General features: G+C 41.6%; 4 protein-coding genes and 1 long non-coding RNA gene across 17 annotated transcripts; 4 read left to right on the top strand and 1 right to left on the bottom strand.

The window, feature by feature from the left end:
• Nucleotides 1-16,191: 16,191 nt before the first annotated feature.
• On the top strand, nt 16,192-16,688 carry LOC130140781 (uncharacterized). The gene is made up of 2 exons (XR_008818778.1): nt 16,192-16,324; nt 16,483-16,688. It is a non-coding gene; the product is annotated as an uncharacterized LOC130140781 (long non-coding RNA).
• Nucleotides 16,689-19,880: 3,192 nt separating this feature from the next.
• LOC115665134 (stemmadenine O-acetyltransferase-like) lies at nt 19,881-23,185 on the bottom strand. Its single transcript, XM_030587020.2, has 2 exons — nt 22,485-23,185; nt 19,881-20,843 (listed from the first exon to the last, which is right to left on the bottom strand). The coding sequence occupies exons 1-2, from the start codon at nt 23,132-23,134 to the stop codon at nt 20,141-20,143; spliced, it is 1,353 nt and encodes a 450-aa protein (XP_030442880.1). The 5' UTR covers nt 23,135-23,185; the 3' UTR covers nt 19,881-20,140.
• Nucleotides 23,186-35,633: 12,448 nt separating this feature from the next.
• On the top strand, nt 35,634-58,183 carry LOC115669826 (pentatricopeptide repeat-containing protein At1g76280). Of its 12 annotated transcripts, XR_008818833.1 has the most exons (17): nt 35,634-36,074; nt 36,181-36,270; nt 36,828-36,885; nt 37,235-37,395; nt 43,270-43,344; nt 43,959-44,066; nt 47,233-47,412; nt 49,763-50,260; nt 50,633-50,728; nt 50,847-51,020; nt 52,046-52,303; nt 53,277-53,411; nt 53,519-53,707; nt 53,848-53,967; nt 54,294-54,417; nt 54,554-54,656; nt 56,606-56,841. XR_008818833.1 is itself a non-coding variant. In XM_056321340.1 (15 exons), the coding sequence occupies exons 1-15, from the start codon at nt 35,871-35,873 to the stop codon at nt 56,993-56,995; spliced, it is 2,565 nt and encodes an 854-aa protein (XP_056177315.1). In that variant the 5' UTR covers nt 35,637-35,870; the 3' UTR covers nt 56,996-57,534. The 12 variants fall into 12 exon arrangements, 10 of the variants coding, with proteins under 10 accessions (XP_056177317.1, XP_056177315.1, XP_056177311.1 ...); XR_008818834.1 differs by lacking the exon at nt 54,554-54,656 and having other exon boundaries at nt 56,606-56,782; XM_056321340.1 differs by lacking the exons at nt 54,294-54,417; nt 54,554-54,656 and having other exon boundaries at nt 35,637-36,074; nt 52,217-52,303; nt 56,606-57,534.
• Nucleotides 58,184-58,954: 771 nt separating this feature from the next.
• LOC115670019 (O-fucosyltransferase 16) lies at nt 58,955-65,300 on the top strand. Of its 2 annotated transcripts, none has more exons than XM_030591203.2 (10): nt 58,955-59,488; nt 59,604-59,657; nt 59,759-59,849; nt 60,203-60,279; nt 61,095-61,183; nt 61,333-61,516; nt 62,296-62,477; nt 63,684-63,786; nt 63,943-64,274; nt 64,383-65,300. In XM_030591203.2, the coding sequence occupies exons 1-10, from the start codon at nt 59,306-59,308 to the stop codon at nt 64,825-64,827; spliced, it is 1,740 nt and encodes a 579-aa protein (XP_030447063.1). In that variant the 5' UTR covers nt 58,955-59,305; the 3' UTR covers nt 64,828-65,300. The 2 variants fall into 2 exon arrangements, with proteins under 2 accessions (XP_030447063.1, XP_030447066.1); XM_030591206.2 differs by having other exon boundaries at nt 59,410-59,488; nt 61,102-61,183.
• A 1,141-nt stretch (nt 65,301-66,441) lies between these two features.
• LOC115670025 (uncharacterized) lies at nt 66,442-69,699 on the top strand. The gene is made up of 2 exons (XM_030591216.2): nt 66,442-67,057; nt 68,787-69,699. Exons 1-2 carry the CDS (start codon nt 66,494-66,496, stop codon nt 69,561-69,563), a joined length of 1,341 nt encoding a protein of 446 aa, XP_030447076.1. The 5' UTR covers nt 66,442-66,493; the 3' UTR covers nt 69,564-69,699.
• Nucleotides 69,700-70,408: the final 709 nt, after the last annotated feature.

Here is a 70,408-nt window from a genome sequence, read left to right as displayed (position 1 = left end):
GACTCTGAATTTTGATATTGAAATTTTCAAAGAAGTTGAAGTCTATAACTCTGTTATTCATTATTCCTCTGGTTAGAAGAGAGTTATAAGCAATTTGATGAGTTTTGTTTCTAAACAAGCTGTCACTTTTCTTGTCATCAGCAGGAATTTCAGAAATGGGCACAAACTCAGCACATAGTTTTTCATCATTATCCTCTTTCCTAGTATCAATGTTTTTGCTTTTCTCCAAAGTCTGCAGTTCCTCCTCACCAATGAATTCATCTCTTTCAACATTCGAATGTTCTCCTACTCTCTTTTCTTTTTCAAGAAACTCATTTCTTTATAGTCACAGGGTTTCCTGAACATTAGAGGTTTTTCTAAGAACTATCCCTTTTTCAGCAACAGGTGATCTTCCAAGCCTTATACCCTTCTCATATTCGTCCATAACTTCACGTTCAGACAGAAAACATAAGGTTTTACACATGGCATTTACAGTACTCTAGTCACTCCGATTTTCTCGAAGTACTCTAATGGTTTTTATCAGTCGTCTTGCCATAACAAAACGATCACGTTCTTGAACAGGGATACGTGGAGATTTATTACCTGCAGACGAGTCTTGCTCAGAGCCCGAGTCAGAGATATCGATTTTCTCTGCTTCTCCATCTTTGTCTGCTCTGGTGAACATTCCCGCGATTTTGTTCGATTGTCTGGAACCCTTGATTTCTTTCTTTGATTCAGTGGTCGATTTCGGTGCCATTGAAGAGATTTTGAGTTTCCGAAGAGAAAGATGAGATCTTTTAGGGAAAAACGTGTGTTTGGAGATCTTTAGGGTTTCAAAGAGTAGAATGTGTGTGCGGAGAGAGTGTGAGAGTGAGAGAAAAGATGAAAAAGGTTTTAAACCGAGGAGTACAATATATTGGTTTTTATAAAACCCTTTTTGGAAACTGTCAATTGACAGTTATGGGAAATTTCGAAAATTATATTCCGAAAATTTTGGGATTATAATTCTCAAATGGTATCAATCAAAGCAACTAATTTCAAACAATCATGATATTTAAAATATATGAGATATACATACATTTTATAAGATGAGTTACGCGCCAAAATCAGACACTTCAAATATATGGTTGATCAAATAAGTCATCAGATGCAATGAGAGTTTATTCTGCACATCTCAATAAAATGGGTTAATGAAGTTTAATTTATCTCTAATAAGCTCAAAACTTTTCTTCTCTAAAGGTTTTGTAAAAATGTCAGCTAATTGCTGTTTAGTGTCTATAAATTGAACATTTATATCTCCTTTTAAAATATGATCACGGATAAAATGATGCTTAATATCAATATGCTTAGCTCTGGAATGCAGAATAGGATTTTTGGTCAGATTGATAGCGCTGGTATTGTCACACTTGATCTCAACAGTTGAGTCTTTGATGTTGAAGTCTCTCAATTGTTGTTTCATCCAAAGAATTTGAGCATAGCAACTACCAAGTGAGACATATTCTGCTTTTGTCGTTGAAAGAGCTACAGTTTATTGCTTCTTTGAATACCATGAAACAAGCATGTGTCCTAACAATTGACACGTTCCTGAAGTGCTTTTTCTGTCTATCTTGCAACCAGCATAATCAGCATCAGAATATCCAATAAGAGTAAAATTTGATCCCTTAGGATACCACAACCCAAGTGTAGGATTGGTGCTAACATATTTGATAATTCTTTTGACTGCAGTAAGATGATATTCTTTTGGTTCTGATTGAAATCTTGCACACAAACAAACATTGAACAGAATATCTAGTCGTGAAGCAGTTAAATATAAAAGAGAACCAATCATGCTTCTACATAATTTTTTATCTACCGGTTTTCCTTTTTCATCCTTGTATAATTTAATAGAATATGACATTGGAGTATCTGTCTTTCTGCAATTTACCAAACCAAACTTTTTCGTAATTTCCCTGGCATACTTTTCTTGATAAAGAAAGGTGCTATTTTTGGTTTGTTTAATCTATAATCCAAGGAAGAAAGTTAACTCAACTATCATGCTCAATTCAAATTCACTTTGGATCATTTTAGAGAAATTCTTACATAATTTTTCATCTGTAGAACCAAAAATGATATCGTCTACATAGATTTGTACGATTAGAATATCTTTACCTTTTCTTTTGATGAATAGGGTAGTGTCTACATTACCTTTTGTGAATCCATTTTGTTCCAGAAAGCTGCTCAATCTTTCGTACCAAGCACGTGGTGCTTGTTTAAGACTGTATAATGCTTTCTTGAGAGTATATACCTGATCAGGCTTGTGAGGATCTTCAAAACCTGGAGGTTGTTCTACATATACTTCCTCTTTGATGTAGCCATCTAAGAATGCATTTTTTACGTTCATCTGAAACAGTTTAAAATCACAGAAACAAGCATAAGCTAGTAAAATTCCTTATTACTTCTAACCTGGCTACCGGAGCATAGGTTTCATCGTAATCTATTCCTTCCTCTTGTGAATATCCTTTGGCCACAAGTCTTGCTTTGTTTCTGACGACTTTTCCTTGATGATTCACTTTATTACGAAATACCCATTTTGTTCCAATAACTGAATGATTTTTGGATTTAGGAACAAGTTCTCATACTTGATTGATCTGGAATTGTAAAAGTTCCTTTTGCATAGGTTCAATCCAGCTTTTATCTTTCAATGCATCTTCAACATTCTTTGGTTAACTTCAGAGATAAGGGCCATTGTATTTATGATTTCTTTTGCCTTTACTCTGATTTTGATTCCTTCATCTAAATTTCCAATGATAAGGTCTTTGGGATGACTGGATTTTGCTTCCAGTTTCTGTTGAGTCTGTCATCGTTTTCATTATTGAGATTTGATGATTCTTCATTGTCTTGTTGGTTTGATGATTCCTGAGCTTCATCAGATATTTGATTCTGATCATTTTCACTTGCCGTCAATTCATCATATGCTATGTCCGGTACTTCAGATGCTGGGTTTTCAGTGTCAGAATCATCTTGTTGAGTCTGAATTGAGTCTTCATAATTGACATTTAATGATTCTTCCACTGTTTGAGTATTTTTATTATATACTCTATAGGCGTTGCTTGTTGTTGAGTATCTAAGAAATATTCCTTCATCTGACTTTTTATCAAAATTACCAACACGATCATTAGGATTTTTAAGAATAAAACATTTACATCCAAAAATCCGAAAGTACGAAACATTGGGAATTTTACCTTTGAACAATTCATAAGGGGTTTTTTCAAGAATTTATCTTGGAAAAATTCTATTTGAAATATAACAAGCTGTTGAAATAGCTTCAGCCCAAAAATGTGCTGGAGTTTTGTTTTCAAATAAAAGAGTTCTAGACATTTTTTGCAAAGTTCTATTCTTTCTTTCAACTACTCCACTTTGTTCAGGAGTATAAGGTGAAGAAAAAATATGTTGAATACCATTTTCATCACAGAAATAAGAAAAATTTTGATTTTCAAATTCTCTTCCATGATCAGATTTAATGCTCGAAATAGTGTAACCCTTTTCATTTTGTACCTTTTTGGCAAATTTTGAGAAATATTCAAATGTTTCACTTTTATGAGTCAAAAAAGAATACCCAAGTACCTTACCAAAAAAAAGAAGAAAACCCAAGTAAATCTTGAATAATTGTCTACAATAATTAAACAATATTTCTTACCTCCAAGACTTAGAGTTTGAGTAGGTCCGAAAATGTCCATATGAAGCAACTGCAAAGCTCGGTTAGTGCTTACATAATTTATTGATTTAAATGAACTTTTTACCTGCTTACCTTTAGAGTAAGATGAACATAATTCTGTGCTTTTAAAATTTCATTCTAGCAATCCTTTGACAAGTTTCTTGGAAGCTATTTTGGAAATTAACTTGACATTGACGTGTCCGAGCTTCCTATGCCACTGATCATATTCTTCTTTTATGGAAACGAGATATTGCAAGTCATTAGACTTTGTGTCTAGTAGGTAGATGTTTCCATATCTTCGACCCGTAAATGATTGCTTGTTGTCTTTACTTATTCCAGAGCATTTGTTTTCTTGGAAAGTAATTCTGTAACCAATATTACATAATTGACTAATGCTAATTAAATTGAAATTCAAACCTTTAACAAGTGAAACTTCATTGATGATGAGATAATTGATTATGACAGTTCCCTTGCCAATTATTTTTCCTTTGTTATTGCCTCCAAAGGATACACTTCCTCCTTTAATTCTTTCTAACTTAATGAATTTCATAAGATCTCCGGTCATGTGTCTTGAGCAACCACTGTCAAGGTACCACTTGTTCTTTCTTTTCTTTGGTACCTGCAAAAGATAAGTAACTCACTTTTTCTTTGGTACCCATATTTTCTTGGGTCCATTTTGGTTAGGATCAGTCATTCCCAGAATATCTCTCTGAATAGGTCTCTAAACCTTAGGACAGTCATTTTTAAAGTGATTTGAATCACCGCAATTTGAACATTTTTGGGAAGTTTGACCATTGAATTTTACAAACTGCTTTTGAAAGTGATTTTTATAATCAAATTCAGAAGGTCTTTTCTTTAGTCTTTCTTTGACATTCGGAAAAGAATTTTTCAATTCAGTATTTTTCTCAAAACCCATACCTGATTTATTATAATAAGGAACTTGAATTGACAAAATATGTTGAAGATTTTTCGAACCCATTGAGAATTTCTTGGTTATATTAGAAATGTCATTTTTCAAAAGTTCTTTTTCATTAGAGATACGATCAAAACTTTCCTTAGAAATATTTTTCAGATAAGAAATTTCGTTTTTTAGTGAATCATTTTCCTTTTCAAGAAAATCTTTACTCTTTTTTATAAGATTAAACTCTTTTAGCAAAAAAATCAATCTTATCTTTTTGCGAAATATCTTGTTGTTTTAAAAAATTGTTTTCCTTTTTTAAACAATCAATTGACTAATTTATTTCCTTGTTTTGAGTCGTACTTCTTAAAGACTCAATCTCCTTCTTCAATACAGAAATCTTTTTGAAGGCAGTTTTATTAACAGAGATTAATTCATCAATATAATTTGCAACTGCTTTAGGAATATTTGAATTACTTACCTCATCTTCTTCATCAGAACTTGATTCTGAGTCTGATTTTGCCATCAAACAAATATTGGCAAACTCTTGTTCTCTTTCATCATCCTCTAAATCACTCTATGTTTCTGCTTTGAAAGCCTTCTTATATCGTTCATATTTTCCTTTCTTCTTCTTGAGAAGAGGACATTTGGGCTTTATGTGTCCGTTCTTTTTGCAGTGGAAACATATCACATCTTTGTTTTCTTCATCTTCAGCACTGGATTCCTTCTGAAAATTTAGCTTCTTGGCTTTTGATGGCTCAGAATTCTTTGAATTGCTTCTTTGACTTATTCATCTTCACCTTCTTTGTCATCTTTCTCAGTTTCTTGACCATTAGAGCCAACTCTTCATCTTCATCTTCATCTGAATCCGTATCTGTGTCATCAAAATCAATGTTAGTTTTTAAAGCAATGGATTTTTTTACCTTTGGGTTCTTCAATTTCTAAGAACTTTTCAGTTTCATAGGATTAAAGAGTTCCGATAAGTTCGTCCACCGTGAGTGGTCTGATCCCTTGAGTTTCTCGAATAGAAACTTTAATGTTGTTCCACTCTTTTGAAAGAGCTCTCAGCAACTTGTTCACCTTCATAGGTTCTGAGATGGGATTGTTTTGGAATTCAAGCCCATTTACGATCTCAGTGAATCTGCTCTGCATCTCAGAAATTGTTTCATTTGGTTTCTGAGTGAAGGATTCGTACTACCCAAGGAGAATGTTGAGATTTGTCTCCTTGACTCTTTCTGTTCCTTCATGGACAAGCTTGAGACGATCCCAAATTTCTTTCGCAGTTTTGAGATTTACAATTCGTTTGTATTCAACACTTGCTAGACCATTGTATATGGCCATTCTGATCTTTGCATCCAGATGGATTTTTCTAGAAATTTCCTTGGCCGAGAGAGGTAAAGCTTGAGGTCTGCTTTGCTCTCTAACTCCTTCAGAAGAAGGTGTCTCATTTTGCCCTTTTGAAGTTTCTGGGGATTTTGTTTCGTTTGGGATGATTCCATGTTCAACGATGTCCCATATGTCTTGATCTATTCCCAAGATGAATGTCTTCATCTTGTTTTCCCAAACACTGTACTCAGTTCCATTGAAATAAGGTGGTCTATTATTGTGACCTAATTCAATATTACTAGCCATCAAGAATCGTTAGCTCAGAAGTAAATTAACACTTCAAAGAAAAATGAGCACTAGGCTCTGATACCAATTGTTACGGCTAGTTTTATCACCTAGAGGGGGGTGAATAGGTGGTTTTACAAATTAAATGATTTAAACGTGCGGAATGAATATAGTCGAGGTCAACAACTCGTATGATTACTATTAGATGGATGCGTATGACAAACTTGTATATAAATTGTCGTCAGATGATTGCGTCTGATGACTAAGACGATGTTCTAACGAACTTGTTTAACAGATATGTATGTAGTATAATGTCAGCAATAATAAATAAAAGTTTAGGGATAGAGAATACTGCACACAGATCTTTATAATGGTTCGGCTTTATCAAGCCTACGTCCACTCTCCACGCTGGCAGCTTATTGGCTGTGTTTCACTATTGAATCACCAGAAGATTACAAGAGCAGTGCTTCTCAGATGATAGACTACATTATCACGTACACTCTTCACTCAAGTAATTTTCTTTCTAAAAACACAACATGAAAAACAGTAATCACAACTGTGTAAGATCGAAGCTCTATTCAGACTTTGGAATCCTCGATTCTGGTTCTTCTTTTTTGTACGACGTTTGCACTCCTTTTATACTCCTCTACTTCCAATCTATCCGTTGGACAGTCTTCAAAGGATTGATCTCCAAATCAACCCATTGGAGAAACTTCCCAAAAGAAGATGCATAGCCATTAGAAGAAGAACCATTATCTCCGAGTGATTTGATCGCCCATACAATCAAATCAAGGTTTCCATAAGTATAGTTCTTCGTGTTTGAAGAACGATCTTGTGATTACCAATTAAGATATTTTAAAATATCAATTTGATTATCCTGCATAAACTTGCCAAAAATAACACTCATTAAATCTAACGAGTAATTTTGAGTTTGATGACAAAATCCTTTCATCGACTAAATCTGATGACTCAGCATTTACCTACATCAAATAAATTAAGTGTAATTCTGGTCACTAACAGATAGTTTTGTCATTCCTCAAACTCATTAGGGATTTTTTTTCAACAGAAACAAAAGAAAATAAATGGAAAAGCAACCAACGATATATCATCCCATCCAATCTCTTTATGTTTGTCTTCTTTTTTTCTTGTGATCGTTGTAATAATTCACGTTTAAAGTTACCAATGTTCTAGACAGTGGTAGTAATAAATCTTGGCCTTCGACGTAGTCAAACGTATCTAACTTCACTTTGGTGCTAATAGTTTAAAGCAAGTAGACTCCTAACAAAGAACATCGTTAAAGAAAACCAGTCATATCTGGTCACGGTTCCAATCAAAGTATGCTAAGTGGGTACTAGGTACCAACTAACTTCTTTTTGTTTGGATCAGTGATATCGACTAAATTCTAATACATAAATCTAATTAGTCAATTCATAATTTGTTCTGTGCAGGGACAGATTGATCTGGGAAAGGTAATTGAACGCTTGAATTCGGAAATTTATATGATGCATGTGAATAATCGAATCTTTCTTTGTCTACCTTGAGACAAGACATGTAAATATGATATAGTCTGTATAATTTTATAAATTAAAGACAGCTTGTTAATTTTTAAAGAATTATGATCGTTTGTTTCGTTCCGCAAATAACCATTTCTTATATTACAAGTACTGTGTCCATGGATGAAAGCGTAATTCATAGTTTATTTTATTCGTCACATTTTTTAATATTAAAATTTGGACCTTTTTATCTTACAATAATCTTTCCAAAAATATTTCCAATCTCAAAAAAAAAAACAATTCTATAAATATTTATACATCTTCTTTGTATGTGCATTGTTATCAGTATTTTCTTAGATGAGGCTAAAGTACTCTTGGTGCATCATACAATAGGTTACCTTAACCTGCAAAAAAACAAGATAGTGTCTGGTAACCACGAGTACGGTTGGCATGTCGGTTACCAGATATTGTGCCAAGCACAGGCCAACCAACAGGAACCTAAGTTCCCCACTCATCACCTCAGGTGCGGATAGCTACTATACTACCCTAGTAGAAGTTCACGTGGAGCCTACCTTTCCCATCTGAGGGCCCCTAAGTTCCCCTCACTATATTTGTCTTCTCGAAAGAGAAGGAATACGGAGAGAACTTACTAAGAGATCACTCCACCATACTAGGGAGTTCTCTCCCTTGTCTCCCCTCAAGCAATTTAAAGACCTGCTCAGATCCAATTTTCTTTTCTAATATACTAGCAAATGGGTACGCGTGTCCTTCCACTTTCCAAGACACTCTGTCCATTCGCTATCACTCTCACCTCACATCTCCATCTCTCTCTCTCTCCTCTATTACAGTTTGACATCTCTCTGCCCAAGCCCAAGCCTGATAAAATATTTAAATATTAAATCATGTCTTCTTCTAATAATTAAAACTTTTAGCACGGTTAGCAGTGGTCCCATCAAATATCAAATGGTATCGGAGTTGTCAGAGGTCCTTGATTTCAAATTTTTCAATACCTCATTTGTCTCTCCAATTACATAAGTCCACGCTTAGTACTGGATAAAAAGACTAGACTAAGCGTGAAGGGGAGTGATAAAATATTTAAATATTAAACTACGTCTTCATCTAATAGTTTAAATTTTTAGAACAGTTGGCAGTGATCCTACCAAATTACAAAAAAGTGAAGCCTAAATCCAATTCCGACTTTGACTCCTACGACTACAACTTCATCTTCAGCACGTCCTAGAAGCTCTTCATCTCCTACATAGTTTGCGGCAAGGACGACCAGTTGAAGCTCCAGTATTACCTTCCGCTGCATCTCATCCACACTCTCGCCAACATCGACACCAAGGAGAGGAGGGCAAAGAAGAAGGATAAGGGGAAGGGGAGGTGATTGCCTTTGGGGAGTCCAAGCACTCCAAGGCCGCCCGTCGATTCTACAATGTGAATTTCAAGAAAACCCATAGCCCCTCAACATGATTCTCTCTATTGCCGAGGGTTAGTTCACACTGATAGGTTTTATGAATTAATTGCACTGTTTTGAAAGTTTTAGGATTCAATTGTGAAGTGGCTAAAATAATCACCTAGAGAGGTTGAATAGGTAATATTTAAGAACTTGACAAATAAATGTGGAATTAAAAGTCTTAAGTGTTTATATATGTGATAGTGAAGAAACAGAGTGCTGATATGACCCAGTTCTAATAATATCTAGGAGTGCAAAAATGAATATGATTAGAGATAGAGAACGGTTCACTAAAAAATAATAGTGGTTCGGTTTAGTTCAATCGTACGTCCACTCTCCCTACTAACAGCCTATTGATTATATTTTACTAGACAATCATTGAGAAGTTACCGTTTTAAGGTGCTGCTTCTACTCAAGCACTTCTTCTCGAATTAGGTGATGCTTATGTCCAAGCAGATAGAACTTACTATTACACACCTTAGCACAAATTTTCACATTGCCAGCACTTCTCAAAGATTGCACATTTAAAGCACTTAGAAGACAATTATAAGGGCAAAATGACACCAGAAGTGCCATAAGTTGTGTACGGAGGACACTTTGGTGCCATGACTTTTTTTCGGATCACTTTGGTGCTAACTTTTTTGAAAAACGATCACTTTAGTGCCAATGCTGACATAGCTTGCCGGAAATCCTACGTGGCGCTGACATGGCTCACCGGAGAGGTCCATGGCTCGCCGGAGAGGTCCAGTCAGCATTAAAAATAAAAAACGACGCCGTTTAGTCCGCTGACGTGTACTTTTTTAGAAAAATAAAATTTAAATTATATTAAAATAATTAAAAAACAAAAAATGGAAAATACCACCAAAAATCTCAAATTATGACACTTGTGATAATTTACCCTGAACTTTTTTTTTTACACGAAAAACCCCAAACTATACTCATTGTGATACATTTACCTCACAACACTTTAACCCAAGGGTATTTTCGTCTTTTTCCTTTTTCTGTTTTTTATTTTCTTTCTTCTCTGGCAAGGGCAACCCTCGCCGGAGTAGGGAGACTGCCCTCGCCGGTGTCGAGCGAGGGTCGCCCGACCCCGGTGAGGGTTGCCCGAGCCGGCCCCTGGCTGGGCGAGGGGAAGCAGCAGGTGAGGGCTTACCGCCGCCGGCTGGGCGAGGGCTTCCGTCGCCCGACTCAGGCGAGGGTTGCCCTCGCCGAATCTGGCAAGGGCGACCCTCGCCGGCGTCGGGCGAGGGAAGCCCTCGCCTGGGCGGGCGAGGGTTGCCCTCGCCTGAGTCGGGCGTGGGCGACCCTCGCCCGACACCGGCGAGGGCAACCCTCGCCTGAGTCGGGCGACGGAAGCCCTTGCCCGGCCGACGGATGGTGGGGCGGCAGCAAGCCCTCGCCTACTGCTTTCCCTCGCCCAACCAGGGGCCGGCGAGGCTTGCCCTCGCCGGTGGCCGGCGGGGCGAGCTTCGCCAGACCTCGCCGGCCCTCCCCTTTGGCCGATCGCCGGATCAGCGACCGGGAAAAAGTTAGGAAAAAAAAATTAAAAAGATTAAAAAATTCGAAAAAAAAGCCACATAATTTTCACGTGTACAAGTCAGACCATTTTTTTTTTAAATATAAATGCCACATCAGCTTTTTGGCCGAAGTCACTAAAGTGATCTATTTTCCTCCGATTTTGGCACCAAAGTGTTCCGAAAAAAGTTATGGCACCAAAGTGTCATCCGTACACAACTTATGGCACTTCTGGTGTCGTTTTGCCCAATTATAAGGATGTGAAACTTTCTCGAAAAATGGAATTTTTAATTCTCGATCTATCTTTCTCTTTGGCGCCTTAGTCTTCTTTTGCAACCCCAGCATCCAAACTTTTCGGGACAATCTTCAAGAGGATCAATCTCCAATCTAACCGTTGGACAAGTATCGAGAAGATTAGGTAGACATTGAGATCAATCAATCAGAATCACCTTAGATTTGGTCGCCAATGTTGATATCCTTGCAATATCCTAATAATATTCAAGTGAAAGATACACTTGGTTTTTTTGGATATATTCAACTATTTTGTTAGAGATACTTTAATTACGATACTGATGTAGATTCCGTAGACCCAACACTTTGGTATATCCAATATTAAGTGTGCTCCACATAGATTCTTCAAATCAAACAAAATCTTTTTACCAATTATATCAAAGTTCTTCAATGCGGATACAACCTGGAACACAAACACTCTTGTATTTATTAAGATCGACATAAATTATGGATAGTTTTGTTAATTTAAAATTTTGATATGAGGTTTTTTCAACAATTGCACTTTTGTAACAAGTTTTAGAACTACTGATCCTAAAATAATCTAAGAAAACTTGTAGTGCAATCAATATTGTTTTCATACCCTTACGGGGCATTAGATGACACAACTCGCCATTATAAATTATTCCTACTTTATGCCATAACTGCACTTTGATCGAGTCAGATAAACTGAGCACTATATCATCTTTAAAAAAGCACTTAATGTGGAACCCCTAAATCCACCTCTATCCCTCAAAAATAAAAATCTTGACATTCATTCTTAACAAATATTCTAAGACTTACCTCATTCTTCTTGACCTTATATAGCTTTCCGGGGGACCAGCAATCCTAGAACGAGAGAATTGATGAGAGCATTGTCAATATTGAATGAAGGAAGAAAAGTGATTACCGTCCGTTAGAGTACCTCGGGTTTAAGTTGTTTTGAGATAATTAATATTTTCACGTTTAATGTGAATATATGATTAGAAAATACACATGTAATTTTTATTTTTTCCATCATTCAAACTTAGCAAATTGAAGGCTATCATCAACATATAGTGGTAACTCGAACTAACGAAAAGATGACATTAAACTTCTTCACGTAGTTTAGGGTCTATACTAAACATTTAGAATAATTCAGGGACCATGCAAAACAAATTGAAAGTTAGGAGATGACATTGCATGTTGACTCAAATATAAGGACTATTAGGGTGTGTTTGTTTCCTTAAAAACTTCTTGATATAGGAAAATACTTTTCATGAAAATTATTTTCAAGGAAAATGGTCGATTTTCATTTGTTTTGTGGTTTAAAGAAAGTGATTCTTTTTTATTATAAGGGGAAGTCATTTTCTCCCAACTAAACTTCTTGTTTTTTAGTTCATGGAAAACATTTTCCGTGTATTGATTAATTTTTCATTGTCCCAATACTAAAAAGTCAAAAAACAATTTCCGTAAAACAGTTTTCCCTCCCTTAGTGTCATTTTTCCTTCTACTTATAGAAGTCTTTTCAATGAACACAATTTAAGAATATTGATCATGAATCCAACAAAAAGCTGAGTATTCACATCTTCTTTGATATTTAAACCCATAATTTTTCCCTTTACTTTAAGTTATACAGGGGGTTAAAAATACTCGAAACTGCCCAAACCGAACCGAACCAAAAATTCGGGTCTCATTTGGTTCAGGTAAATAGAAAATGAACCCTAAAACGATAAAGAATTTACGGTTCCCTCTCCCTTAACAATCAGCACCGCCACCATCCCCTCACCTTCACCAGCAAGTTCGCCTCCGTCACCCTCTCTGCCATCGTCCACCAGACCTCCATCGGCGGCGCCACCTCTAGATCTATTCGAACAGCTCATGTGACATCCCGAATTTCGGCCCATTTTTGGATTTTATAAAACGCGTAATTTGTCAGTGTGCTTATAGTAAAATCTCGCCCGGGAACTGATCACTCCCGGTTATCATTTTAAATTAGAGATTTCGCTAGAATCGCACTCGATCGAATTTGGCTGTTATTTAGACCCTGAACTTGGCAGTCGATTTTCGGGAGTTTCGGGAAGAAATAAATTGGACGGTGTCGGTATTGTTGTGGCCAACGTCGAGATTATCAGGAATAGTGAGAAAGTGGATTTTTGACCGGGTGCGAATTTGGACTAGTAGACCTCCCTCGTAGTGTGTTTTGAGTTATTTTATTTTGGCCATTTGTCCTATAATATTAATTTGGATTTTTGCGGACCGTTAGATCGTTTTCCGAATTTGAACCGTGTCCGTTGGATCGCGCTCGAGTGCGCGTTGACTTTTTGGCTCTCTTCTCTCTCCTCTCTCTCCTCTGCCGCGCACGTTTCTTTTTCCCCCAACGCGTCCGTCCTCTCCTTCTCTCTCCTCATTGCGTCTGTCCCACCTTTCTCTCTCTCTCTCTCTCTCTCCCCTCCTGGCCGCGCATGTCTCCCCCATGCAACGTCCCCTCAGCCCGCGCCCATGCAGACCAACCCTCTGACACACCACTCTCTCTCTCCTCTTCCTTCTTCTCTTTCTTCTTCCCTCTCTCTCTCTCTCTTCTCTTCTCTTCCTTCTTCCTCCCCGCCCCGACCGCTCGCTCGCTTCGTCCCCGCACGCCGTCCGCCGTGCGACCGCCCCGCGCTCCGCCCGACCGTCCGCCCAAGCTCGCCTGGCCACCGTGCGCCGACGCCGCTCGGCCCGCCAGCCGCCGTGCCGTCGCCGCCACGAGCCCCCCCTCTCCTTCTCCTTCCCCTATTTTCCTTCGCCAAGCCAAGCCCGCCCTTGCCCAGCTCAGCTCACCGTCGTGTCCGACGAGGCCAGGCTCCGCCGAGCCACCGACTAGCTCGTCCGGCCTCGCCCCGCCGCCGTGCCGCCTCCGGCCGCCGTGCGACCATCCCCCTTCCCCTGTTTCTCTCCCTCCCCTTCGCGCCCGGCTTGCTGCTCGAGCCCGCCGCGTGCTTCGCCTCCGCTTCTGCTCGCCCAGCCGGCGCTGCCCAGCCGCGCCTGGCTATCGCCGCCGTCGTCCCCGCGCACACCGACTGCCGCTGCTGCCGCTGCGAGCGAGCGACCCAACCACCAGCTCGAGCTCGCCACGTCCGGCCGTCGCGGTTCGCGCTGCTTCGCCTGCCAGGTTCGGTCAGCGTGCCCGCCGTCTGCCGCGAGCCGCCGCGCCGCCCCATCGCCGCCGGTTCGCCACCTCCCCTCGGCCTCGATCCTCTCTCCTCATCCTCACCCCCGGCTCACTCTTTTTCTCCCCGTTCATTTCCTGCCCCCAGCGTCGCCGCCGCCGATCGCCGTCACCGCCGCGTCGCCGCCCAGCCAACCACCAGCCCGGTCGGCCAGCCCAGGCCGTGGCCGGCTTGTCGCCCACGCGACCAAGCCGCGCCCACGCCCGCGCCCGTGCCCGTCGCCCGCGCCCGTGCCGCGCCCGTCGCCCGCGCCGTGCCCGTCCGACCAGCGCTGTCGCCCATCCAACCAGGCGCGTCGCCCGTCCGTTCGCCCGTGCGCCCCTGGCACGCCGCACGGCCATCGCGCTGCGCGCGCGTGCACGCCGATCGGCCATTGTGCCCGCGTTGGCCGGCCACCGCGCCTGTTGGCCCGCGCCCGCGCCCAATCCGGTACTGTTCACCCGGGCCATTTTGAGCCCGAGCCGACTTTTCCGGGGCCAAACTTAGGTAAGTGACTTCCTAAACCCTACCTAGTATTTTGGGTATTTTTAGACTTGTTTAGGGTGAAATTTAGTACCGGCTTAGGACTTTAATTAGGCGTGGGCTAATTAGACTGATTGTGCTTAATTGGTGAATTATTGTGGCGATAATTGTGCGGCTGATTTAGTGATTGACTGAGATAAATATGCCTGACTGAATTGTCGTGGCGCTTGTGGGTGAATTGGATTATTTGAATGTGCCGACATGAATGTCGGGTCGGTGGACCGACGTGGGGAGTGTGAATTAAATTGGTTGTTAGAGTGTGTCAGATTGACATTGGTGTGAGCTTGGTAATTTGATTGTGAAATGTACGACGTGTTAGATGACAGATTGTGTGGTGGTGCATGCGCATGAGAGAAATGTCCTGAGGCGTGGTTACGCGGGACTGAGCCCGGCTTGATCTCGAGGTCGCCAACCCGAGGCGTGGTTACGCGGGTGTGGCTAGAAAGGCAAGTAATGACCCGAGGCGTGGTTACGCGGGTCGAGAGAAATGTCCCGAGGCGTGGTTACGCGGACCGAGCCCGCTTGATCCGAGGGTCACAACCCGAGGCGTGGTTACGCGGGTGTGGCTAGAAAGGCAAGTAATGACCCGAGGCGTGGTTACGCGGGTCGAGAGAAATGTCCCGAGGCGTGGTTACGCGGACCGAGCCCGGCTTGATCTCGAGTGGCCGCCAACCCGAGGCGTGGTTACGCGGGTGTGGCTAGAAAGGCAAGTAATGACCCGAGGCGTGGTTACGCGGGTCGAGAGAAATGTCCCGAGGCATGGTTACGCGGGGACCGAGCCCGGCTTGATCTAAGGGCGAGCCTCGAGGCGCAGCGGGCGCGGCCGTGAGATTGGGCCCGAGGCGCAGTGGCGCGGCAAGCTGTGAAAGGACCCGGGAGGTCGTGGAAAGTTGTTCGGCCACGTATGCGAGTTGAGTGTGATTGAATTGATTGGACTGGCTGATTGAATGTGTGATTGAATTGGTTGGATTGATTGAGTGCTAGTGTGGTTGGTGCTTGAGTGATTGTGATATGTTATTAGACTATTAATATTGCATTGTCACGTTTAACTAACGTGCAGAGCATGCGTTTGATGGCGAGGTAAGTACAATGACGTGAATTTTATATGTTGTGGGGTAGATTGCATGTACGACTTGTCTGGGTACGCATTGGCCTACGTGGGGTATAGGGGGTTGCTTATTGAGACTCGTTCTCACGGTTATTATATAACCATTTCAAATCCGCGACCATGAGTGATTGGAGACGCTGCAAGGGTATCTCGGAGATCAAGTACTGGTCAAGTTGCCCCATATTTTTGTGTGCCCCTCTTTTGTATAGCGAAGTAGGATATCCAACCACTACTCCGTTTTAATGTTGTGTATTTAGAATTATTGTTTTGTGCTATCCCTTCGTCATATTTTACTGTCTGGGTTGTTTTATTTCGCTTCCGCTTGCGTAGTTCGTTTGGGTCGGCGACGCGTCCTGGGACGTCGCGTTCAATACGACCGTGGAAGGGGTGTCGCGAGCCCGTTGGGGTTCGGGGCGTGACAGCTCACCACCAATTCTGTAGAGCCGTCGTTCCTGGTCATTTAGCTTTTCATGGCAGTCCAGATTTGGATGCGTCCATGGACGTCAAGATCTCGATGTACTCGACTCTGTTTCTTTCTTCCATCATTCTCGATACATGGATCCACGGCTCTGTTTTACTGTTTTCAAGTTCTGTAAATCACTGTGACCAGTGAAATTTTAAGGACTCGAACTCTCTGGATTGGCATATTTAGTCTCTCTCTCTTTCTCCATTTGTTGAATGCAATGATGCTTGCCTCACACAAGGAATCTGAACTGGCAACTTTTTTGTTTTCTGTTTGTTGTAGCTCTGTGACAGGGGATCTAAAGGGACGAAGATGAAGGGAGGAAGGGCAAAAAAAGAAGAAGAAGGTCGTGAAGTAGAAACCCGACCCGACTTGAACCGTCATTTCAGTTCAGGTTCTGTATAGTTCGGGTCATAAAAATTATATATTGTTCGTGTACAAGGTTGTTCAGGTATCAATAAAATCCGAACCGAACCGACGTGTTAACACCCTATCTGTATATATATTAGCACAAGAGCATTATTTATAGCAGGGTCTTTCACTCAAAAATATGTCGCGCGTCTTTACCGGTAGAGAGGAGTGGTTTGAAGTGAAGCAATTCTCAAATTGAAGTGTTCATATGACTTTTCAAAAATCTTAATTTAAAGAATGGCATTCATGTACAAATCTTTTGCTTTAGCGAGTAGAATCCTTCTATAAACATATCCATATTCTTCATTCCGAAATCGCTTGTGAGAGTACTAAATAGGGACAAGCGCTCTTTGTTCCATCAGTCCCTAATTGGTGGGTTACTCATCTGGAAATTGACTCACATACAATTTCAAAACACATAACAAAAAATAAAAAGAAAAAGAAAACCAAAAATTAGCCCAACCCCAACCCCATCTCTCTCTTCCTGTTTTTGCTTGTTCAACCATGGCCTCCGCACCTCCACAACCCTCCACCTTGCCATCGCATCCGCACCATCCCCGGCGCTCAACTCGTAGCATCCACCGGCGTATCCACCATGGTTCCCACCACCGCGAAGTGAATTGTCGACCATCGCTAAGGAAAGCCCGGCTTTCCCTAGCATGAAGATCGTCAACCGTGGTGGGCTGCGCACCGACGACCGCAGGTTGAGGCTGATCTGTGGGTGCCAACCTTGGTCGACCTCAGAACGGCCAATCTGGGGTCACTCTGAGAGAGAGAGGATTAATCTTCCTTGTAAAAATCTATCTCGAAGAAATCGACCAATCAGGTGATGCGAGGCGGCAAATTTTGAAATCTCATTTTAATTTCATATGCAATTACGTTTGAATTTGAGTGAATGGTACATCTAAGATTGATTGGTCCAGGCCGGTTTGCCCAATTTTTTGCCACTGTCGGACAAAGGAAAAAGTAATTTTTAAGGCTCAATCTGTTTCTCGGAAAATATCTTGCTCATTTTCCGACATTTGGTTCGCTTAGAAAAATGAGTCAATGGAAAATCTATACTTAAATTCAAGAAAATGATTTTCTCTCCAAAATAGGAATTATTTTCCAAAATATGATTAGGTATCGGTGCTTGGACTAAAAACTCTATGTTTGGGTATGAAAACCCCAATGCTGGTACTCGAGACCTCAACGTCCAAATCAGGTCTTCGGCGCCTGGGCCATCAAAGTCGAGCCTAGGACCCCAGCACTTGCGCTTGGGTCCATCGAGGCTAGGCTCGAAGCCACGATGCCCGTGCCTGATGCCCCGGCACCCAGGTCCGGGTCCACAAAGGCCGAATGTGAGATCCCGGTACCCTAGCTTGGATCCCCAACACTCGGGCTAGGGTCCACAAAGGCAGTGTGCTTGGATCGCTGACACTCGAGCTCTGGCCCTCAGCACTCGGGCCTAGGTTTACAAAGGTCGTGCTTGGGTCCTCGGCGCTCAGGCCCCTGGTGCTCGAGCTACGGTCTATTAAGGCCGAGGCCTAAGACTCTAGAGCACGTACTCAGGTCCATCAAGGCTGGGCATGAAATATTAGTGCTCGTGCCCCGATCCATCAAGGTCGGGCTCAAGACCCAAGTGCTTGTGCCCCAATCCCCAACGGTCAGGTCGGGTCCATCGAGGCCAGACCTGAGACTCTAATGCTCGTACTCGATTTCATGGCTGCCCATGCGCAAGTTACTAGCACCCCGAATAATATATATTTATTTAGGAAAATCAAATCAAATTTTCACTACCAAACAACGAAAAATATTTTCCAGCACGTTTTCAGGTTTTAGTAAACATTGATTTTTTTTTCATTTTCCTGAAAAATGACTTCGTAAAAATTATTTTCCGGAAATGTCACATAGACAAACAGGTCTTAAGAATATAAGAATCAATTTTGACAAGCCGTTCGCAACCACCGTTTAAACTCTTCTTTTCTTTCTTTTATTTTCAAGAAACCTTTCGTCAAGGAAAGACGTTAGGTAACAAAACGCAACGCTAGCATTTTTTATTAAAATTACAAAGGGTAAATTTTACGAAAAACCTCAAACTAATACACCTATAATAAATTTACCCAAAGCTAATTTTTTTGACCATAAAAAACCCAAACCGGTACCATTGTGACAATTTTACACTAAATAAGTTTCCGTTAAATTTTACCATCGAATTTCTAAATTAGATGACACGTGATAGTTGACGGGTGTACCAGTTTGGAGTTTCAGGTGTACTAGTTTGTGATTTTTTGTGATATTAATCCAATTTATAGGAGAGTAAATTTGTTGCAAATGTACTAGTTTGCGATTTTGGTTGTCAAAAACTTAATTTAGGATAAATTTGTCACAAATATACCAGTTAGGGGGTTTTTGGTGGTCAAAAAATTAGTTTGGGTTAAATTTGTAACAGGTGTACCAGTTTGTGATTTTTTGTAGTATTAATCCAATTAAAATGAGGGTAAATTTGTCGCAAATATACTAGTCTGAAGTTTTTGATTGTCAAAAAATTAGTTTAGGATAAATTTTTCACAGTTGTACCAGCTTTAAGTTTTTCGTGATATTACTCCAATTACAAAATACATACCAATGATTAAATTCACACCTTTACCTAGTTCCACTAGACTAAACAGCTTCATAAAGTAACAATAAAAAAACTGGAGCTCGTTCATCACTTAATCCTATTTTATTGAGCAAAGGAAACCTCTTTGCAATATCCTCTTAACTTATTGTTTATAAGTTATAGACACCACTCACGTGAAATAATTAATTACGATAAATATGAGTTATGTTCATCCTTTAAATCAATCGGAAGGGTGGTTGAAGCAAGTTTCGACCACCCCATTGGGCGAAAAACGAGGCCCTTTAATTTAAATGAAACCAACTTCTTTCCGTAAAAAGCTAAACAAGAAGCTCGCTGCCACCGTGTAGAATTTCTTACACATTCAGCGTCGGATAAATGAATGTGTGTTTGGAGTTGGTTTCATAACCTTTTACATGTCAACGATATAACGGTGAGTGTGTAAATTATTTAGGATTAATATCACGAAAAATCTTAAACCGGTACACTTGTGACAAATTTACCCCGAACTAATTTTTTGACTACGAAAAACCCCAAACTGATAAACATGTGACAAATTTATCCTAAATTAATTTTTTTACCACCAAAAACCTCAAATTTGTACACTTGTGATAAATTTACTTTCTGTTAAATTGAATTACTACCACGAAAAATCACAAATAGGTGAATATGTGACAAACAGAGGGGTAAAGTCCTAAACTGGTACACCTGTCAATTGTCACGTGTCATCCAACTCAGTAATTTAACGATAAAATTTAACAGAAACTAACGGAGGGTAAATTTGTCACAGGCGTACCAGTTTGGGGTTTTTGATAGTCAAAAAATTAGTTCAAGGTAAATTTGTTATAGATGTACAAGTTTGAAATTTTTCGTGGTATTAACCAAATTATTTATTAAGCAGTAGACGTAATATAATAAAAACCCACTTATTTAACCATGGGTCGTCAGTAGAGTAGATGGATTTATTGAAGCAAACTCCAAAAGCTCCTCGTTTTGTTCGAGTACGTGAAGCTCATGCTCGCCCATGAAAACCCATGCTTCGACTCCTTTGCGCGACTTCGTGTCCAGTAGAGTCACGAAGTCCGTCGGCCTGTTTTGCATTTCCTCTGTGAACCCGACCGTGCTCACCCATGCCGGCCTCCCCCAGCCGAAATCGATTTCGTAGTGATCGAAGTTACACCAGCTCGTGATCGTCACTTGATCTTGCACGCCGGCGAACGACTCACCAATTTCCCTAACGGCGTTACTTAGCATGACCGATCCACCATCACCTACGAAACCTTTCACGAATGGACCGTCTACTTTGTCCTTGATTTCTCGATAACGGCTGATGAGGTCTGGCAGGCCGTTATCCTTCTCTTCAGGCGAGCATAGCACGGTCATGACCCATACGTAATTCCCCGTGGAGTCATCAGGGAAACTCGGGACGGCTCTCCGGCGGATGTTCAGGGGAAGGATCATGCCCACAGGCTTTTCAAGGTTGGATACCTTGTTCAATGCGGCCACGATCGATTTGCGCATTAAAGCCGTGACGACTTCCACTCGAGTCGGGTTCTGCACTTGCGAGTTGGTTGCTTTGGCCTTGAGCCTTGCCATGGCCGATGAGTCGAATACGAATCTCCGCGTACCACACCTTGGGAAGGACGACACATCAATATTCATCAAACTAAGCTGATGCGTACGAATGTAGGGCACTTCTAATGCTAGATGCATTTCATTTTTATTACCTATACAATTTCACGAAACAATTAAAAAGTACCATATGCTCATAGACGTGTCCAAGTTATGATTTGCAACAACAATGATACACTTTATTATCGCTAATTTCCCATAAACCGAGAGAAAAATGCCATGTATAAACTTTAAAACTATGAGTGGTTGGGAAAATTACTAAACCAATCCTAAACTTATTTTATGCCAATTTAGTCCATCCAGCCAATTTTAGCTAGCCGGTACTGACGTGGACGCCGGCTGGCGCTGGCCGTCCGGCCAACGCTGAAGTGGCAATTTTTATAAATTTTTTTTTCCTTTTTTTTCTTTTATTTCCCTTTCTTTTCTTTTTTCGTCCCTTCATCTTCAATCTCTAGCCAGTCGCTGGACCAGCAACCGGCCAGAGGTAGGGGTCGGCGAGGTTGGCCTCGTTGGCGGTAGGCGAGTTCGAGCCTCGCCAGATCTGGCAAGGGCTCGTCCTCGCCGCTGTTGGCGAGGTCGGCCTTGCTCGCCCTTGGCGAGGCTCGACCTCGCCGTTGCTGGGCAAGATCAACCTCACCGTTGTTGCACAAGGTCGACTTCGCATGTTGCCGGCGAGTTCGAGCCTCACTAAATCTAGTGAGGGCTTGTCCTTACCGTCGCTGGCGAGGCTCGGCCTCGCCGTTGCTAAGTGAGGTCGATTTAGCCAGTTGCCAGTGAGTTCGAGCCTCACTAGATCTGGCAAGGGCTCGTCCTCGCCATCGTTAGTGAGGTCGGCCTTGCCCTCCCCTAACGAGGTCGACCTTGCTAGCAGCCCCCGCCTCTGGCCAGCGGCTGGTTCAGCGACCGGCTAGAGGTTGAAGATGAAGGGAAGAAAAAAAACGAAAGGGAAAGAAAAGGAAGAAATATTTTTAAAAATCGAAAAAAAAAAGTTTGGGATTGAATTGGCACAATTGCAATAGGCTTAGGACTGTTTCGGTTATTTTCCAATGAGTGGTTCACAAAATTGGTACAGAGAACCGTGACATAGTATTATTAGAGCTTAAACATGAGCCATTTGTTTAAATGCACGCTTGCAATCAATCTCATAATTTAACGTATCAATTTATAGACCATATTTAGTAAATTTACCTATGATTTCATTGTCACCTAACATCACAATCCTGCACCCAACAGGGAATCTTCATGTGCTACTTTTACGATGTTGATTACAATGTGTCCCGTGATTGGATTTGAAAGATACTTGCAAAATGTTTCTGCAATGCAAATTACTTTTTTCGTCGAAGTTTGAGTGTGCGAATATCTCCCTCTTCTTTAAATAGATACTTCTGCAAAATCATTTTAGGTCAGTCTTTTATAAAAAACTAATTTGATAGTAAAATATTTTGTGACTTCAGGAAAATCAATTCAAAACCACCAAAGTCGATGCTTGTGTAGGTTTCTATAGTTGTCTGTTTTGAACTTGATATATGTAATTGTTTCTGGAGCATATATAGACAATTTCATAATGAGTATCTATCTATAGTATGAAGGTACTTTGTTTTCCTGACATGCATTACCATCCAAATTGCTAGCACTCGTATACCTGCTTGTTTTGAGAAAAGGGAGATAAATGGCTGACATGGAGTCCTCTTCGGCGAGCCCTTTGCTTGGAATGAACCGCGAGGATGCATCGAAGTTGGGATGCGGAGCTCCGCCGCTTTTGCGGGCCATGGCTGCCCAACCTTTGAGGAAAGTAGAGAACGAGGCGCAATCTGCGGCGGCATGCGAAATGAGCACGCTGACCGCAACTCCGCCGCAGGCGAAGGCGGTCGCTTGGACCATCACCACGCGATCTCCTGCTTTTGCTTCTGCCCATGCGGCGGGGCAGGGAAGGAGCTTCGCAATCGTTTCCAGATCAGGCTGGTGGAGAAGCAGCGGTAGGGGGAAATCGGCCCTGGCCTCGACAAAGAGAGCGCCCTCGTCATCGCACTCGATGGAGAGGCCGTCGTTGATCTTCCCCGCCAAGGGATAGAACAGTGCTAGGGTTTCGGACAGAGATTGCTTCAGAAGTGGTAGTATGTGTTTTGCTTTTCTGGTGGCTTCTTCAGCTTCGTTGACGGTGTAGTAAAGGACCAAGGGAATGTATAAGCTAGGAAAGAACTGATCAAGAAGGGACAGCTTGTGGATTTTGAGGTGGTTTGGTGTGGGACGAGATGGTTTTATGAATTCCTTGGATACCACTTCAACCTCCATTTGGAATGTATGGTGGGGGTCTTATGAGTTGACAAGGTTGGATGCCCAAGTACTAATTTATAAGAGGAGCTTCAACGATTTTCAGTATCGAAAAAGGACTTTTTATATTACATAATCTATACAGTCTGTTGGGAAAATTATCAAAATAGTCCTAAACTTATTGCAATAATGCCAATTTAATCATAAACCTTTTTTATTTTGTGTCAATTAAACTCTAAACATTTTGTATTTATGTCAATTTAGTTCATCCGGCCAATTTTGGCTAGCTAGCATGGATGTGGACACCGGCCGTTTGGCCAACATTGACGTGGACGCTAGCCGTCCGGCCAATGTTGACGTGTCAATTTTTAAATATTTTTTCAAAATTTTTAATTTTTTCTTTTCTTCCCTTTTTTTTCTTGCCTTCATCTTGGCGACCGGCCCCCGTGAGGTCGGCTTCGCTAGCCGCTGGCGAGGCTCAACCTCATCGTCGCTAGGCGAGGCTTGAACTCGCGGCAACTGGCGAGGTTGGCCTCGCGGCAACCGGGCGAGGACGAGCCTTGCCATGGCCGGGCGAGGACGGCCTCGCCCACCGCTGGCGAGGCTAGACCTCGTCGTTGCTGGGCGAGGGAGAGTTTGAGCCTTGTCAGCGGTTGGCGGGGCCGACCTCGCCGGCCCCTGCCCCTAGTCGGTAGCTAAAGGTTGAAGATGAAGGCAGGAAAAAAAAAAGGGAAAGAAAAGAAAGAAAAGAAAAGAATAAAAAAATTAATAAAAATATTCGAAAAATATTTAAAAAATTACCACGTCAGCGCCGCCTAGCCGAAATTGACCGGATTGACTGAATTGATACAAATGCAAAGAATTTAGGATTGAATTGGCACAAAAAAATATTTAGAAATGAATTGGCACAATTATAATATATTTAAGACTATTTTGGTAAGTTTCCCTATTCTGTTTCTAGCATAACCTATATGGGTAGTTAGAATTTAAAAAACCGACTACCTAACCAGCCTAAGGATGACAGATGTGAGTTGGGTAAAAACATATTATTACACAAGTTGAGTACGTAAAATTAATCCCTTAGGAAATTAGTGAATGCCAGCCTGTGGTCAAAGTCCTGATATTCATCTAGACCGTTGAGTTTGATAGTTCTCATGTCGAATCTGATAACACTGTGGAATTTTAATGGATTTGGAACCTCTCGAGTTAGGCATTAAGGCTCTATTTGTTTCACGAAAGATGAATGATGTTGAAAATATTTTCGTAAAATTAATTATTTGCATTGCTTTAAATAATTAGTCAAAAATAGAATGTTTTTGTTAGCGATAAAAATTTATGCCTCGACATTTTCATAAACGATAAGAATATTTTTTATTTGCTCGTTTTTGTAAGTAATACAAACGATTATATTTTAAAAAAATTATTTTTAAAATATTTATTTTTTTCGCGAAACAAACGCGGCTTAAGTTTATATCCTCAATTTTCCATTATTGGGATATTCGTCCATCAATAAAATGGGATTCTTTTTATCCTTTTTTTATTCCCTTCTCTCATTTTCCAATGTTCACCTTAATGTTCACCTTCTTGTGGCCCACCCTATGCCAAGATTTCCTCCGTCATCACAGACTCTGCTCGAGTAGCGTGGCGATCTAGCCCGCATCGCCCTCGTCTCCATGATCCATCATCTCTCTCTATCTCTCTTCAATGGTGCTGCCGCAGGGGACCTTAGGTCCCTAGCCTGAGGAACCCTTCAATCAGAGGTCGCCTCAGACGAGGCGGAAGCCTCTCTATTCACGAGTTCTCCAAGCCTATGTTGCGAGAGAAAAGAGAGGGAGCGACGGACAACGGAGGAGGCGGAGGCGCGACGGTGGTGTGGAGCAAACGGCAATGGAGGTGCTAGGCAAGGGCAGAGGCAAGTGGAGCAACGAGGGAGCCGGAGAGGAGAGAGCGAGAGAGAAAGTCAAGCTTAAGTTTCCGAGATAAATTTCTTTACCATCGTGTTAACAAGTTTCCTTGGAATAGGTAAAGCCTTACTAACGGACTAGACAACCCGACTAATTAAGTATAATTTATTTGAAATACTTGATTTTTCCAGATAAATAGGAGAGCCATCGATGCATTGCAAATTTTAATATTTCTATAATTGGTTGCTTAATAAGTGCCTTGGAACACTCATTAAAAAAAAGAGAGTTTTGCTTGCGTAACAGCTTTTGAGCTACTGTGAGAGTAACGACATATTGTAAGAGTAAGGGCCTGTTTGGTTCGGCTTTGGGGGAATGCATTTGGCAAAATGCAAATACCTTTGAGTTAAAGGGGTTTTCCGAAATGCAAGTAGTGTTTGGTAATGTGTCTTTTAAAATCACATTTGAAAACAACTTTGGTCTAAATACCGTTTGGTAAAATCTTAATTTTGTAAAGGACTTTTGCTAATATTTTTTTAAAAAAAATTTTCGGCCTGAACCAGCCACCGCCGGCGACTGTCCGGCGACTGTCCGGCAGGCCAAAACGGCCGCCGGCCAACCTCCGGCGGCCAAATCTGGCCGCCGGCCAGCCTCGCCTGAGGTCGGCCGACCTCCGGCGACCACCGCCTGGGGGTCGCCCGACCCGGGCGACCACCGCTGGGTCGCCCGACCTCACGCGGCGCTTGGGTCGCGCGATCCAGATCTGGGTCGCAACCCGAGCGCCGCCCGAGGCCGGGCGACCCAGGCGTGGTCGCCGGGTCGGCGACCCTCGGCGATCGCCACTGGGGGTCGGCCGACCTCCGGCGACCACCTCCTGGGGGTCGCCCGACCCCGGCGACCGCCGCCTGGGGGTGAACAGTGCCACTTGCATTCCGAAAATGCAATTTCCCCAAGGGACCTCATGAGGTGCATTCAGCCAAAGGCCCTTGGGGAGCTTTGGAGATGCAATTGCATCTCCTCAAAGCTTGCAAAAAAAATTGCCAAACAACTTTGCATTTGCCCAAGGACCTTTAGAGCCCCAAAGCAGCTTTGAAATGCTGAACCAAACAGGCCCTAAACCTCATAACAATTTATAATTATTTATTATTAATTTTTTGTGTTCTACAACAGGCTGTTGATCTCATAATAGAATAAAGACTATCACTTAATCATTTTTCTTAAAAAAAAAAAAAAAAAAGGCAGTTCTCTAGAGTTAGAGACATTTTGGTCAATCTCGAATGACAATTGGACAAGGTATTCATATGCCTCTAAATTCTAACTCCAGAAAATCTCCATCCTATTTTAACGGCTAGGGCCTCTTTGGTTAAGCATTTTTCGAGGCAAAACACAAATTTACTTCCCCCGCCAACATTTGTGTATTACGAAAGTTTGGACTATTTTGAGTCTAGAAAAATCCAAAATGCCTTTGACCGCAAAACTTACACTCAGGTTCCGTTCGTTTGACAGAAAACAACTTTCAGGAAAAAAAATTTCGGGTTTTCCGGTGTTTGTTTCACGAAAAATAAACTAGCCATTTTTCCCTCAATGGACAAAACACCTTAAAAAATGAAGAAAATATTTTTCACTTTTTTAAAAGAAGAAAACATTTTCCCCCTTCCTTCTCTCATTATTCATTATAATTATTTTTATTTTCTTTTTTTTTAAATTCTAATTTTTTATTATTTTTAATTATCTTTTTTCTTTCTTCTTCTCCGGTCGGCGACCGGCTTGTGGCGAGGCCGAGCTCGCCTGAGGCCGGCAAGCTTGGGCCTCGCCTAGCTCGTTGGATCTGGCGAGGCCCGAGCTCACCCTACCGGCCTTGGGCGGGCTCACTCTTACCGGATCAGGCGAGACGGAGCCTCGCCACAGGCCGGCGAGACTCAAGCTTGCCTGTGGCAAGCGACCGGCTGAGAAAGAAGAAGAAGGAAAAAAAAGAAAAAAGAAAATTAAAAATATTTTTTAAAAATAAAAATTATAAAAGTATTGCAAGGAGGAAAACCTTTTCCGTACCGAATAACTGAAAATATTTTTCGAGACTTTTTCAGATTTCAGCCGAACGTCGAAAAATTATGTCATTTTTAAGAAAATAGCTTCCTAGAAATTTTCAGAAACATAATATTTTATGCAAAACGAACGAAGTCTAAATAAAAAATAAAATGTAAAACTCTATCCAGACACACGTCTTCGTAAATTGATTTGCCATATGTACCGGATTGTCACCATAATGTCCCGTCTGCTGGCCGTCCTGTCGTCTCTGTTAGGCGATAGGCTCATTAATAATGTCAAGCCTACGAAAGTTTCTGTTAGCCCCCTCTCATGTTCCCCTTTTTCTCTTTCAACCATTGGCCTTCACGTTGAAGGTAACAAAAGTAACTCACAATGTTCAGCTAAATCGGACTTCGGGGCGGCGGCTAACGGCGGTTGCCTTTAATAATGATATAGGTGTGTGAGCAAGAGAGAAGAGAAGATATATTTCAACTGGATCTCTTTTCAGATAAAAAAAAAGTCTGAGAGTGAATTGAGAATTAGAGTAGGATAGATAAAAAAAAAAACTAAACGTACTTGTTAGCTCTAATATACTAGCAAATGGGTACGCTTGTTCCGTGCATATGAAAACTGGGGGGAAAATCACCTCATTAAGAAAATTTGGAATCATTAAATAATGGGTTCATAAAAATTCACAATTCAAAGAAAAAGAAAAATCATCGGACTTTTCTACTTCGTTGGTTAGGTTCGGCAACCCTCGTTATAGTGTTAGGTAAGGGCCGACGACCCTTGTTGAGGCATTCATGAGGATTGGTGAGGGCTGCCAGCCCTCATCGCCAAAGGAGAGGGCTTGCAGGCTCTTATCTGTGTTACACGATGGTGGCGCCACCACCGCTCGACTTGGGGTAGCTTGCAAGCCCTCACCCTCACCCTCGCCCTTGCCAGTTGCTGGCGCAAATCAAGTTCTCCAGCGGCTTAGTTGCATGCGGCGAGGGCAATTTGGAACATCGCTAATGTGGAATACTAGACCTGTTAAACGGGTGAGTCGGGTCGGGTTTGGGTCGGGTCATAAAATGGTCCGACCCAAATTGACCCATTAACCCGTTTATGACCCATTTATTCATAGTGGAAGTATCTCGACCCATACCCGACCCGACCCATACCCAACCCGACCCATATTGCTAAAACACTTTTATATTTAACCTAATCTAGGAATACTTGTTTCTTATGATTTTTTTTAAATTATACTGCTAAAACATTTTATGCAATACAAAACTAGTGAAAAAATGTTATAATTTTTTTTAAAATTGAGGTTCTGTTTGTTTTACGAAAAATGCGACATTTCTAAAAAATATTTTCCAATAAAGTCATTATCCAAGACAAACCTGTCACTTCATAGCCGATGAATGGAATGGTTTTTTTATGTTATTCAAATCAATTTTAGTCATATTGCTTACCAGAGATAAATTCTAGATGACCTTAATGGATGAATAGGTCAAGTTCAAAGAATGTCTCTCTGGGTCTATATGGAATAAGTTTTTTATGCAAGCCCTGTTAGGTGGGAGTTCCTTGATTGCTATGCCTTCTGAACCTCCAGATTTGATTGAGTTGGATGAACTCTAAAGCACCTTTTTTTTCCCTTGCAAATTGCAGACCCGGCCACATGCAACTGTTGAGGTTGAAATATCAGAAGATATGCAGCTTGTGCATTTTGATAATATTTTTTTTATTTTTTAAATCGAATTTTTAATTATTTTTTATTTTTATTTTTATTTTTTTCTTTTTCGTTTATTTTTGGCCGATTGCCGGCCGACGACCGACCACAGGCGAGGACGAGCTCGCCGGAGGCCCGCGAAGCTCGTTCTCGCCGATCTGGCGAGGCTCTAGCCTCGCCGATCTGGCAAGACTCTAGCTCGCTGGCCTCGGGCGAGCTCGAGCTCGCCGGCCTCGGGCGAGATCGACCTCGCCGGATCTGGCGAGGTGGAGCCTTGCCCGAGGCCGGCGAAGCTCTCGAGTCTCGCCAGATCGGCGAGGCTGGAGCCTCGCCGGGATCGGGCGAGCCTCGAGGTCGCCGGAATCGGGCGAGCTCGAGGCTCGCCAGATCGGCGAGGCTCGAGCCTCGCCCGAGGCCGGCGAGCTCGAGCTTCGCCGGCCTCCGGCGAGGTCGTCCCGCCCCGGTGGCCGGTCGCCATGGCCGACCACCGGCCGGAATAAAAAAAGAAGAAAAAGAAAAAAGAAAAAATAAAAGAAAAAGAGAAAAAAATAATTAAATTTCTATTTTTTTTAAACATTTTTGTAAAGAGGGAGAGAGTATGTGGATGGGTCTAGTAGGTGGGTTGGACATGGATTCCAAACTCAACCCATTTAGACCCATTTATCTTTAAGCTTTAAAATTTAAAACCCATTTAAGGTTGACTCTTTAAAATTAAAGTGACCCATATATGACCCATTTATTTTTAAATGGGTCATATATGGATTTAAGACCCATTTTGACACCTCTAATGCTGACCTCAAACTCCTGCAAAACCCAAGCACATAAAATGGGTCAAGTTAGGTACGGGTAAGGTACGGATCGGGTACGAGTGTGTGTGACTAAATATGTATATCATTTAAATGAGTCAAAACGGATTGAATGGGTTAATTTGGGTGGGACCATTTACAACCCAACACAAATTGGACCCGATTCACCCATTTGACAGCCCTAGTCAGCATCTACGAGAGAGAGAGAGAGAGAGAGAGAGAGAGAGAGAGAGAGAGAGAGAGAGGAGATGGTTATGTCACAGTGCTTGGTCAATTGAAGTAGGAGGAGGAGGAGGGTTAGGGTCGGCAACAACACTTATGGAATCTACTGTAATATGATGTTGTCGTGCTTGATTAGCTCGCCGATCTGAAAAAAGAATGCAGTTGAAGACGACAAGATGTGTGCCACGAAATCCAAAGCTAAGAGCGAGCTAGTCGCACGCATCAGTTTCGGCAATCCTCCTTCCTGTAATATCAAAGTGGGAAAGCACTTGTTTATTGGCATATGTCGCCAACATTGCTAATCGAACTAGCAGATTTCTGTATCACCGACGTTGAACTGGAGCTTAGTAACTACGCGAGCACTGGAACGGCGCCTTACTTGGCCAAAGCCACTTTTATGTATTCTATTATTTATCCCTAAGGTCTATAAGCCTCTATTTTGAGAGTAAAAGAGAGGGAGCAATGGATGAAGAAGGTAGAGGTGCGACGGTGGCGTGGCTTGAGGCGACAACGGATAAATTTTTTTAGGGTCCCGTGAACGAGTTCCCTTGGTGCACTATTATGTACGATTTAATTGCAATAATTTAATTTTCAAGGCACTGTTACATAGCCCGAGGGCAATTATTGCATTGGAAATTATAGTGTTTCTATAATTGATTGTTTTCAAAATGCCTCAGGACACTCATTAACAAAATGCATTCGCCTAGAGTTAGGGACATTTTGGTCAATCTCGAATAACAATTGGACAAAATATCCATATATACCTCTAAGTTCTACCTTCAGAAAATCTCTATCTAATTCTAACAGTTAGGGCTTATTTTGTTAGGCATTTTAAAAAAGCAAAAGACATTTTTTTTCCGGTCAAAATTTAAAATACTGCATAAATTTCTAAAATTATGAAGAAATTATGTATTAATATACGTGTCAAATAAATATAATAATAAAAAATTCGATTGTTTTAAGTTTAGAATAATTCAAAGTGCATCCATCAATCAAATTTAGATTAAGAGTGCGTTCGTTTCGCGGAAAACAAGTGATGCGAAAAATACTTAATGAAAAATGATTGCTTATATCAAAAAAATAAGTCAACAGAAAATGTTTACATCATCGATAACAATCTACGCTTAACTATTTTCATAGGCGATGAAAAATTTTTCCATTCATTTATTTTCGTAAGAGATACAAGCAATTATTTTTTGGAAAATATTTTTCAAATCACTCATTTTTTGCGAAATAAATGCACCCAAGGTAAAATGTAAAAGTTCATCTGGGCATGTTTTTATGTTCTGGTGTCATCTTTTCCTACCTAAGCTTCAAATATGTGAATGCTCCTGCTAGCCCACTCTCCTGTTTTCCTTTTTCATCTTTAAGCCATTGTTGTCATATGAAGATGAAAAAAAGCGACTCTATGCTCACCTGCAGCGGACATGGGGCTTGTCGGTTTTTCTTTATTTGTGAGAGTTTGCGTGTGTGAGAGAGAAGAAAAGAAAAGTCTATTCGTCGCCGTCGTTATTAATGTAACGACTTGGTTTTGTAAGGGATGAGAGTGCGGCTCCGCCTCGAGGATGGCGAAGGGGACAGCAATAAACCAAATCTCACATTGCCTAGGGACGGTGAGGTGATGTGTTATATAAGAAGTAGCACCAATCTTAACTACCGACAAGGCCTTTTCTGGGCTTCACCCAGAGTAACAAAACCGTGTGGGTTGCAGCCCATAGTGGACAATATCGTTGGCAAATGAGGCCAAAGGTTGGCCCTTACAATAGCGGAATGAACCGAATCCCACATCGCCTAGGGACGGTGAGGTGATATGCTATATTAGGAGTAACACCAGTCTTAACTACCAACGAGACCTTTTCTAGGCGAAGCTCAGAGGAAGAAAATCGTGCGGATTGCAACCCAAAGCGGACAATATCGTTGGCAAGTGGGGCTAGAGGTCGGCCCTTACAATGGTATCAGAGCTAAGCTTAGCCAGAAAGTGTGTGGTTCGGAGATGAACTAGGTGGAAACTGGTGGGCCTGTAACGACCAAGTCCTATGAGGGATGGGAGTACGGCTAGGCCTTAAGCATGGTGAAGGGGACATGAATGCATTGAATCCTACGTCACCTAGGGATGGTGAGGTGATGTGCTATATAAGGAGCAGCACTAGTCTTAACTACCAAAGAGGCCTTTTCTGGGCGAAGCCCAGAGGAAGAAAACCGTGTGGGTTGCAGCCCAAAACGGACAATATCGTTGGCAAGTGAGGCCAAAGGTCGGCCCTCACAATGGTATCAGAGCAAAGCCCAGCTGGAGAGTGTGTGGTGCGGGGACAAACCAGGTGGGAACTGGTAGGCCTGTAACAACCCGATCCTACGAGGGATAGGGACGGTGAGGTGATGTGTTATATAAGGAGTAACACTAATCTTAACTACCAACAAGTTATTTTCAGTGCGAAGCCTCGAGGAACAAAACCGTACAAGCTGCGGCTCAAAGCGAACAATATCGTTGGCAAGTGGGGTCAGAGGTCAACTCTTACAATTAATGCCTAGAAAAATACTAAGCAAAGGTTATTCATAGACACTAATGTTTGTGTAAACATGTGAGCGATACAATTCCATTTTCTCCCAAAGCTTCTTTCTCTAGACTTTCTCTCTCTACGATCCGGGCAAGTGAGTGAGCAATCGACTCTCAAGAAAAGACTTGGCTTAGGCGCTCCAACGATTCAAGGAAGCTTAAGTCGTCACATGAGGTCCGATCCTAAACAGCCGACCGACATTAGGCTACTAGCCTACTAGTAGCCTATATAGTATTTGAACTGGAAGCTCCGCGCTTGAGCATGGAACTCATTCCCAAGTCTATCAAGGCCGGATACGAGACCCCAGTGCCCGTGCTCATTACCATTTCCCACTTTTACAAATCGAAGAGTCTCGACAACAAATATGTAAGTCCCTATGTATCATTCGGCGACCACAAGCCACAATTGCAGGTCCCGTGGCTGAGAGCGTTTTTTCGCAATTCATTTGGGTTCAGGCTTTTGGGGTGCTTGTTTGTGAAATGTTTCCCTCATTTCGATTCTGCTTTCGATTAGGCAAAGCTTAATGGGATAGCCAATTGCAAGAGCACTCTGTATCAATTATCATTTTCCATCTTAACCGAAGCTCGGCTAAGACGTGGGTCTCTACATTTTCCTCGTGTAATAGTTCCATTTCAATTATTGTCGACAATGAAAATATTGTTCATTAACTAGTTATTTCAAGCTACACGAACGTCTATTTTTAGGAAAATACTTTCCGAATCATTCATTTTCCGCGAAATAAACAAAGCCATCCAATTCTAACTATTAACAAAATGTATTCCCCTAGAGTTAGGGCTGGTCAATCTCGAATGACAGTTGGACAAGATATCCATATACCTTTAAATTCTACCTTCAGAAAATCTTCATCCAATTCTAACTGGTAGGGCCTATTTTGTTAGGCATTTTAAAAAAGTAAAAGACATTTTTTTCCAGTCAAAATTTAAATTACTGCGTAAATTTTATAAAATTATAAAGAAATTATGTATAAATATACTTGTTAAATAAATATAATAAAAAAAATTTTGGTTGTTTTAAGTTTAGAATAATTCAAAGTGCATCCATCAATCAAATTTAGATTAAATAAAATGTAAAACGTAGAAGTTCATCTGCACACGTTTTTATGTTGCGTTAATACCACGAAAAACCCCAAACTGATACATCTGTGATAATTTTATCCTCTACTAGTTTCAGTTAAATTTTACTGTCAAATTTTTGAGTTGGATGACTTGTGGTAGTTGACGGGTCTACTAGTTTGGAGTTCTACACTTTGTATATCATAATTGTACCAGTTTACGATTTTTCGTAATATTAATTCAATTTAATGAAGGGTAAATTTGTCATAAATATATCAGTTTGGGGTTTTTGGTGGTCAAAACATTAATTTGAAGTAAATTTATCATAAGTGTACGGTTTTTTGTGGTATTAACCCTTTTATGTTCCACTGGTGGTGTCATCTTTTCTGCCCAAGTTTCAAACATATGAAAGCTCCTGTTAACCCACTCTCCTCTTTTTCTTTTCATCTTTCGGCCATTGTTGTCATATGAAGATTGGAAAAAGCGACTCTATGTTCACCTACACCGGACATGGGCCTCGCCGATTCTTCTTTATTTGTGAGAGTTTGTGCGTGAACGTTGAGAGAGAAGAAAAGAAAAGTCTATTTGCCGCAGTCGTTATTAATGCCCAGAAAAATACTAAGCAGAGGTTATATACAGACACTACCCAAGAAAAATACTAGTGTCTATGTGAGCCATACAATTCCATCATCTTCCGGAGCTTCTTTCTCTACGATCCGGGCAAGCGGGTGAGCGATCGATTAGCTTAGGCGCTCCAATTATTCAAGGAGGCCTAAGTGGCCACACGGGATCCGATCCCAAACAACCGACCCGTGATACTAGCCTACTAGTAGCCTATAGAGTATTTGAACCGGAAGCTCCGCACTTGAGCACGGAACTTGTTCCCAGCTCCATCAAGGTTGTACCCGGGATCTTAGTGCCCATGCTCATTACCACCTCTCACTTTTACAAATCGAAGTCTCTCGACAACAAATATGTAAGTCCCTTTGTATCATTCGACGGCTCCAAGCCCCAATTGTTGGTTCCGTGGCTAAGAACGTTTTTTCGCAATTCATTTGGATTCAGGCTTTTGGGGTGTTTGTTTGTGAAATGTTTCCCTCTTTTTGATTCCGCTGTCGATCAGGCAAAGCTTAATGGGATTGTCAATTGCAAGAGCACTCTGTATCAATTATCATTTTCATATGAACCGAAGCTGGGCTAAGACGTGGGTCTCTACATTTCCTTGTGTACTGCTTCCATTTCAATTGTTGTCGACAATGAAAACATTATTCATTGACTAGTTATTTCAAGCTATACGAACGTCTATTTTTAGGAAAATATTTTCAAAATTATTTATTTTTTCGCAAAATAAATAGAGCCTAATATATATTAAAGCATTGCCTTAGGCCAAGCTTTAAGCTTGAGAGGACTCGGCAGCAACAAGCTTCTCAGTTAGATCCAACCTCAAAGCTTGCGGTTGCCATGGCCAAATCTGGCAGGGTGGTCAGGCAAGGGCTGACATATTCTGTCAGGGCGTAGGCGACGGTCGGTGGAGACCGATTGCCTCAAAAGAGCTTTGGATGAAGATGGTGAGGTCGAAAACAACTTACAATTTATTTTTATTTTTATTTTTATATCTAATGTGGCGCTCACGTGACATCATGTTAGCTTCACGTCGATCCTCTTCAGATTTTTAACGGCGATTTTCAACGAACAAAGGGTAAATATATAAAAAAAATTAGAAAAAATGTATCAATATAATTTGAGATTGGGTTAATACCATGAAAAACCCCAAACTAATATATCTATGACAAATTTATTCCAAATTAATTTTCTGACCATAAAAAACTCCAAATTGGTATACCTGTAACAAATTTACTTTAAACTAATTTTTTGACCACAAAAAATCCCAAACTTTACACTTGTGACAAATTTACCATACATTAAATTAGATTAATATAAAAAAAAATTACAAACTCGTACACCTGTGATAAACGGAGGGTAAAACCTCAAGCTACTACATCTGTGTCATTTAGCTCAATAATTTGACAATAAAATTTAACGGAAATTATCGAAGGGTAAATTTATCACGGATGTATCAATTTGGAGTTTTTGATGATCAAAAAATTAGTTTGGATCAATTTGGAATTTTTGGTGGTATTAATTCTTTCAGATTTTGGGTAATTTGCTCTTTGCCTTCTCATAAACCCTAATCCCGCATAATTTTCCTAATCATATAATCGCCCACATCGCCGTTCCGGGCCCCCACTGATCCAACTTCTTCCTCCTCCTCCTTTCTCCCCCACTTCGCACTTGGGAAGCTCCAAGGACAGCGAAAAATCTTTCAATCCGCGCGCCTCCCGAGCGAATCTCTGCTGCGCTCAATGAGCTCCCGCTTCCGCATCTTCCGACGCGCCTCGCCCGTCGAACGTCGCACGACCGCCTTCTAGCCGGAGATCTCGGGGGAGGTCCCGGGAAATCGATGGCGTCGGAGGCGCTGGGCCGGAAGGTGTGGAGCAGCGCCGGCGGCCTGAGGCGGTTGGAGGGCGTCAGGAGCGGAGGAGATGAGCGTCGCTTCGGCGCTCGCAGTCCGATTCTCTCGCGGCGGCGGGCGAGTGCGGGCGAGGACAGGATGCGCGCAGCTCCTCCGTCGTCGTCTTCTGCTCCGAGAACGAGCTCGCTCGCCGTGCGCTACTCCCTCATCCCAATGGGCGTTGTTTTTTGCGCTTCGGGGGCAAATGCGAATGCGTTAGTGATTTGCGTAATCCTGTTTTGTTTTTCCCCCCTTGCAGCAATCGGGAGAGAGCGCAATTGCGTTTGGATGGACTCGGCATTTGCGGGCCAGAGCAGGAGGCGGTGGCGTGATTGGGAATAACCCGTGGGTACAATTTTGAGAAACTCCGAGCTCAATGGCAACTTTTTGTGGTTCTTTTTGGTCTGTCAATGCTGGGCGCGCTCTTGTGCGTGCTTGAGATAGTGGTTTAATGCAAGTTTCATTTAGTGCTAGCTCAACATGCATTATCGTCCTATTAATTTCCAGCTGATAATTGGTTTCGTCTTCTTGTATGTCAATTCTTATAATACAATTGCCATCATCTTCTTTTTCATGGCATCACCTGTTTGTCAAGCTGCATGCGTGGAGATACATATAGTTACAGCGCATATAAGATGGGAAGAATTTTCGTGTTTGTTGAATGGGTTACTGAGCTAGCACTGTATACATCTGCGGGTGCCCTTTTTTTTTTTGTGTTGTGTGCGGGGTGGGCGGATGAGACAAATGGGGAATTTCTCCGACCTGCTAATTTCCTTATGTGCTTTCTTTTCTATGTGAATCTAGTGCTATTGTGGAGTGCTGGTCTTAATTTGGCTATATCACTTGTGCATGCCTTCTAATATATTTAGTTTCCATGGTCCTGCTTAATAGTGAGTGCCTTCACAGGGTCGGAAGAACATCACTGACAAGGAGTATATGTATAGAACTCATGCAACATCGGGAGGTAATTATTTAGCATCATAATTGTCACGAAAGATTAAATTGCATGTTCTGTTTAGGCTTTCATCGTTAGACTAGAATTCTTAAGGCATATCTGTGGTGTCTATTGCTATCACCTTTTATAGTTGTTTGCTATTCTTTCAAGTATGCTTGACGAACTAAGATATCCTTTTTCCCTTGATTTACATTTCTCCTACGTTAATCCTGGTTCCCTCCTTTATGTCTTGGCTGGGGGGGCCATGGGATGGCTTGTTGGTCTTTTATCTAAATTGTGTGTGCATGGCAATGCTTTGTGGTCGGAGCTATTGTAGAACATTGAAAGATTTTTCCTTTTCCTTTTTTTTGAAGTGCAGCTGATCAATGTTTTGGGCATCAAATTGTTGATGCACTACAATTGGGCGACAGAACCGGAGCTTCCAATCTTCTTTCATATCTTGGCTATGAGAACCAATCACTACAGGCTGATGATGTAGTTCATATCCTTGATTACTGTGCCAGATCATCAGATGCTTCGGTAAGATGAAATTATATGTTGTTGCTACACTAGATGCATATTATTCAGTCTTGCCTAGAAGAATGTTCATCCGTGCCCTGCAGCGTTTATAATGCAGATTAGAGGATCATCCAACAGTGACCGTCATAGAGTTGCTTTTTTGCCTGAAATTGACGAACAACAAACAATTAAACAACACAACAAGAAGCAAGTGATAACCCATTAAGTGGTACTGGCTGCATGAAATCTGCCATTGTGCTTGATGTTTTGTTAAATCCTCTGTGAGATTCTGGATGTTCCATATCTTTTCATATTGTCTCTGTCCACGTCCTTCTAGGTCTTCCCTACTCTTTTAAACAATGTATCCAATCCTTGTCACAGTGCCTCACTAGGGCATCTGAAGGCCTTCAATCAACATCACGAAACCATTCAAGACAGACTTTCTCATCTTTTCCTTAAGTGGAGCAACATCTACCTTTTCTTAAATAGCTTCATTATCAATCTTATCTCTTCTTGTGTGCTTGCTCATCCAAAGAAGCATTCTCATCTCTGCTACACTGGTTTTGTGCACCTGCTGCTGCCCACCCAACACTCCATGCTATAAAGCAAGCATTGCTGGCCTTACTGCTGTCCTATAGGACTTTTCCTTGGGCTTACGTGTCATTTGGTGGTCACACAAAACCCCAAATGGACCACTTCTTCCTGCCTGTACTTTGTGAATGAGATCTCCGTCTTTTTCCTCTTTTTTTTAATAGAATGGATCCAAGATATGAGAAATGTTCACTCCTTAGCACTTTTTAAACTCCAATTTTCACCAGGGGGTTGTTTGAACTTCTGCCATTGCTAAAGTCACACACCATATATTTGTCTTAGTCCGATTGAGTTGAAAACTTTTAGATTCCAAGTTTCCCTCCAAAGTTTGAGTTTCTGGTTAGCCCCGACATGGGTTTCATGGGCCAGCCCTGTGCCATTTTCGAAAAGCATACATCAAGGAACTTCTTGCATATATCTTGTCAGCTTATCAATTGAGGCAAAAAGATCAAGGACTTAAGAGCAAAGCCTTAATGTAACCCTATAGTTATTGGGAATTCTTTTATTTCCCCTCCGTTTGTCCTAATGAATGTGACAGCTCCACATGCTTATCCTTTATTATTAGTATATGGGCAATGCGTGCCCCTTTCATTTTGAAAACTCTCGAAATTTTCCTTGGTACTCTATCATATGCTTTTTCCAAAACTATGAACACCAAATGCAGATCTTTCCATTAATTTTTTTTATACCTTTCCATTAATCTTCGTGATAGGTAAATAGACTCGATAGTTGATCTACCTGGCATGAAACCAAATTGGTTAACTGAAATATGAGTCTCTTGCCTCAACCTGAGCTGGATTACGCTTTCCCAAAGCTTCATGGTATGGCTCGTTGGCTTAACCCCTCTATGATTGGCACAATTCTGGGTGCCACCTTTCTTATTGTAGGTAGGCACCTTAGTATATTTTTCTCCATTCATCTGGCATTTGGTTGGATCTTAAAGAAGATTTCGTTAAAAAGGGTTGTCAGCCAAGATACGCCATCTCTCCCAGAAAACTTTCTCACTTCTATTGGTATACTACAAGGGTCCACGCCTTTTCCTCCTTTCTTTTATATAATGGATCCAAGATATGAGAAATGTTCACTCCTTGGCACTTTTTAAACTCCAATTTTCACCAAGGGTTGTTTGAACTTCTGCCATTAGTAAAGTTACACACCATATATTTTTTCTTAGTCCGATTGAGTTGAAAACTTTTAGAGTGCAAGTTTCCCCCCAAAGTTTGAGTTTCTGGTTAACCCCAACTTGGGTTTCTTATCCCAGCACTGTGCCATCTGCGAAAAGCATAAATCAAGGAACATCTTGCATATATCTTGTCAGATTATTAATCGGGGCAAAAAGATCAAGGACTTAGGTTCTGTTCGTTTTGCGGAAAATATTACGTTTCTGGAAAATGTTTTCCAGGAAGTCATTTACCTGGAAAATGACAATTTTCCGGTGTTAGGCTGAAATTTGAAAAAGTTTCGGAAAACATTTTCCGTTGCTCGGTATGGAAAAAATTTTCTTCCTTGCACTACTTTTAATAATTTTTTATTTTTATTTTTTAAAAATATTTTTAATTTTCTTTTTTCTTTCTTTTTCTTTTTTTTTTCCTTCTTCTTCCTCTTCCTCAGCTGGTCGTTGGCCACAGCGGCGGCCGGCGACTGGCCAGGTTGAGCCTCACTGCCTGTGGCGAGGCTGAGGCTTGCCTAAGAAAAAAATGACTGGTGAAAGAAGGAGGGGGGAAAATGTTTTCCTCTTCTCAAAAAGAGGAAGTCATTTTCCTCAAAGACGAAGGTGTTTTTCCCATGGGGGGGAAAATGTTTTCCGTGGGAAGTTATTTTCCGTGAAACGAACACCAGAAAACATTTTCCCCGAAGTTATTTTCCGTGAAACGAATAGAGCCTTAGAGCAAAGCCTTAATGTAACCCTATAGTTATACGGAATTCTTTTGTTTCCCCTCTGATTGTCCTAACGAATGTGTGACAGTTCCAAGTGCTTATCCTTTATTGTTTGTATATGGGCAATGCATGCCCCATTCATTTTGAAAACTCTCCAAATTTCCCTTGGTATATCATATGCTTTTTCCAAAACTATGAACACCAAATGCAGATCCTTCCACATATTCTTATAGCTTTCCATTAATCTTCGTGATAGGTAAATAGCCTCGATAGTTGATCTACCTGGCATGAAACCAAATTGGTTAACTGAAATATGAGTCTCTTGTCTCAACCTGAGCTGGATTACGCTTTCCTAAAGCTTCATGGTATGACTCACTATGGTTGGCACAATTCTGAATGCCACCTTTCTTATTGTAGATAGGCACCTGAGTATATTTTTCTCTATTCATCCGGCATTTGGTTGGATCTTAAAGAAGATTTCGTCAAAAAGGGTTGTTAGCCAGATACGCTAATCTCTCCCAGAAAACTTTTCACACTTCTATTGGTATACTACAAGGGCCCGCCCCTTTTCCATTCTTCATCTTCTTCAAAGCTCTGAACATTTCGTACTTATGCATTGGTAGAAAGAGTAGTTTCTGCATTCTTCTGAATTGCTCAACTCTCGGTGAAGTTTCCTCTCATATCTTTCATTGAAAAGTTAATGGAAATAATTTCCGCAGCTACCTTTGACAACATCTTTCTAGGAGGACCTTCTGATTTTTGTCCTTGATACATCTCACCTGGTTTAGAACTCTTGTTTTCCTCACTCTTGAGCCAATTTACCTCTCACTTTCTTCTCCTTTGGTGTCTGGCCCTTTATAAAGGTCATACAAGTGGCTAGTTTTGCTTCACATAGGACTTTCTTCTTCTACGTCTTTGCTAATATTTACTTTGCTATGTTTTCCGCACTTTTATCCTTGTACTTGACTTTGTGGCATTTTTTCTTAACCTTAATCTTTTGTCGTATCTCCTTTGTCCACCACCATGACTCCTGGTGTGGTGCACAAGCCCTAGACTCCCCAAGGACCAAGGACCGCTTTTGCCACTCTCCGTATGCAACTAGCCCAAGATTCCAAATTTGATTTTAACCCGTCTGTCCTCCCATGTACACTAGCCAATAAGGGTGTGCATGAGAACCATTCTATTTCTTGCCAAATCTACTTTTCTTGTTCTCGAGAATAAGTTTGGAATAGAAATCTATTTGGTAATGCAATTTTATTTTTCTATTTCCGCAACAAATTTTTAGTCCAAAAATAGGTTTGGAATAGAAATGAGAAGTAAAAATATTCTACTTTTCTATTTCTGGAGCAAAAAGATAAATAAAAACTCTCATCATCGATTGCTCTTGCCTCTCGCTGCATGTGGCTATCGCCACCCTCGCCGGCCGCCCCCACCCCCCGCTGGCCGCCCATCAATGAGCGTGTAAGAGAGAATTTTAAGAAGGCCTATCAAACGAATTTCTGTTCCGGGAAGAGAAATTTTGTATTGTTATCAAACGCATATTTTTGTTCAGAAACTCGTTCAGGGAATAGAAATAGAAAAATCTATTTTGGGCTAGAAATCTATTCCAGGAATAGAATGGTTATCATTCACACCCTAACTCTTCTTTGAACAAGGATTGTTGTCTTTATAGATTCCACCATCTGATTCTAGGACACTTTGTGCACGAATGATAGCCATCCTCTTCCCCGGCCCTATTTTTTGCTAGAAATAGAAAAATCTATTTCTATTCCCTAGACGAGTTTTTGAACAAAAAGTAGCGTTTGATAACGACATAAAATTTATGTTCCCGGTGGCTGGTCGGTTGACGGGCGGCGGGCAGGGGCGGACGGTCGGCGGGCAGGCGATGGCGAGCGACGAGGGCGAGCAATAAAGAGAGTTGTTATTTCTGTTTGTGTTTCAAAAATAGAAAAGTTAAAAAAACCCCCTTATCATTTTTGTTGCAAACCTATTTCTAGGCTCAAATTTTGTCCTGGAAATAAAAAAATGAAATTGCATTGTCAAACGGATTTCTATTCCAAACCTGTTCCCAGAAACAGAAAAATAGAAAAATAGAGAAACAAAATGGTTATCATTCGCGCCCTTCACTGGCTTGTTTCTCTGGCTTCTCCTTTTAACGTGACATCAAGCACCATTAGTAGATGTTGGATAGTTAAGCTTTCTCCGGGCACAACTTTGCAATCTTTATAACTTATTTGAACATTTTTCCTTATCAAATAGTAATCTATTTGCAATCTTGAGGATCCACTCTTCTAAGTGCTTGCATACTCCTCCAGCTTCTTGAAGAAGGTATTGGCTAATATAAGATTAGGAGCCATTGCAAAGTCACAAATGGCCTTCCCCTGCTCCTTTGCCTCTCTAAAGCCATAACCTTCTCGAAAGCTTTTGTAAACTTCCGTATCTTTACCCATATGCCCATTTAATCTCCTGTAAAAATCTTCTACGAATGGGGATCTCTTGAACTAGTTCCCTAAGGTCTACCCAAAAGTGCTTCTCAAGGAACCAACTTGAGGTGCATCAAAACTAATTACAAGTTCTCCTGGCTTGCCACGATTTTGATAGCAATGATCCTATCCCATTCTTTTAACATCTACTGCGTCTTCCTTCAAGGTGTTATCGATGATGATTCTGACTCCGTTTCTAAGTGCCTGCATACCAAAGCTTGAAATCCGAGTTCTCAAAGATCCTTTGCCTGTGAACCAACCCACTTAGTCTCTTGAAGGCACGTGATGCTGATCCTCCACTTAACCATTACATCTACCACTTCCATCAATTTACACTTTAAAGTCCCAATGTTCCAAGTCCCCATCTGGATCCTTCCCTCTTGGACTAACTTCTTTACCCTCATTCCTCCGACAAGATGAGGGAACACTTGCTTATTTGACACTGCATCCCAGCACCTATGTTGTGGTCTTTGCTCACTTCTCACTGTGCTCAGGCCAAGCAGCGTCACTTCCGGCGACGACCTAGCTTTTGCGCCATTTCGTATAGGATTCATTCATAAAAGTTCGACATCAAAAAGAGTGCTGGATGTTGGCTACCTGACCGACCCTTTTCCCTACCTTATCCATGCGGTCGATCGGGTTGTAGAACTCTAAAACTTGCATGCTCTTTGAAAATAACTTAAGAATAATTGCCTTCCTTCACTCTTTGTACAGATGGGCATGTATACTGTTATGTGCTGATATTGCTTATTCATTTACATGGCATACACAAGATGAAATTTTATTATGTTCATTTGTTGAGGGTTTTGCTTAATTGTGGTAAATTTCTTTGGACTTTCATTGTCCTAAGAAGCCATTTATCTCATGAGCAAAAATCCCATGCATATACTCGCGCTGAAAATATTGGAAGTCTAGGAAGATACTAAGTACTTTTTTCCTTTAGCTTTTGGGTCGGAGCGGAACCCACCAAATGGACTATGGGAGAGGACAGCATTCAATTTGCTTATCGGCGTTCAGTGTAGTAGATTTTAAACTCTTGTTGATTATGTATAAGTTGCCTCAGTTATGAAGATAGCAGAGAGATGGGCAATCAGTTCTTTTGCTCCCTTAGAGCATGCACGCGATAGGATACACTATGCCATTGTGTATCATTGGTCCAATGTCTCATCTCTGTATGAAGTTTCCAACTTAAACTGAAAAGAAATTTGTTTAATCCAAATATAGCCCCAGAAACTGATCATAACATTAGGATAGCCTTCCTTACTTAGATCTTATGAATTTCAATCTGTTAAAGTAGGCTACTTCTGGCATTTTGAAATGGAAAAGATCATGGATTTTGTGAGCAGAATTGATTTTTGCTACTTTATTATATGTATATATTGAACAAATTAAATATCTTATAAGAAAAGATACTACAGATGCAGGTTTTGGTGTTTACTCACAAACATATTATTAATTTCATTATCCCATTCGATGATATGCAACATAGACTTCATATTTCCTCTTTCAGTTGATGCTAGGCGTGATCTATTGTCATGTCAATGTAGTGATCCCTTGCTGGGACTGTATTTGGATCTCATTCAAGCAAGCCTTTAGGTAGTTAAGCTGATGTGGCGTTTGATGTGTATGCAGTTTGCCATGGAAACTTGGAAATTGATTAATGAGAAGAAGATCAGCATAGGTGAAAGATGCCACATTCTTACTTTGCAGGCACTTTGTAAAGCTGGTTGCTTGGCAGTGGTATATGATCTTTTTCTGTGTGCTCTGGATAAAAGTCATGAGAATTCCTTTCACAAATGATCCATAGTGGATAATTAGCTTGTTGCTCATTAAGGAAGTTAAACATGGTAACTGAAGTTTCTTCTCTTCTATTTTTGAAGTTTGTTAATATACACTCATTCTACAGGTCATTTAGTATTGACAATAAAATGGTTTTGATAACCTTGAGTATCATCTATAATATGTATGCTCGCAGAATATTTATTTTAAGACTTATCTTTTGGATTTCTGCCAATAACGAATTAGTCAATAAGAAGCTGAGAATATATTAGTTGTGCCACGCAATTACTCCAATATGAACCATTTATTCTGTACTTAATTTCTTTGAAGTGTTGAAAATGAACATGGCAACACATTCAAATACAGATTATCAATAATTTTTTTGACTGCATATCGCGTTGCGATCTAGTAGATAGATATTTAGGTTAAAGCTCTATACTCATTATTACTGTAACTGATTGTCCAACATATTAGTATCAATGGCACCAACTTCTATGTCGCATATTGTCTCTCACCATTGCACATCACCAGATTGATGTGAGGATTCAGCAGGCATTATTGTCTACAGTGAACATTCAAAGTTGCTAAACATTCTGGGAATGATTGTCCCAATGTTAACTGCTTTCTTTGATTTGTTCTAGTTTGATACCTACCAAGGGAAAAAGGACAACCGAGAACTTGAATCATTCTACATTAACCATATGCTGGAAAGGAATTGACAGAACCTAGTCTTCAGCATCTTTACACCTTTTAGATATTTATCGTTGCTTGCAGCTAAGGAGGTGGAAGATGTAGAACACAGAACTAATAGGAAGGTTGGGGAAGAGAGATCTATTGGATTAAATTTGGATTGAAGGATATTGTGATATTCTCTTTTTCCTTCAATTGTGTAAACTTGCAGTTCAGAAAAATATTCATGGACATTTTGGATCAAAGGATATTGTGATATTTTCTTTTTCCTTCAATCGCGTAAACTTGCAGTTCAGAAATATATTCATGGATATTAGTTATAGTTAGTAGTTGGTCATAAATAAGGGAATCAGGGTTTTGTTAGTGTCTCTCAGTCTCTATAAATAGAACCATCTTATGTACTCTTTCATTAAGTTGTTGAATAGACATGTAGTCTCTATTGATTCTCTCTCTCTCTCTCTCTCTTGAAGATCCTAAAATATTGACATGGTGTTAGAGCTACCAAGAGAGAGGGACCAAAATCAAAGCCCTAGAATGCCAAAACGCAGCTGTTTTTCTCTTGTCGTTTAGTCACACAAAAAGGTTTTTTTCGTCTTCTCTATTAGGCCACCAAGCCAGGCAACCATGGTCTTCTCTGTTGCAAGCTCTGCTCAGTCCCACGCTGTTAGTGTTCTGAGCTGGTTGTCAATTACATAAAAATCTTCTTGTCTGTGAAGGATTCGAGCTTCATCCCTTGCTGTCTCCTCTGTTCATCAACTTCTCTAGTCATCAGGGGGAGCTTGTCGCCAGCCCAGGTTGTCCAGATTTGGAGAGTCATGCATCCTCCTTCCTCTTTCAGTCACGAGTTCTTGGCATTGTGGGTGTGTCCACTTCTCTCTCGCCGGCCATTATTATTGGGCATGTCCGTCAGCTTTCCAGTTTGTTGTTGAAAGCTGTCCTCCTGGTGTCCTTGCGAGCTCATTCTCCACCTTTGTCACTGGCTAGCACACCTAGTCTGTTTTTAGTGTTCGTTACTGTCAAGGGTCTGTCATCCTACTCGAGCCCATTCCATGCCTCATCATTTGTCGTCCTTGGTCCTTTCCAGCATAGTCATCAGTTTTGCTCCTCCATAAAAGTGAAGCTCTCTGGTCTTGTGGGTTTGCTGGTTTGGTTTTAGGTTTGTGTCAATAGAAATTTGTCTTCAGCAACATCTCCCAATTTTGGTCATTTGCCTCGACAACCTCTACTGTGAATGTCACCTATTGTGAGCGTCATCAATGAGCAAAGTTGCCATCAAGTTTCCAAGGCAACTGAGTGCCAGAGCAAAGCACACCTTTGTTGGGCAGCCACAGTCGAGTGCCGTGGGGTGATGAATCCATGAAGTTAGGCTCTCACACGATTGGGTCTTCATTGTTTGAGGGAGAGAAAAGTGTCAACTTTCTGGTCTCCATTTGTCTCTTTAGCGTGCTTCTGCCAAATTCGACAATGTGGGTTACTTTCAATTTGTCGTGTAATGTTCAGCTTATACAATAATCTTTGTGTTAAATGTGGTTTGATGTATCCAAATCCGTAATCTAGTGCAAGGTCCAGCTTACACAGTGCTTTAGTCACAGGCTATGGAATGAAGTTGCACCTGTCATAAGTTAGCTGGATGCTCTAGCTTGAGGGGAAGTGTTGAATTATAAGTAGGGATATTAGTTAATAGTTAGTAGGTGGTAATAAATAAGAAATTAGGGTTTTGTTAGTGTCTCCCATGCTCTATAAATAGAGCCATCTAATGCACTCTTTTATCAATCTATTGATTGAAGATGTAGTCTTTATTGATTCTGCCTCCCCCTCTCTCTTGCAGACCCTATAATATTCACATTAGCAAATCTATGGCCAAGCTCTTTGTGACCATTGCTGGGGTTGACTTTGTATTTGGACTGAAGCTCAGCTATTGATTAATAGAACTTTGAAAAATAAGATTCTAAGCTGACAAAGGTGTAGTAAGTAGGAACTGTTAGGACAAGTAGAATTGCCAGGCTTTTTCACACAAATTTGTCAATTACTCTGACGTGTAAGACATTGATAACTTATGTGGATGGATTAACATTTCTTCCTGATAAAGTTGGCAGAAAATATGTTATTTGCTGCAGAAATCATATTGACCGTATCTTAAAAAGCTGAAAAACTACAATTCACTGGTACAGCTAAATTTTGGAGGAGACTTAAATCTGGTTCTCTGTTGATAAAGAATTCTGACATTTTGGACTAGAATTTAAGACCTTCAAAGGTTTAGAATCTTGATATTGAAAATAAACTAGTTTCCCTAGGTTGAGGTTTATATTCTCATTTTTCCTGGTGAGTGATAGTCATGTTATGGTTGTAGTTTGTAATACTATCATATTTATTTTATTTGGTATGGGTACTCATTCATATCGGAGCGCTAACCTGATTCATTTTTCACATTATTCAGGGACTTAATTTACTATCTAATCTCGGAGAAAATCATCATGTGACTCATTTCTTGGATGCGTATAATTATTTCCTAAGGGCCTGTGTTGTTGTGCAAAGTGAACTATATGCTGATTGCTTAGATCTGATGGAGCACCGGCTTGTGGGGAAGAATGAAGCAACTTATTTGGAACTCCTTGAGGTATGATGCTGAAGATGATTTTTTTTTTCCATGGCTAGTGTTTAATCTTCATTGTACTTTCGCTTTTCTGAAGAGTGAAATGGATTTTTCGCACCTTGCATGTCATGCCTATTTCCCCCTTATTGTCTTATGTAAGAAAGTTCCACCCAAAAGCTTAAGCTAATAAGTAGAGGGAGACCACATGAATTATAGAGCATTTAAGATCCGTTGTCAAGCGATGTGGGATAATACTTCGACAGCCTCTCTCACGTGCAAGTCGGATTATGGGCGGCACGTGGAATTTTGATTACCCACATTCATGTGGAATTTTGACATACACATTCCTGAAAGGGATAGCATTTGCTCTGATACTATGTTAGAAAGTCCAATCCAAAAGTCTAAGCTAATAGGTGGAGGGAGACCACATGAATATAAAGAGCATTTAGGACCCACTGTGAAATGATGTGGAACAATACTTCGACATCTTCTCTCCCATTGCAAATGCAGGAAAGTACCAAATAGAAGTATTCTTATTCCGAAAATGTGTGTGTTTGAGAGGGGGGGAATTGAGCATGGAGTCATGGGCCATTTAAGGACCTATGCTTTGAAGAGAATCCTAAATTGATGCCATTCTAAGAATTAAACTCTAGTTCCAGTTCCAAACCATGCCACTTTTACTACTTTTCTCCAAGTATAAGTTCATGTCATACGTGTCCTTCGCTCATAAAAATTTCCCGACGTGTTTTAGTGTGAGTAGTCCTTTCTTTTATGGCTCCTTGTCAATGCTCTCGGTATGCTCTTCCCCAATTATTTGGGGCAATTGATCTATTTTTGTAAGTAAAAAGGTTGTGGTAAAACGTTCTCACCATTTTGTCTTTAGATTCATCATGTGCTTATAAAGGTACCTTGCAAAAAATCCGAAGTCCAAGAATAAGATTGTTTGACATATAGTGCATTTTAACATATTGAGGATTGCTTCTGTTGATCCTTTTTTGCTCTTATAGTGTAGATTCTTTCATTTTTTTGCACGCACATGCTTGTGCATCTCTCAATTATTCTCTTAGTCAAGGTGGATTGCTTCTGTTGATCCTTTTTTGCTCTTATAGTGTAGATTCTTTCATTTTTTTGCACGCACATGCTTGTGCATCTCTCAATTATTCTCTTAGTCAAGGTGGCAGTAGTTTGGATATTTTTACATGAGAGATGTGTTGCATACTTTAAACTTTTGACTAATTTCCTAAGAACAACCAACCAATTCAAATGTTACTGGAGGGATGTGTAGGTTAACATACTTCAAAGTTTCTGATGAACTCATGTTGGGCAACTAATTTTGTTGAGTGATAGAGGACGATTGTGGAAATGTTAATCAGAAAAACAATCTGATAAGGCACAATTGACGAGCTAAAGAATTAAGCAGGGGCAGGGGGACCTTTGCCCCACCAAGTTTTCTAAATAATTGTCTGATAGGAAAAAAAAAGTCAAGAGTGACCTGTCAAGGCATTTTAGATTTTGTGAATGTCTGGCTCCTCCAATATCAGTTGAGCCATTTCTTCGAATGAGAACATCGTTAATGTTGTCCAAGGACAAGTGACCTTGAACATATTCCGTATTTTCTTGATACTTGATTCATAGATTCTCCAATATGGCTGATTTATATTTACTTATCCACTACAATGTACACAGATATGACCCTCTTTTATTTTGTTAAAAGACTCAAGATTATATTGAACAGCATAGATACTTTGTAATTTGATTTGTTTTATTGTACTAAATTGAATCGTTATAGTGACCTCCTATACCACCTGTCCAAATGCCCGGTGTACGTAAACTTTCACAAATATTAATCATAAAGAAAATATTCCTTTTTAATTAAGACGGGAAGACTGCGGAATGAATCTGATGCCCGAAGGCATTTCCATAACCTTTTAGAGGAAACGAAAATTTACATTTCTTATACCATCCTAGAAGCACAAATCACATACCGTTTTTCTTTTGTAATGTTGTAACAATGCGGAATGAATCTTGAACCATAGACCAAGTTCAAGTATTAGAAATGTGGATTCCTGCGCTCTTGAATTTATGAACCGCTCCATGTGGCTGTTAGATTTTGAAGCATTTTTCACCTTGCCAAAACAAAAGTTGGAGTTTTTCTCACTGTCTAGGCATTCACTTGTTTTATCCGTTTCTTGCAATCATTTGCAATCGGCGGCTTTATTTTATTGATAAGCTTCATTGACAATTGAAAAGATTCCTTTTGTTCACAGTTTTCTGTGCACATGCTAAATGTCTGCATTGACTAGAATTCATTATGTGGATTGAGGTTAAGTTAAACAAAATGCTGTTGTTTCTAATGGTTGTCTCCTCCTCTCAGATTGCTGTGTGGAAGCAAAATCTTTTTGCAGTGCATCATATTTGGAAGGACTATAGCAAGCACTACAATTTGGGCCTTACATCATTAAGAAAGTTTATTTGGTCTTTTACAAGGTTGAGAGATCTAAAATCTGCATATGAAAGTCTGCAACTTATGGTGGCTTTGGCTACTGGAGGTACTTTATCTATTAGATATGCAGAGAGAGGTTTGCATCCTCCAAAGCTAGATATTCCAATACCTTCCATGAGTGAACTACAGTTGGCGAGATTTGACACGGAAGAAACTGAACATATCTGTGACAAAGAGGATGGTCTTGCCCGTAACCTGGGGCTATGCACTACTTATGGTCCTAGAAACGAAGTCATGTGTGTTGGAATCGACACACCAAATCCTAAATATCTTGCGCTTAAGAATGTGCTGAGCCGATCATTCACAGACGTGATATGTACTTGTGCACTAACAAGCAACAATAGCTTGGCAGAGCAGTTATTTCAACAGGTACTAGGACCTACCTAGTGACATCTCCTCTTTTTACTGTGTATAAAAGCTGATAGAAGTTGCTGATAATAGAGTTGTTACTTTGAATGCTCTGTTTAGATGATGAGTCACTTGGAAGTGTCGACATAAGAACTTTATCCATCAACAAAATCTCCAAATGTAATGGAGCTCTTTTTGTTGAGTAGCGTGTGAATTTAGTTATATGATTTTCTATCCTGCTTAATTATTTTTGTTGTGGCAGAATCTGATACCTTGGATTAGGCCCTCCATTGTGCTTGAGCGTCTAGTTTTGTGAATTTTTTACTTTATGTAGTATTTTATTCTGTGTAAATGATGGTAAAAGGTACTGAGAGAAGGTTCCTGTATGTCTAGATGCAAAACCTAGGGTTGCAACCATCCAGTCGTACATACGATGGATTTATCAGAGCAATTGTTACTGAGAGAGGTTTCTCTGATGGTTTGGAGCTGGTGAGTATCATTCATTTTGCCAGCTTGCTCTTGGCACTCCATTTGCATTGCCTTCATCCAGTTACTTTTAATTCTTTTATCAAAATGTTCTTGGAAATAAAACTTTTGGTCCTTGCAGTTGAAAATAATGCAAAAGCAGAAACTGAAGCCATTTGATTCTACCCTAGCAACCATTTCAGTGAAGTGCAGTGAAGCCTTGGAACTGGATTTTGCTGAGGATCTATTGGTTCAAATTTCTGAATGTCCGCATCCCTATCCTTTTAATGTTTTCCTTGCAGCTTGTAATGCAATGGTGAGTAGGTATCTTCACATATTCTGCTATATGGCTGTTTATTAGGAGATTTTTTGTGATGATTTACACTGTTTGTTCTTTGTTTTTTACTGGGAAGGGTTCCCGACCTGGCCTTAGCTTAAGATTACAACTTGGATGGGAATGTATAGTGGCTAATGGGGTTGGACCTTGAATATCTTATTTTTTTAGTAAGCTGAGGAGAGTAAGAAGATATTCACAATCTTACGAAAGGAAGATGACGAGTCACCATCTACTTTGTACAGGATTGGTTAGCACTTCTTATTTATGGTATACTGAACAGTTCATCTTCAATGACACACACGTTCTATTAGATTTGGAAGATATATAACAAGATATTATTACTAATAGTTCTATCAATCAGTTCAGAAATGCTTGGGAAGAGAGTACTTGCTAGTTCCCAAGTTCCACCAATCACCTTAATAAATCATCTAGCAGTATGAAATTAGAGGTTACTGTTACGTCACCAGCAATTCCACTTATTATGGATTCTCAGGCTTATTTGACAGATATGAGATATTGAGATTTCAGTGCCCACAACTTGCTGTGGTTTTGATGCCTTTTATGGCATACATAGACCATGAAGACGATTCCAAGTGTTGATAAGTACTGTGAGATGTAAAAAAAGATTTCTGGGTTAAAAAAGGTGCTTCTTATGTGGGATGCTCATTTTCAATTAGAAGTGACAAATTGCTTTTCTCTGCACATTAGTGTCACAGTTTGAATGTATTAGAAGAGAAACTAATAACTGTGAGATCAGTAACGCACCCAGGATTTTAGGTTGGTGGGGGCAAGCAAAATATCTTACCTGAAGTTTCAAGGGTTTAATAATATTTTGGCGGCCAGCAAGCAGGGGCCACTAACAGTCCCATGATGTCTGCTAATGTTTTGAAGTTATTATTGAGGACGACCTTTGAAAGTTTGGAGGATGTTTGGTTTTTTCTTTTTTCAGATAGTTGTTTTTTCACTATCCTCTAATTTCACTTGCACATTATTTCCCTCTACAGCATGAAAGACCTATGGTTTGCATCATGCAGGATCAACCTGAGCGTGCAGTTCATGTATTGGCAAGAATGAAACAAATACAACTTAAACCAAATATCCAGACGTATGAGCTGCTGTTTTCCTTATTCGGTACTGTGAATGCTCCGTATGAAGAGGGAAATATGTTGTCACAGGTAGAAGCTGCAAAAAGGATAGAAGCTATAGAAATGGATATGGCCAAAAATGGTGTTGAGCATAGCCTTATCTCATTAAAAAATCTGGTATTTGTCTTACCATATAGCAATCATTTATATCGGCACAGTGAATGACAACTTAACCTGAGTATTGTTGGAAGCATACTAGTATTTTCAAAAACTATCCAGAGGTTGTACTTGGATTAATACTATTGTGTAAGAAATCTCTCTTTGCATCATGCAAGATGTAACAAGCGTGTGAAAGCATGGGATTGGGATCCTTAGGCTCTTAGAGAGGTGACGTCTTTCATTTCATATCATGCTTGGCCTTAACTGCCTATACATTTGATTTCTTCACTTATTGGCAAGGAAAAATCTCATTCAACTTTAGACGTTATTGTCAAATCAAGGGTTTGGGGCAGGTCCGCTTCTAATGCTATCTCTAGAAGCACCTGCTGTTTAGTTTGTAATCCTGTTTTCATGCGCTTCTCTATGCTCTGTGGGCTTAATTATTAGCATGTTTTTTTTTTGTTGAGTCAGTGCACACCGTTTTGAGCTATATAAGCCCTATGAGATTAGGCTTATCTACTAGAGATAATGAACAATGTAAATGTATACATGCTGTATTGCTTCTCTTGAGTGACCATGGATACACATTGTGGTTGTTAAATCTGAAATGTTACCCCTTGATCAAACCAGTTTTCTTGACAATCACTGCTGTGAGGCTTCAACATGGGTCTCATGCAGGTCAGAAATGCTGCCTTTAGTTGAGAAATTTTTTGTATTGAGAGTAGACTACATGCAATAAATTACACTTTAGGATAACTTTTATTATTTGCTTATGTATGCATTTAGTACTGCTCCTCACTCAGATTGAATCCCTGTAGATGCAGTTAGGACATTGGACAATCTTTTGAAACTCAGTTATATGAGGATGATTCTCTCTGTTAAATGATTTTTAATTTTTCCACTTGCTATATCCTAAGCATTCGCGCTAGAAACTCGCTCTTTTCTTTTCACATGTTTGCAATGGCATTAATTTGTTTCTGATTATCTTCAGCTGGCAGCTCTAGGACAAGAGGGAATGATAGAAAAGATGCTACGTGTGGTAGAAAGCCGTTTTGTTTGCAGTGGGACTTCTGTGGAAGCACCATTATACAACGTAGTGTTGCACTCCTTGGTTGCGGCTAAAGAAGTAAGTGCTAATTTTTCTGCTATGATCATTGTGGTATGTTGTCCCATCGAACTGGGGTCTTTTCGACTTTTCCCTAGGTCCTAATGATCTTTCTGTCCATGATGTAGAGCCGCAAAGCAGTGGACATATTTAAGGATATGAAGCAGCGTGGTTTTTCACCGGATCCTGCGACGTACTGTATAATGATTGATTGTTGTAGCATTATACAATGTTACAGATCTGCTTGTGCACTTGTTTCCATGATGATTCGTGATGGATTTTACCCCGGAACAATTACTTACACAGCCCTTATAAAGGTGAACTCTAAATGATCTCAACTTTCACAGTTCTTTTCCTGCCAGAGTTCTGCCTCAGCCACCCCCTCCTCCCTTTGTTCCCCCTAAACATCTAGTTTCTGGCTTTGGCAATGGTATGCTCACTAGGTACTTTCTTTCAGGTTTTGCTGGTCTCTGAAAACTACGATGAAGCTTTAAATCTTCTTGATCAAGCCAAAGCAGAAAGGATTCAATTTGATCTCCTATTATTCAACACTTTTCTTCTGAAAGCTTGTGAAATGGTGTAGCATCTTTATCTCCTTTTCTATTTCTTTCCCTTTGCATGTGCATCTGTCTGTGAATTAGAAAGGAGAAAATTGCTGTGAGAATATGGCAGTCATAGCCTCTCTTCTCCTCTCATCTAGAGGCACTCATGCTTTTTGAAGACAAGCTTGGAAATGATGTCTGGTCATTAAGTAATCAAGCCTTTTGTTTGCTTTATGTATTCACATCTGTAGGTTGTTTTGTAACTGCATGTCACTATTGGTAAGAAATCTCTTGTTGCAGATGTTCTGCTTATGTAATCACATCTAGTAGACTCATAATGATGCTTCTTTGCCTTGTGCAGTAATGTTCATAATTGAATCACTGATTTGATTGAGGGTACTCTTGAGAATTTTAAGCTTCAAAAGCTTTTGTGTTAGTACTGGAATAAATTGAGCTTATCCATCCTTTTGCATTGGGCTTGGAAGGTAGTGAGTTTCCTGCACTTTGGTGCATTTATAATTTTCATTCCAAGTTTTTGGTCCCATCTGGAAATGGCAGGTCAAACTTGGATGTGCTTATGCCCAAACTGCCTCTAATACTTGCCAGGTTGTCATGGGACAGGACTAGTTTTGGAGAACTTAGGGAGAAGAGTTTCAAGATGTTTTGTGAAGGATTGGCTGAATGGTTATGCTTTTAGTTTGGATTCAAGGTGATTTGTTCCAAGGTGGGTCGATTTCAAAATAGGAACTTTAAATGGCAATGTAGGTTTAGGTTCTAAAAAGTCTGGAGCGGGAACCGAACTGGTTAGGCTTGGATCCGAAGCGGCCAGTTCGCAGGTCTACCTGTAAACCTAATTGGATTTAGTTCTTGGGTCGTTGAAAGCATGAAAATGACCTGGGAACCTTGATTTCTTTAAAGAATGGAAAGTTCAGGCAATCAATTTTGATATCAAGTCTACCATTACTGTCATCAACACATTCTAGAGGGGACACAGAAAAATTCCTGAAGAGGGAGACGGAGAAAACTGGTAAGCCAAAGTGGGGAGAGAGAGAGAGATGGACTGTCGTAGACGTATTGGTTGATCTTGAGGCAACGAGAGATATATAAGGTTGGTTCGTGATCTTTGCTTGCTCATTGCGGCAAGTTTGTGAAGAGAGAGAGAGAGAGAGAGAGAGAGAGAGAGAGAGAGAGAGAGAGAGAGAGAGAGAGAGATAAGGTTGGTTCGTGATCTTTGCTTGCTCATTGCTGCAAGTTTGTGAAGAGAGAGAGAGAGAGAGTAAAGGCGTGCGCAGGACCAGAAAAGTTGTTTAGGGGTTATTTTAATTTTCTACCAAGAAGCATTAGATTGTCAGTATATGAATTTTTTGTTTCCCTAAATTTTAAAACTCGAGAAGTTGCTACTCCGACTGTAGAGAGAGAGAGAGAGAGAGAGAGAGAGAGAGAGTAAAGGCGTGCACAGGACCAGAAAAGTTGTTTTAAGGGTTATTTTAATTTTCTACCAGGAAGCATTAGATTGTCAGTATATGAATTTTTTGTTTCCCTAAATTTTAAAACTTGAGGAGTTGCTACTCCGACTGTTTTGTGTGTACTCTCCCGGATTTTGGTCGCGGATTTGATTCTGCATGCGTGTAAGACTCTCTCCTTTTTCTGTGGACCGATTTAATCTTGGAACAGGCCTACTTTTCTGGTTTGCCGTGGTTTTATGGGAGGAACCGAGAGCCAAACCAGTCTAAGCCGGTTTCTTTTATATCCTAAATCTATTGATAGAACCGGCCTGGGACTCGACCAAGAAAGATTGCTGGGTTGAAGTGGATCCGGTTCTCCCCTTAGCTTAGATACAACAGATTCTATTTTCAAATCAGGTCTCCCAAAGTAACTTTGGGGGCACACCCGTCATCCTACGGGTGGAGCTTTATACAATACACATGGACGGAGTGGTTTGCACGCATCTCGAGGGATTAGTTGAGCTGAACGATTATGATATTCCATGTTATATAAAAACAACAAAAAACCTTCCTATATCTTGGTCCAATTTGATTCTATTGGAATTCCGGGATGTTGGGAGCACAAGTTGAGGGCCATAGTTCATTCTGAAGGAAGAACTTTCAATTCAAAAAAAGTTTGGCTCCTTTGGGGTTAAATGCTTGATCTTGTGATTTTTGGAGCTTGAAGATTTGCACATTGGAGAAAGAAGGTGGAGAGGAAAAACCTAGACTTGGAAGTATTGTCAGAGATGGCTCTGGTATGACCTAAGATGGATTAGAAGCCGAAAAGTTTGTCTACAGATTGAGTGGTAAAATGTTCTCCTTACAATATAACCAAAAGAAATGTCGACGGCAACTTGCTGAAGCACTGGGGATATTATAGGATATAGGTGTTTCTTCGCCAAGTATGTGGTGCCTAGTGGGTAATCTTCATGATGTTTATTGCAAAATTTAATAGCACAAGTTAACTGCAGGAGTGCTGCTTTGCTTCTTTCTTTGAGATTAGTTGTGTCTGTATAGATGTTGATGTCGTTATACAGAAAGTTGAGATCCTGGCTTATAAGCCACTGAGGAAGTCAAATGTGCATTCCTTGGTCGTATTGGGGTTTGTTTTTTCCTGAGCACATTTTATTTGAAGCTCTCTGCTTCTCTACTAATACAAATTACTAAGTGGTCTCTTCTATTGCAGGGCAGACTTGACGTACTTGAGCATATTGTTGAGCTAATCCATCAAGAGAATTTTCAGCCTAACCCGTCATCCTGCTGCTATGTCTACACTGCATATGTGAACAATGGATTTTACAGCACAGCCATCGAGGCATTGCGAGTATTGAGCATGCGAATGATTTGTCAAGCGGATAACCCTCCTCAAGAAATGATGGCTGAATACGAGGATTTTATCTTCAGCGAAGACCCAGATGCTGAGTCTTATTTAACTGGCTTCTTTGAAAATAATCAGGATGATCTTGCCTTCGCCTTGTTGAACTTGAGATGGTGTGCCATTGAAGGGATGCCAATTGATTGGTTGCCTGAGCAAAGCCCCTGGGCTCAAAGGCTTGCGAGATGTACACAAGAATGATATAAATTGCTGCTCAGCTTCATGAGTTCTCAAATTTGTCGTCGGTGGTATGACTACTCCGGCAGAAGGTGGGAGCCTTCTAATGAATCACCCTGGTACTTCAGCAAATTTTCTTGGTTCTCTTATTTGTTTTCAAGCTGCTTGCCATACAAATGATTCGTCCTGGTACTTAAGCACTGTTTGCAACCGACTGTTGCACCTTCCCTGGATGGATTAGGGCTCTGAATTGGTTACTATCATGTCGGCATGGGTTTGAAAATTGGATATAATGGAAATGAAGTTGGAGAGGAGCATCTTGAAATCACAAGGGAAAGTTTTCCTGTAGTTGAAGATTTGTATCATCTCGGCGATGTGAGGGACTTGTTCGGGACTCTCCACAAATTCCTACAGATCTTTTTCCAAGGCCAGAGAGGATTTTGTAAATTGTGCCATCATTTATATTTCTTCTTTTGGTTGCCTAAGTTCCATGCAACATTGCATGAAACTTGAGGGTTTTGCACCCCGTGGCAATAATTGTATCAGGTTCAACGTTTGATCGATGAAGGCTGTGTTAGAAGGGAACTTCTCATCATTTTTTCCAATGAACGAATACCATACATCCAGTTCCGCTGGTCAATATTCTTCACTATCTGCTGTGCAGATAACCCCGAAGGTAAAAGTTTGCAGCGATTGGTCAGTCCTATCTTCTCAAGGAATCGGACAATGTTCTTCTGCCCAAGATTCGAGCGAAATGGTGGCTGCGGCATCTGGCTGCACGTGAAATGCCAATTCAAGATATTATCATGCAGTCCTGTGGAATTTGAGTTGTTTGGCCTATGGTGATGGACAAAAGAGAGGTGGTGGTTTTGTGAAGGTGGTGAATGCTCTTCACCGCACCTTTCCCCCTTGTTGCCATCGAAAGGTGGCATTTTTCGGGTCGCCTCTGAGTGGGGAGATTGAGTGTTGTGTGCGACTAATAATCTCTGTACAAAACTGCGATGCATACTTTGCTTAGCATGGGGCGGCACGCGGGACATCTGTAGTCATATCGCGCCCGAATGAGTAGGAACACGAGGAAGGCGTCATCGGTAGCAAACTAGACTGTTTTTATCTTCGTTTGTGTTCCTTAATATACACGACACTTATACGATGGAGATTGTCGTTGTCCTTGATCAGAATGCGGACAAGATCAATTGAAAACGCTCGAAACGGATCCTTAAATTAGTGCGTCTCTCAGCTCCCAGTAATGCGAGATTTGTTATGTACATCATCAGTTTCTCTAACAGAGAGAGAGATAAAGTTGTTTATTCGACGAGTCCGTTAAACATGCGTTTCTAAAAAATCATCACTTACTGACAAGCCATTCGGCCGGAATGGAACAGTCCAATCGCCTGGTTTCAGGGGCTGGGTCTCAGGTGTCGACTTCGAGAACTATATACGCAAAAATGGGTTATAGAGCCATGTGCCGAGTAGTTATATTTAGTAAATGTGTCTTAAATTAATTTAAACATGATATGGGTGTTAAATGGGTTTCAAACTTATTTAGACTTAACTTTTTTCTATGATTCTCTCTTGCTCTCATTTAATCTCGTCTAGCTCAATCCACGCTCTATTTTCATTTTAGGTATGGGTTTTCTTAGTGACCACATATGGGTTAGGTCGAGTATGTATCGGGTATAGATCGAATCGGGTTTGGTATGGATCAATAGATTTGCATTTGCACGGAAATGGGTCAATTTTGATCGGACCATTTTCAACCCGACCTGATCCGATTTGCCCGTTTGACGGGTCTACAAGAACCCGTGGTACCGAGCTCGAAACTACGGAGGCCGGTACCCAGCATAATACAGTGTATGTGGATATGTGTAGGTACGTGGATCTCGAATCCCCTGAACGCCAGATCTTTCCCCGGTGCCACACTGGCGTCGCCGAGACGGAGCGTCGTCGGGAGATTAACACACGAAACAATAACCTCCTCCGGGCAATTACTCGCCTCTTAATCAAAACAGTATCTCAGCTTCTTCATCAGTACCTTTAATCCTCCTCCTCCTCCTCCTCCTCGATCCATAGGCGGCCGGTGGTCATGGAATCCGAACCTCCACGCCACGCCCTCCTCCGTCTCCCTCACCTGCCGGGACTGCGGTGAGCTGAAAGGCCAGTCTCCCCGCGGATCGTCGTCCGTCCCGCCGGAGAGATCCGTCGCTGCTCCGGAGCTTTGTTCGCGCTCGCCTGAATCTGAGGCTGTCGCGCTGACATCTCTAGAGAGAGAGAGAGAGAGAGAGAGAGGCGACGTGAGAGAGAGGGACGGGTTCGCCAGCGCCAGCGCCGCGCATGGCTATGCCGCGGCGGCGCCATAACTGGTACCATCGGCTCCGGCGGCTCTCCCCGGTGATATTCGCCTCCTCCTGCGCTCTCCTCCTCCTCTTCTCTCTCCTCTCGTTCTTCGCTCCCCCTCCTATCGAGCTGGACCACCGTCGCTCCCACCAGCACCAGCACCACCACCCCCCTTCCAAGGTAACCCCACGCGTTGGCTCCCTCCCGTCTTCCTCCGTTTCGGTGAGCGATCGGATGTGCTCGTTTAGGATGATTGATTTCTGATCGAATTGACTTGAGGATTGTTTGGTTGTAGGTTAGTGATGGAGTCGACAATGGGGCCGCTGCCACTGTGTCGTTTCGTGTTCCGGTGGGTCGCTGGCTTCTCTGTTGATCTGGCTCCGTTTCGCTTTTGCTTAATCTTTTCTTTCTGAATTCGCTCAACGTTCACTTCCTGTCATTTCGCTGCAGAAGAGTGGGGGCAAGCTCCAACGCGACATCTGGAGTTCGAGGAATTCCGGGTTCTATTACGGATGCAGCAATGCGAGCACCAAGTTTGCCAGTGAGTCATCATTTGCGAAACATCTATGAATTTATGTAGTAGCGTCGTCGGAATTCTAGTTTTTAATATGATCTCCTCAATCTGAATAGTTAGAATGTACCTGGGAAATATCTCTGAGATTTTGATTTCCTGTCTGTTTCGAAACTTAGAAACCTTGTTCAGCAATTGGTATAGACATGCCATGCCTCGTTTGCTTTTGCAGTTGATCCTAACACTTGTGGCAAGTTTGAAGGTTCCTTAAATGTGCTATGGCTTTTTATACCTCGTCATGAAATCCTTCTTCCTACTTTCGTATGATTCGGTATAATAGGCATATATGATGAATTGAATCAGATGTGGTCATTATTGTCTAGGAGCTGCAGCTATTACCCAGCCAAACCGATACTTGATGATTGCGACCAGCGGAGGCTTGAACCAACAAAGGACTGGGGTAAGTTTATTGCTCTTGTACCTTTCATTACAGTCCAAGCTTGCCCACACACTTGATGTGGCTTCCATTCATCTTCTGCTCTGAGGGTTAAGTCTGTATGACTGCACAAAACTCACCAAAGAACTCACCCGGAAGATTTTTGTCCAAACGATAGGAATTAAAATTCGACACTTTCAGATCCCAAATGTAAATGATGCTGCCAATTGATTTCAATTATGAATCTGTTGTCATTTTCTTCTCAGGGGAATTGTATTGACTGTTAAATGTTTTTATGGCATCGCTGAAGAAGCATAGTCTTTCGGTTTAACTATAAGTATGCATCTTCTTAAACCTTGCTGATTGCCAACATGTTAAATGAAAGATTGCGTTTTAACTCGAGCACAACAATTTTGCGCTTCACTTTAATTTTCTGTTCCCTGATCACTGAGCTTTACCGTATCCCTTCTAAACTGTTGGCCTTTGCACTAGATAAGTTGTTTAAGGGAAACTTGGATTGATGTGCTTTGTCTTGGAATCTCTTGAGAAAGAGACAATAGGGCTGCATATGATGTGGCTTAAGAAACTCATGTCTGTTCCATGCACTCGATCGCAATGGATGGTTGCCAGGCATAGTATTTTCCTTGGACTTACTACATATTTCATTTAGCTTTTGGAAGAAGTAATTTGGAAGTGTATACCTAAGTTGATATTGTGTTCTCAGTTATGCTGCCATTTTTTTTTATTACAAGTTATGCTGGCCATTGTTTTCGTAATGATTTTAGTCATTCCTTGACTGATAAACACGTTGGACAATCTCCTAATATGTTCTTTTTCAGATTACAGATGCAGTTGTTGCTGCTCGTATTCTGAATGCCACTCTTGTTGTTCCTAAACTAGACCAAAAATCATTCTGGAAGGACGCCAGGTTTGTGGTGATTGATTGCATGCACTTCCTTTCTCCATTCGAAGTATGAAAGCTCTTGTCGATAGCTGCTATATCTGGAAAGGACAATGGTTTTCTTCAGGTTTCTGTTATTCCCTTTAATTGACCAGTTTTTTCTTCTCACTCTGCAGTGACTTCTCGGAGATATTTGATGTTGATTGGTTCATCTCATCTCTTACAAACGATGTGAAAGTAATAAAGCAGCTTCCTAAGAAGGGAGGAAAACCATGGAGCTTCCGCTCCATGCGTGTCCCCAGGAAGTGTAGTGAAAGATGCTATCACATTCGTGTACTGCCTGTTCTTTTGAAAAGGCATGTAAGTTCTCTGTTTTGGTCCCTTTTGTTCAGTCGTTTTCTCTTTTTGTTGTAATTGTGGATTCCTTTCCCTTGTTATGTTCGCTCAATTGATGCTTTTGCTAGAGAGCTCATGATATTTCCAACTTTCCAAAAAAATCGATGCACATATTCAGCAGAGATTAGTTCTTATTGTCTAACGGAAATGTGAGAAGAAAACTGTTTCAGAGACCCATTAGTTGTATTTAAGATGAATTCATGAAGTGTGTATCCAGGGAACATGGATTCAATCGCATTTCGATTTGAATCTCTAGAAAACTTATAATTTTGACAGAATCATGAAAGTTTTCAAGCATCCAACAGAACTGACCTGGTTGTGGAAGAAGCATCAAACATGCGATGAGATGGTAATAGAAATCAAACTCAATTTTCCGTTTATTTGATTTTCTCCCTGTCTGCCCGGTGTAGGGTTTCACTCTATAAAGTGGATAGCTTGTCCATCCCATGAATAATGTATGATGGAAAAGATAAAGATAAAAAATAAAAATATAATGAGACCTATGCCATCAAGTTGTTCAGACACTTCATTACTAGCGGACATCTGGTTTTAGTGGTATCTGGATTGATGGCCACAAAGGGGATAGCTTCAAGGGCTTGACTTTTTTTTCCCTAGTTTGGTAAATTAAAACCAATAGGGATAGGCTGGATGAATATGCTTGATCTGTTGGATCTTCTAATCTAAATGACACACATTCTTTATTGTCAGATTGTCACAGTTTTTGGTATTCATTCTTACAACAGGTTGTGCAGCTCAGTAAGTTTGATTACAGACTCTCAAACAAGTTGGATACAGGACTGCAGAAACTAAGATGTAGAGTTAACTACCATGCTCTAAAGTTCACCAATCCTATACGCAAGATGGGTGATAAGTTGGTGAAGCGAATGAGAATGAGAAGCAAAAATTTCATCGCCCTGCATTTAAGGTAATCAGATTGTTTTTAACCCTCTTTAAACTCGAATTCAGTGCTTCCAAAACCAGACCGAGCCGGCCGGTTCGACCAGTTCAGCCGGTTACTGGTCAGGGCACCAATCTGGTTCAGCACACTATAATGTCCGGACTAAGAACGAGTCAAGCATTGGAGTTGACCCAGTTCAACCGGTGAACCAGTTTTGGTTTGAACTGGATCTGAGTACATAGTGGGGACATCTTTAAAAAGCTACTGTTTGGTGGTTGTTGGATAAGGATTCAATCCTAGCCCTTTCCAACTCCCACCCGACGCTTCACCATCGGGGCACAGCGTTTTTCTTTTGGTAATTTCTTGCAAAGATATTTATGTATTATTTAGGTGACACTTCCAAACATAAAAACCGCCTGCGCTGATGGAGCCCCAACCCACGGCCTTATCTTCCTACAAGGGCGGCACATTTTGCCATCTCAGCTATACCCGGCTTATGTTAAATTGGCTCATTTTTTTATATGCACTACATATTTGACTCTGGAAGCGTCTTTAATTAAACTGACCAGTGATAGTAGCCTAACCAGTTGGACCGGTTGAACCTCATACTGCTAACCTGCAGGTTCAATATATTGGTAAAATCTTGTGAGGTCCAAGTTTTGCATCTGGAACCTCTTGTCCCTCTCCCTCCTCTGCCACTTGGCATCTGCCTAGTGTTACGACAATTTAAGTGTACTTCTTAGGTTATTTGTCTTTGTTCCCTCAACTTTGAATCTCCAACCGTAATTTGGTATTTTGTGTTAAATAATGAAGTGTACAATGATTCTTGTGCGCTGTTAGGAATACCTACCGGTGAATCCATCTACTGCATTGCTTGACCCTGCGATTCATGTCTTAAGTGCCTGAATACCCATAGTGGGGTGTCATATGGCAACTTCTTGTCCTCGTGATGATTTTCTTTTTCAGGATTGAATGACAATTTCTATACCTGTTAGTTGTAGCACTATATGCATATCTTACAGGAAATGATCAAAATTTGACAGTTATTATTTATAAGTCTCGTAACATAGGAAACATTTTGGGGACTTCTGCCACCTGAATTTGATTTGCAAGGCATGTCTATGTGTTGGCATTTGAATATTCTTTTGCTTTTCAAAGGATGACATTACTTTGGCTGTTGTTATACGTACGTATTTTGGATGATATCTTGACACAGTGAGATTCTTCCCATAGGTTTGAACCTGATATGCTCGCATTCTCTGGCTGCTATTATGGTGGAGGAGAGAAGGAAATCAAAGAACTTGGTGCAATTAGAAAAAGGTGGAAGACTTTACATGTGAGTTTCCTACATCCATGTGTTTCTTTTGATATGCTTTGGTTGAGATATGTTATAGAAGTGAGAGGAACTTGTAAAAATACAATAAATGATGCTTGTCTGATATTCATCGCATTAAGCTTTAGTGAACTCCCGGGCATGTCAATTAATTTGCAGATTACTAACCCCGATAGAGCAAGGAGACAAGGGAAATGCCCGCTCACTCCTGAAGAACTTGGCCTGATATTGCGGGCACTTGGATATGGTAGCGATGTGCACATCTATGTGGCATCTGGTGAAATATATGGAGGGGAAGAGACTCTTGCACCCTTGAAGGCACTCTTCCCCAATTTCCATACCAAAGAAACTTTAGCCAGCAAAAAGGAATTGGAACCATTTTCTTCATTTTCCTCTCGTATGGCTGCACTTGACTTCATTGTTTGTGATGAAAGTGATGTGTTTGTCACCAACAACAACGGAAATATGGCTCGGATATTGGCTGGTCGAAGGTATGCAGAATGTGGTCATTTATGTTTCGTTGTGTCAAGATGCGTGCTTTGTCCACATCTTTCTAGTAGTTCTCTCCAAGGTCTTAACTCATTCTGTTGTTACTGCAGGAGGTATTTCGGGCATAAACCAACTATTCGTCCAAATGCTAAGAAACTGTATCGCTTATTCTCAGCCAAGACTAACATGACTTGGGAAGCATTTGCATCTAAAGTCCGTAGTTATCAGAGAGGCTTCATGGGGGAGCCAATGGAAGTGAGACCAGGCAGGGGCGAGTTTCATGAGAACCCATCCTCTTGCATCTGTGAGGATTCCGAGGCTAAGGCAAAGAGAGATTCGAGACCAAGGAAACTCGGGAAAGGTAAGGACACCCCCGCGAAAGATGAGGACGTCGTAGCCGATGATCAGAATATAAATGAAGATCCAGAATGGTCAGACTTAGACGACGAGGACAATGGAGATGCCCTTCAGGAGAGTAGTTTATTCAATGGGACACTGTTGGACTATGATGCTGCTTCTGAAGAACCTGAGTTGGAAGATATCCTTTCGGACTAGTCACCGCGGTCGTCTCGACCATGTTAATATATTCTGCAATGGAAACAGACCGATCTTTTCACCAAATTCAGTTTTCTCCCATTCCCCGGAGATTATGCAGCGATATTGCCTACCTGCTTGACAAGATGACTGCCGGGAATCAGTACATACACCTCTGGACCATTCATGAGAGCGAGTTCGTGATAGTCAGTAGAAGAAGGCGCGATACATTCTTACCTCAATGGAAGAGATCAAAGATTCTCCGTCCATTTCCGGCGAAGGGACCCGAAAGTGAGTAGGAGGTGAAGTGTAGAGGACCACGTCCTGAGTAAAGGTAGTTTTACAGGATTAACTAGAGACAGATCGTTGTTCCTGGATTTTTCTTTCCCCTGGAAGTAAGTATTGCGGACATTCTATGTCCGAGAGCAAGGGGAGGGGACAAGAAGCAGCAAAATCGCATTGTTCTCAATTAGCATTTATTTTCATTCCTGTTAGTTCACTGCTTCCCGTGCATCGAACGCGTGCTTAGGAGTACTGCCGTGCATCGCCGAAACGGCTGGATCGGGGTCGGACGCGGCTTCTCTCCTCCGGTGGGTGCCACTCAGGAGTCACCTGCAGTCGCACGTGAATGGGTCCTTTCTGTAAATTCCAATCGTGGGATTGATAGGAGGTTGCACCCACGATGACTGACCGCAGCATCTTAGTTTCGGTTTCGGGTGGTTTGCCTGCTCTTGCCAACTCCCCGTCGAAACGTGGATTACCTACCTGCGTTACCCCTTTGTGCGGTACCAAAAACATAAAAATGAAAATCCTTAGTAAAAACTGTTTCCGCCGGAAGGCTTCGGCCTGGTCCGAGCACAGGCTCGCCGGCCGTCCAAATCTGATACCATGTAGCTCGGAAAATGGCGGAAAATAGGCGGAAAGCGAAATCGGGCGATAAAAACTCTTCGGGGAGTTTCGAATTATGTTCGTGAATGAGGGGCAGGTGGGGAAAAATCTAAAAAATTGGCGAGAGGGGGGAGGGGGTGCCCCTCGGTAAATTCAAACAATCGATGTAAGTCCCGATCCGCGAATGTTTATCAAAAAAAAAAGAAGAAGAAAAATAAACAAAAGAGAGGGAGAAACGTCGATTCGGAGTGGGGGGGTGGATCTGTGATTCTCAGAGAGGGGGGCCAATAATTCCCCCCCAGTGGCCACGTCAGCTCTCCGCCCCCCACAGTCCAAGACGAGAAGACAGCCACGCGCCATGCCGCGTGCAATATATTTATGTGCGCAAAAGCGAACCGACCCCGAAGACGAGTAGAGAAGCAGAGCAGAGAGATATGAACGCGAGAGCAGTAGCGTGCGTTTGAAATTCCCGAAAAGCCCCCACCCCCCCTAAGCAGCCACCTTAGGAGCTCTCTCGTCACATCTTCACGCCCCAAAAAAAAAAGATCTCTCCTCGCCATCATCTTCATCTTCTTCTTCTTCTTCTTTCCCCACCCACCCCACAGCCCCAACCCCAAAACCAGAAGAGAGAGAGAGAGAGATAGAAAGAGAGAAAATACTTTTTGGGTCAGCGTTGTCCCAGGAAGAGGACTTGACCGATCGAACGTTCGTCGGCCGGCCGGTGGGCTGCGGCTGTTGGGCGCGATCTCTCCGGAGGGAGGGGGGGAAGTTTTCTCATGGAGAGCGAGAGAGGGCGGAGATGCCGCCGCTGCTGCTGCTGCCGCTGAAGAAGCCGCTCGGGATCGCCATGCAATTCGCCCGACGGATCGCGGGTCTCGACTGGCGCTTCCTCCTCCTCCTCCTCCTCCTCCTCCCCATCTCCCTCCTCCTCTTCCTCTCCATCTCATCCTCCTCCCCCGCCGCCAACCCCTTCTCCAACCTCGCCCCCCTCCTCCTCCTCCGCGGCGGCGAGGCCGCTAGCGGCCGGGGGGTCCCCCCGCCGGCGGCGTCGGCGTCGGCGTCGGCCCCGGTCCGGCGGACGTGGAAGGAGGAGCTGGTTCGGTCGAGGATGGCGGTGTGCCTGGTGGGCGGGGCCCGGAGGTTCGAGCTCACGGGGCCGTCGATCGTGGAGAGGATTCTCAAGGTCTACCCCAACTCCGATCTCTTCCTGCACAGCCCCTTCGATGAGAACGCGTTCAAGTTTCTGCTGCTCAGGAGCGCGCCGCGGATCGCCGCGGTCCGGATTTTTCGCCCGGAGCCGATGGCGGAATCGGAGCCGGAGCTCCGGGTTCTCACCGCCAGGAACTCGCCCAACGGAATTCAGGTACGCTGGGGAAGCGGACTTCATGAGTCCTTATGGCTATGTCTTTGTTGGGTCTCCGATGATCGTTTACTGCGCATCAAGTTCTACTGATCAGGATGCTTTGTTCATTATCGTCGCTCTTGTTCCGCTGCAAGTTTCAATTTTGTTTTCTCCCTTTTATCGTTTCGGCTTGGATTTGACAGCGGCCCTGTTCTCAGTAATTTCTTCAATGCACCATTAAACTTGCCTTTTGCTCTACATGGCAATATTTATCATCGGCCCAATGATAAAAGATTAGCATTTTTGCACGAATTGAAACGGCCAAACTCGTACATTTGCGGGTTACAGTGCAGACTTTGAATTTTTTTTTTTCCTTCAGGGTTGGCATTCCTCTGTTCATCTAGAATTGCAATTTGACCTGGTAGTAAGCAAACTTTTACCAGGTTGTCATTGGGTTTCTAGATTAGATGGGGAACTGAAAGACTGGACTCGTTCGCATAAGAACTGATGAGAGAGCCTGCATCTTCTGCGGTGCTTCTCTTCTGGTTCTGGGTTTGGGCTCATGGCTTAAGGAAGAGTTCTTTAATTAGGGAGTTGGTTTTCAGGGGGTTTAGCAGCCGTATGAACTGTTCTTGATAGAGCTGTGCCGGATGAAGAAAAGTCAAAAGGTTTAAATATTATAATGGATCCCCCCACCCCCTTTTAAAATCTTGATTTCATTCGGCAATGCTACCGTCACGTTCGTTGGATTAAGAAAGGAGTGGGTGGCCCCACCTTCTACCAACAAGACTACCCACTTCCCAACCACCAGCAATATACCATTATTCCTTTCACCAATAAGCTAAGAATGTCAATGACTATTCTTTAAGGCTTGTATAGTGCGTATCTACTTACTATTTAGGGAAAGATCAAGGGGCTTCGCGCTCGTATGAGCCACCCCTTACATCGCGGATGTTGATCCTGTTAGGTCGATAAGTTCTTGTACGTAACCGGATTATATGAGCGCATTAGATCTCAGCATTAAATGAGATGGAATCGACCCCCCTGAATGTTAGACCTAAATCATGTGATGTGATCTATTGACTACTAGTATTAGTTTAATTTTTGTGTTCACGGGAACCTAGTAGATAATCATCAAGATTTCCAATTTAGGATTTGGTTTCTCGATCTCTGATGTTTTAGATATTATTTTAATGTCTCAAGGGATCTTTTACTTGTTTGCTTAGCCCTATAGATTTGTGCTACCGATCCAGATAAGTAACTACAGTTTTGGGATTATAAACATGTCCTGATAGTTTCTGTAAGACAGTCCAAGTCAGTTTTCTAACTTGCCTTTGAATGGGAAATCTAAAGGATTTACTTCTCTGTGCACGGGACAATTTCAGTTGACCGAATCTGGTGTGATTTAAATTCAAATAATCCCCCTTTCTTCTTGATACTGATTTTTAGTCGAGAATTTAAATGTAATGCGTCAATATGGTGCTCATTAAGATATTATATATTTTGGAATTGGAAATGGATATTGCCATCAATCGTACCATCACAAGATCAATTGAGGGGTTAAATCAGTACAACTTGTATCGTACAGACTTCTAGTCTTTAACACACTACATGGAATCTGAAGTAGAACACTGCATCTTTAATTTTTTACAGCACGCTGGCTTTTGGGTGCCTTCATGAATGTTGAGTACCTTCGTTCTTGCGAATTCTATAAACAGTTGTTCATTATGACAAAGCGTTTTTTCTGCAGGGTCTATTGCAATACTTCAACCTAGTGGAAGGATGCCTTACCATGATCACGTCCCACCAAGCCCGTCACAACTTCGCTTACGACTGGATTGTCCGGACCCGGGTTGATGGCTTCTGGAATGCCCCGCTTGACCCGGACAACTTCATCCCGGGCCACTACGTGGTCCCGCCAGGCTCCACCTATGGTGGCCTCAACGACCGCCTCGGCATCGGCGACCTCCCCACCTCCACCGTTGCTCTCTCCCGTCTCTCCCTTATCCCCCAACTTGACCAGGCTGGTTTTCGCCAACTTAACTCCGAAACATCCTTCCGTGCCCAGCTCACCACCCAGAACGTCACCCACCTCGCCAAGCGCCTCCCCTTCTGCATTGTCACAGACCGCCAATACGCGTTCCCTCCAAGCCGGTTCGGAGTTCCGGTGGCCGCCATCTCGAGCAAGGGTCCGTTGAGCGGCGCCAAGTGCAGGCCTTGCACGCCCGTGTGCCGTGGTGCCTGTGTGGAGCAGGTGATGCCAGTGCTCGATAAAGGGTGGAGCTGGACTCAGTGGGATAACGGGACACTCGAGCTCTGCGACGCACATGGGGAGTGGGAGACAGGGTGGGAGAAGATATTCGATAGAGTGGCGGGGAAGGTGCTGGCAAAACAAAGGAAGAGAGTTTGGAATTTGAAGCTGAATGATTGTGTGAGTGAGTTTGAGAAGATGAGGAGGCGAACCGTAAGCTGGCAGGCCCCCGCTGCAGACGAGATCTGCAAAGTCGGGTTGGGTTACGCGAGATGAGAGAGTAGCTGAAGCTGGAAACTGATGGCTCCCAATTTTTTCACAGGTATAGATAATATATATGTTCTTTTGTAAATTTTTGAGGAATTTACAGTACAGTTTTTCTGGTTCGATATTTTTTTATATATTTTGCTTAGGATTTTTTGCTTTCTCTTTGGTTATAATCTTTTGGGGGGATGAGTTAACGGATAAATTGGAACATGATATACAAGAGAAACTTATAAGACAAAATGAGTGTCATTATTCCCACAACTCTTCTATACTGTCAATAGGGTACAAATAGGAACAAGCTGGTATCTTTCGGAGGCCAACATGCATATACCTATCTAAAACATAGATAGTCGAAGAACTCATGTTTTGTGTGGGCTTTAGAAATGGGGACTTCTATGTTCCCTCGAGCAGGACCTCCATGTTCATTACAAGTCATAAGTACCGTGTGTTTTTGTCGTGATTCCCGTATCGAAACCAGTTATAGTTATGTGTATTTTGTCACGATCCCTGCATGAAGTGTCTCCCCGCATATAAAAATATTTATGAGCTATATTGATCAATGGATGAGACCCATCATTTTAAAACCATTTACTGCCGTTCTAAGGGCTGGTTTGGTTCGACTTTTCAAATGCTACTTGGGGGAATGCAAATACCTTTAGGTGAAAGTCACTTGAGAAAATGTAAGTGGTGTTTGGTAAAAAAAATTTGTGAAGCTTCTTTGGCCTAAGTAGTGTTTGGTAAATTTTTTTTTGCAAAGGGCTTTGGCAATTTTTATTTTTAATATTTCGATTTTGCCTCTATTACTGTTCATCTTCTTCACCGTGAGGGTGGCCGGCGAGGTCGCCCGACCCAGG

This window comes from Syzygium oleosum, unplaced genomic scaffold, assembly GCF_021117445.2.
Source record: "Syzygium oleosum isolate NSW1041296 unplaced genomic scaffold, Sole_v2.1 Sole_v2.22, whole genome shotgun sequence".
Classification (NCBI taxonomy): Eukaryota; Viridiplantae; Streptophyta; class Magnoliopsida; order Myrtales; family Myrtaceae; genus Syzygium; species Syzygium oleosum.
Note: the sequence above shows the minus strand (reverse complement) of the source record. Positions and strands in the feature narration are given on the sequence as shown.

Bases quoted from the DNA above. Each gene is read 5' to 3' on its own strand.
- LOC115665134 (XM_030587020.2), bottom strand. From the start codon at position 23,134: ATGGAGGTTGAAGTGGTATCCAAGGAATTCATAAAACCATCTCGTCCC. The intron at 20,844-22,484 runs GTATACGAGTGC...GTCCTTCCCAAG, and splicing joins CCTTTTCTCAAAACAAGCAG to GTGTGGTACGCGGAGATTCG.
- LOC115669826 (XM_056321336.1), top strand. From the start codon at position 35,871: ATGGCGTCGGAGGCGCTGGGCCGGAAGGTGTGGAGCAGCGCCGGCGGC. The intron at 36,271-36,827 runs GTACAATTTTGA...GTGCCTTCACAG, and splicing joins TGATTGGGAATAACCCGTGG to GGTCGGAAGAACATCACTGA. The intron at 36,886-37,234 runs GTAATTATTTAG...TTTGAAGTGCAG, and splicing joins AACTCATGCAACATCGGGAG to CTGATCAATGTTTTGGGCAT.
- LOC115670019 (XM_030591203.2), top strand. From the start codon at position 59,306: ATGGCTATGCCGCGGCGGCGCCATAACTGGTACCATCGGCTCCGGCGG. The intron at 59,489-59,603 runs GTAACCCCACGC...GTTTGGTTGTAG, and splicing joins ACCACCACCCCCCTTCCAAG to GTTAGTGATGGAGTCGACAA. The intron at 60,280-61,094 runs GTAAGTTTATTG...GTTCTTTTTCAG, and splicing joins TGAACCAACAAAGGACTGGG to ATTACAGATGCAGTTGTTGC.
- LOC115670025 (XM_030591216.2), top strand. From the start codon at position 66,494: ATGCCGCCGCTGCTGCTGCTGCCGCTGAAGAAGCCGCTCGGGATCGCC. The intron at 67,058-68,786 runs GTACGCTGGGGA...TTTTTTCTGCAG, and splicing joins ACTCGCCCAACGGAATTCAG to GGTCTATTGCAATACTTCAA.